At 44.3% G+C, this 72,089-nt stretch overlaps 1 protein-coding gene across 1 annotated transcript; it reads left to right on the forward strand.

Moving 5' to 3' along the window:
- Positions 1-2,902: 2,902 nt before the first annotated feature.
- Fbxo16 (F-box protein 16) lies at positions 2,903-47,944 on the forward strand. The gene is made up of 7 exons (XM_035453105.1): positions 2,903-3,001; positions 13,068-13,103; positions 19,932-20,138; positions 21,917-22,081; positions 25,816-26,045; positions 31,211-31,313; positions 47,774-47,944. Exons 1-7 carry the CDS (start codon positions 2,903-2,905, stop codon positions 47,942-47,944), a joined length of 1,011 nt encoding a protein of 336 aa, XP_035308996.1.
- Positions 47,945-72,089: the final 24,145 nt, after the last annotated feature.

A 72,089-nucleotide genomic window follows, 5' to 3' on the forward strand; every position in this document is an offset into this window, starting at 1 on the left:
GTGCACTGCTGGGCACAATGACAAATGCCAGTAATCTCAGCTCTGGGAAGATGGAGGAGATGGGATCTTGAAAACAAACAGTATACAATTTTTGCCTTTGTGGATCTGAACTTGGTGACAGTGTTTTATATCTGTTGTTTGCCTGCTCACCTGTGCCTGTTATTCTGACTGCTAGTTAATAATGCTGTAGTGAAACCATTTCCTGTGCCTTTTGAAACCTAGCTAAAACTGTAGTGACTTAGAGAACTAAACAGTAGGATCTGTGAAGAGCCCAAAGGCTGATCCGAGCCTAGGCTATGGTGGCAGGATGCAACCAAGGGAAGGTGTTGACTAATGAACCTACCAGGGTATAAGACATTGGTTTTGTCTTCAGCTGTAACTTAAACCTGAGTGAGTATTACGTGTCAAGTGAGGACCTCAGAGATTTCAGATGTGGTGAACGGAGAAATGCCATCTTAACTGAAAAGTAATGCATTAAAAATTGTTATACATGTTTTTAAGACAAAGCTTCATTAGCCCAGGCTGGCCTCTCTATTAGGATGACTTTGAACTTCTGGCCTCCCACCTCTATCTCCTGAGTACGAGTATTACAGGCATGTGACACTATACTTGGTTTATGTGTTAGTGGGGTTAAGCCCAAGGCATCATGCATGCTATAAAAACACTCTTCTAATAAAGTTAGACCAATTGGTTTCTCTGTCTGTCTCTGTCCCTCTCTCTTTCTCTCTTTCTCTCTCTCTCTCTCTCTCTCTCTCTCTCTCTCTCTCTCTGTGTGTGTGTGTGTGTGTCTGTGTCTGTGTCTGTGTCTGTGTCTGTGTATATGTCTGATTTTTAGAGGCATGGATTCTCTGTGTAGTTCTGGCTGTCCTGGAACTAACTCTGTAGACCAGACTGGCCTTGAACTCACAGAGATCCACCTGGGATCAAAGGCATGCACCAACAACACCGAGCCTCCAATTGACTTTCATTTGTTCAGTATTTAATGCTGTATGGTCATGTGTGGAGCCCCAGATCAGGCATGTGTAAAGCCACCTCGGCCACAGTTCAGACCTATGTGGGCAAACCCAGGGTAGAAACACTGAGGGCAGGTACTGAAACTGCTGTCCATTATAAATTATAAAATATTCCATCATGGCCCACCAAAAGACAGGTTTTGGACACTCTGTAAGTGACAAGTTCTCAGAAAGACTGAGGGAGGTTACTAGTTACTGAGGCCACCTGCCCATCAGCCACCATGTCAAGACCTTTTTCTCTCTTCCAAGTACCATTTTGGAGATCCACATACATAAGATTTTAAAAACTGCACACAGTGAGACTGGAGAGGTGGCTCAGAAGTTAGGCACTTGGTGCTTTTATAGAGAACCCAGGTTTGATTCCCAGCACCCACATGATGGTTCATAACTATCCATGACTCCAGTTCCAGGGGATCCAATGCCCTCTTCTCACCTCCCCAGCCACCAAACATACATACATGTAGGCAAAACACACAACAGTAAAATAAGTAAATCTAAGAAAAAATTTTAAATTACAGAGTTGCTATTAAAAACACTGCATAAGGTTAATTTTTTAAAAGGTTGCAAAAGCAGAAACAGATTCTAGCTCACACATGTAGAAGAGGAAAAGGGCAGGTAGCTTCTGGGGGACAGAAGAACAGGGACAGCATTGCAGTCTGCTCAGGTCACATGACAGTGACTCAGGTCACTAATGTTACCCTCAATGACCACCTCATGCAGAAAAGGATAAGTCCATCTGTAACTTGACCCACTCACCATCTGTTGTCAAGGAAGGGATTACTGGTGGTCCCCGAATGAAGAAAAAAGAACCCAGCAACTGGATATCTCTAAAATCAGCCAACCGGCCAGCAAAGTCTACACTAGTGAGGAAAAATAATTCCTCAAGGAAATTGAAGTACCTTAAATAAAAGTAGGCAAACTGCATACCAGATAACTAAAAACAGCAGATTTACCCCCAAAAGCATATCTGTCCATCTCCAAAGGCGTGACCTTGCCCACTACATCAGTGTACCTCCTGAGTGTGATTAGGCTGGAACTCTTCTACCTTAATGCTAAGAGTAGAGGAGTAGAGTTAATTGCGCAAGAACAAAAGTTAGGTGTTTGTTTTGAGACAGTATCTCATAGGGTTGCCATAGCTGGCCTGGAACTATCTATGAAGAAAAATGTGACCTTAAACTCAAAAAAATTCACCTACTTCTGCCTCCCAAATGGGATGAAGGGTACGGGTTTTTTTTTTTTTTTTTTTTTTTTTTTTTTGTGTGTGTGTGTGTGTGTGTGTGTGTTTTCCAGACAGGCTTTCTCTTTGTAGCTCTGGGTGTCCTAGAACTAGCTCTGTAGACCAAACTGGCCTCAAACTCAGAGATCTTCCTTCCTCTGCCTCCTGAGTGCTGGGATTAAAGGTGTCCCCCACCTCTACCTGGCAAAGAGTGTTTTATGTTGCACTGTGACTCTAAATTTGAAGCACTTCTCTTTCTGGCCAGTAAACTTTGTTCTGAGCTAAGAATGACTGAATGGCCCCATGATCCAGTGGTCTAATCCCTGTTCCATTCACAATCTATATGATCTTGGGCACGGTGGGCAACTTCAGTGAGCCTCATTTTCTTTCAATGGACTAAGTATCTAAAACCCACAATTTTAGCACCAGCTCAATGTAATCTGGTACTGAACATACATATGTGTAGAGTCTTTTCACATAAATAAGGCTCTCAGTAAATATTCTATCCACCTATACCTTCTCTCAACATACAAAAAAGTTTATGTGTGTGTTGTGTGTGTGTGTGTGTGTGTGTGTGTGTGTGTGTGTGTGTGTATTTAGTTTTCAAAAGACTCAATGATTTATTTCTTATGATAGGTGTAGTCTTTCTGATGGAAGAATACTAGGTCATTTCATGATGGCATTTGCACCTCCAAAAAGCATTGATGGTTCCAAAATGCAGACAAAGATGAGCACCTGGACACCCCTAAACCACCGACTTCTGAATGACCAGGTGAGTAGTCAGAAGTATTTTATCATTTGGGTCCGTCAGGGGGAAAAAAGGTAAAATTCTGATATATAATTCTATATATAATTATAATAATATATATTCTTATAATCAGAATATAAACAGGAATTTTTTAGGATGGTACAATCTATGAACAAAAGACAAAACACAAGTTTTATTTAAAAACAACTTTGTGTCTTTGCTATATGGGCAAGACAAAAAAATAGATCAGAGTTCTGCCCCAGGGAAAAGTCGTTGTTCTTTCCTGCATTAGCTAGCTATTCCTGGTGTGTCTTCTTTCTCCCATCGATGGTTCTCCTTGGAGCCAACAGAATTTGAGGAGGAGAAGAAAGATGTCTAGGAGGGGTTCCCCTCAAAAACCAATCCCCGAGTTTCTGGATAAACTTGAGGTCACTTAGTGAATAAATATCAGCCAAGTGCTCATGGTACTGGCATTTTCCTAAAAAGTCTATTTCCCAGTTTAATTCTGGGGAGATGCAAGTAAAATACACCCAGCAAAGGATTGCAAGCAAGTGGCTGGGGTGTGAGAATGGCAGACCTATGGGATATTGTATTCCTGCTTCTACGAGTTGCAGAACTCTGATCAGTCCTTGAACATCAGGACCACACCCAATTGGCAACAAAACACAATCAGTTTCATTGTGTAAAACTAACTTCACTGTCTTCCCTCTCCACACCAGTCCTTCCTCCAGGTGAGAACCCCCACTTTATACCATCACCGGGCCATAAAATCTCACCTTTCCCTGTCAGGTGTTGCATTGGATTCTTCACCCCAATTTACAGGCTAATAAGTAAACCTGTTGCCAGAGGAACAAAAGACAGTACTATCTCACAGTGAAGGACAAAGGGATCTGGGCAGGGACAAAGAACTTCTGCTCACAGCAGAGCTGTCAGGATGAGCGTTATGTGTCAATCCTAAACACTGACTCTCCTGGTTGACCTCAACCAGCCGAGTGATGCCCCCATCACGTAGAGAAATGCCTAGCACACGGTGGGTTTCCTGGCAGCTGAAGACCAATGAGCACAGAGAATCTAATACTTCCTAGGAAACAGTAAACATAAACTCCTCCCTCTAGGCTGCCTTCCTGCAATGTAACTTGGAAAACAGGTCCAAGTGAAGAGTGCTGAGGGCCTTCACTTCTCAGCATGCCCAGACTCTTGAGATAGGGAAGCTATAGGGGAATATCTACCTACACACCCTTGTTTCCACACCCCATTTGTTCTCTGGGTCTTTGAGTCTTCTCTCTAGATCTACTCAACCCAGCTCCATGTTCTCAGGTCACTTCCTCACCCACCACCCCTTCCCAGGAGCAGTGCAGTAACTCCCTGGCTGCTGTCACTGCCTCTAACCAGCTTACTTATCCTCTAATAAGGCTCCAGAAAGATCTTTCTGAAATACCAATCCTATTAGGTGAGACTAAAAATGGGATTACTCCAGAGGGCAAATTCCAATGCCCCACGCATCCCTGAGGTCCCTTCAGGTCCTGACCCCCAGCCAACCTCCCGGCTTCCACCTCTGCTGCTACTCCCTGGCACTTGAGGCCACAGCTCCTGTCCTCATCACCTGTGAGCCAGCATCAGTGTCCCCTCTGCAGCACCTTCCCCGCTTCCTGCCTCCTCTCTTCTCTCTCTGCTGTTCCTGGCTTTCCTGTTCAACTTTAGCCCATCTCCCCCACTCTCTGTGAATACACAGGTCTGGGTGAGGACACAAGTTTAGTCCTCTTACTGTGTGTGTGTGTGTGTGTGTGTGTGTGTGTGTGTGTGTGTGTGTGTGTACATGTGCTTGCATGAGTGTGAAGGCCAACGGACTTCAGCTGTTATTCCTCAGGTATGATTTTTTTTCTCTGAGACAGGGTTTCTCTGTGGCTTTGGAGGCTGTCCTGGAACTAGCTCTTGTAGACCAGGGTGGTCTCGAACTCACAGAGATCCGCCTGCCTCTGCTTACCAAGTGCTGGAATTAAAGGCATGCACCACCACCGCCCGGCTCTCAGGTATGATTTACCTTGGTTTTTGAGACAGGATCTCTCATAGACTTAGATCTTACTGAGCAGGTGAGGCAGGCTGAGCCCCGGGGATCCACTTGTCTCTGACTCTCCAGCACTGGGATTTAAACACACCACAACTCCTTGTGTTTTTTTTTAGTGTGAGTTCTGGGCATTCAGTTGAAGTCCTTGTATTTGCAACTACGAGTTTCACCAACTGAGCCCTTTCTTAGATACTCATTGACTTTTATCTTAGGGCCCTTCTAGCTCCTTCCTTGGGTGGAGTTGGTCCATCATTTATGTAACAAAATGTTGATCCCTCTTGGCAAAGCCTGTAGTCAAACATGGCTCATCTTAGAACTAGGAACTTTCTCCTATTCTGATGTGAAACAGGTGTAAAGGGGGGGGGGGAGGGTGTGTAAGAGATTGGATCCCAAGAAATAAAGTGGAGAGAAGCTATAAAGGAAACAGATTTAAAAAAAAAAAAAAAAGACCCAAGCAGGGAGAGAGAAGGAAGAAAGGAGACCTCAGGAACAAAAGGACAGGTGCAGGCAGATGGAGCCTGGCCTCATAGTGCCAAATTAACGTATGGAAATCTTTTCCTTCCGGCACAACAATTATTCATTAAGCACCTGTTGTGATGCTTGTAGCTCTCCAACAGTTTATATAACAGTTTATCCCTCCAACTTCAGTGTCAAATTTGGAAATCTGTTTTCTCATTGAATTGTGAGGGTTTTGCACATGTGTGAGAAAGTGACTTGAGTTGAAATACAAAGTTGTTGAATGTCTTGATTTTCAGAAAATTTCCTAGAAAAGTCTTAATCGATTTGGCCACTGTGAAGAAAAAGTATCTTAAGCTAGGCATGGTGGCATGTGCTTTCAATCCTAGACCTCAGAGGTAGAGGCAGGGGGCTGTCTGTGAGTTCAAGACCAGTCTGGTCTACATAGTGAGTTCCAGCCCAGCCAGTGCTGCATAGCAAGACTTTAGCTCCGTTATTTTCTTTTAAACGGTTACTGAAGGGATGGCTTCAAAGTGAAAAGCACATATTACTCTTGCAAAAGACCATAGTTCAATTCCTAGCACCCACATAGGGTGGCTCACAACTTCCTATACCTCCTGCTCCAGGGGCTTCTGATACTTTTGGCTTCTTGGGACACTAGCAGTCATGTGCACATACCCACATACAAACATAGTTAAAATCAAAACCAAGTCTTTTAACAAGTACCTTCATAGTCCCCAAAGTTCCCAAGTGCTTTCTGTAGGAGGGTTGATAAAGACAGATTCTTTATTTAGCAGTGCTGGGGATTGAATACAGGGCCTTGCGCTTATGATATACATCCCCAGCCTTGAGAAGCAGGTTTTGAGATGAACATATAGGAATTAACCCTAAAGAAGGGGAGAGAAGGTATGATAACTGTTCTTGCTTGTCAACTTGACTACATCTGGAATTAACTAAAACCCAAGTGGCTGGGAACACTTGTGAAGGATTCTTTTTTCTTAATTAAATCATTAATGATGGGAAGATCCATCGTTTAATCTGGACCGTACCTTCTGGTGGCAGCCAGAATAACATAAAGGACACAGAGGAAGATTACTATCTCTGCCTGCTTGCTCTCACTAGCAAGTCCATTCCTTCATTAGCATGAGAACTTCTTCAAGAGTCTGCCATATACTGAAGACCAGCTGAGACATCCAGCCTTGTGGACTGAACAACTCCTGGATTCTTGGACCTCCTGTTGGTAGACAGCCATTGTTGGACTAGCTGGACCATGGCCTGTAAACCATTCTAATAAATACTGTATATACATATGTAAGTTCTGTTCTTCTTGACAACTCTGACTAATACAGAAGGGAAAGATGTAAGTTTGGGGGCAAGCATGAAGGTGAGCAGCAATGCAATCTCCACTGGCCCCACAGGACACCAGCTGTTGTGATCCCTCTGGGTTGTCTCACAACTCAGCAAGGAGGTCTGTCCTTTTATAGTTGACACTGCCCTTCGATGACCAGCTGCTCTCCTCTCCAAGGTCATGACCTTGGCTAAGGCAGCTTCTTTAAGCTCCTGGCTATCAACCAGCTGCCTCCCAAAGGATACTAAAAAAATCCCTCAGCTCTAGAAAGGATCAATACAACATAGAAAACATGGCATGGGTTTATCCTTGTTCTTTAATGGCTTTTGTCACATCTAATGATAATTTTTAGAGAAAATACTCATGATTCATAACTCCCATATTCAAAAATACCATTTAGTTAGCTTCCTGTTTCAAACTAATTTTCTTTCTTTCTTTACTTTTTCTTTTTTCTTTTTTCTTTTTTTTTTTTGTTTTTTTGTTTTTTTTTGTTTTTTGTTTTTCAAGACAGGGTTTCTCTGTGTAGCTTTGGAGCCTATCCTGGCACTTGCTCTGTAGACCAGGCTGGCCTCGAATTCACAGAGATCCACCTGCTTCTACCTCCTGGGATTAAAGGCATGTGCTGGGATTAAAGGTGTGTGCCACCAACCCCAGGCTTCAAACTAATTTTTTAAAAGCATATATGCTGCTGTGAACTCCTTTTCTAAAAATATTTATTTTATTTTTAATGTATGTTTGTGTGTGTGTGTGTGTGTGTGAGAGAGAGAGAGAGAGGGGGGGGAGGGAGGGAGAGAAAGAGAGAGAGGGGGGAGGGAGGGAGGAAGGGAGACAGAGAGAGAGAGAGAGAGAGAGAGAGAGAGAGAGAGAGAGAGAGCACAGGTGCCCATGAAGCCCAGAAGAGGTCATCAGAGTCCCTGGACCTGCAGTTAGACAGTTGTGCCTTTCCCTACTGGGGTGCTGGGAAAGGGACCCCAGTTTCCCTGTAAGAGCAGCACATGATCTTAACCACTGTGTCACCTCGTTAGCATCCATCCCCCTTCTTTTGGGACAGGATATCATGTAGGCCCAATTAGTCTTGAACTTAATATGTAGCCACAAATAAAATTGTACTTCTTTTTTTCTTTTCTTTCTTTCTTTTTTTTTTTTTTAATTTTTTGAGACAGGGTTTCTCTGTGTAGCTCTTATAGACCAGGCTGGCCTCAAACTCACAGAGATCCGCCTGCCTCTGCTTCGTGAGGGCTGGAATTAAAGGCGTGCGCCACCACCACCTGGCCAACATTGTACTTCTAATCTTCCTGAGTTTACCTCCCTAGTTCAAGGGCTTTAGGCCTGTGTCTCAAAGCCCCATTTATGAAGGACTGGAGGTTGAACCCAGGGCATCATACATGCTAAGTAAGCAGTCTACCAACTGAGCTACATCTCCAGCCCTCCATTTTGGTTTTGTAATTTTTGTCTTTCCTCTGTTCTGTAGTAGAATGTGAAATGCATAATAACCAACTCAGCCTAAAATAAAAGACTTGGGCTTTTAACTTCACAGCAGGTTGTCAGCTGAGAGACTAAATTCAAATTTAGATAACTTAAAAAAAAGCATCATCAAGGTAGGCAAATGCAGCAGATTACAGAGTAATTTGGGCACTGGGGATTCCTATGGGAGAGTGTTGTAATAGTACCTATGTTGCCAGCCAGTGTTGTAATTAGAAGGATCACGTTCCCCACACGCCAAGTTAACCATGGGCAGGGATGGGCAGGATAATTGCCTTGACTCTAGCGATTATTTCGCTCTTATATATGCATCCCAAAACATCATGTTGCACACCTTAAATATATGTAATTTAAAAGCACGAAAAGTGCACATCCCCATTTCTTTGACGCATGTCCCACAGTGCCTGTAAAAAGGGTGTTCTGGGAGGCAGCACCTTGTTGCCATCCATCGATCATAATGTAGGATTTCCAAAATAGCTCCCTCCTCCACTGCAGTGATGTCACATGAGGAAATATGTAATTGCAGTGTCAACAGACTAAAATAACAACCAAGGGATTTTGACTTAACAGCAGGCTGTGGGTAAACTGTGATATAAACAGACTGCAGCCGTCTGTGAGAGAAGAGCCATTTTAATATTGCCATTTCAAAGAGATATTGTGTTTTCCAGCTTCTTAAAAATGAAGACCCTGATTGCACATCTTTGGAATGATAATCCACTCTAATTCAGGGAACGTAAGAGTGCAAATGCAATTGAGGACTGACACAAAATGATTTGCCCCAAATTACATATATTTGTTAAGGGCAGACTCAACCAGATTGGAGTCCTCTTGACTTTGAGTCAGGATGTGTCAAGCAGGAGAGACTGTGATATTTGTTCATTATTTTCTCTCTCCTCCTCTCTTCGGTGGGCAGTTTCTCTTGGGTGAATATACTGTCTGGGAATGCCTGGGCTTGCTTGGAGTCTGAATAGATGTTGGTTTTCCCTTTTCTTTTCAGTGCTTGGGCTCAAACCCAGGGCCTCATAGCTGCTTAGCAAACATACTGGTGCTGAAACATACTGTTGCTGAGCTGTGTCCCCAGTCCTCCTTTTTACTTTTTAAGAGACAGTCTCACAAAATTACCTAAACTGACCCGAACTCATGCTGTAGCCTAGACAGGTCTTAAACTGGTGATCCTCCTGCCTCAACCTCCTGAGTAGCTGTGATGACAAGCCTGCACCACCGGGTCTGGCTTAGACATTGTGTTTGCTTTAGCCTGATGCATGACCAAAACCAATTCCTACCTCATTTCTTTCCTGATGCCTTTCTGTGAACTCTCTCCTCCAGTCAGTGTCCCTTTGTTACCATGAGCCACACCCTCAGGGAACACTATGATGGTACAGCCCAACCTCCTTTTGAAAACTCATTGATGATGTCAAGACCCAGTCTTCATCCCATGCCAGGCAGAGCACTGGCAGACATTCCACAAGAATTTAGGACTGCAGGGTTGGTGGGATCGACCTATCATGCTAGCACTCAGGATGCTGAGGCAGGAGAAACATCAGTTCCAGTCCATCTAGGCTATATAAGTTCCAGGCAGCCATGATGGAGAAGACCACGATTACAGTGAAAAAACCAAGGGCAAAGTTAAGCTGAGTAGGTAGTTCAGTACCAGGGTTCTTCCCTCCATTACTTCATTCCTTTCTTTTTTCTCTTCCTTTCCTTCTTTCCTTCCTTCCTTTCTTCCTTTTTTTTTTTTTATGCAGAGTCTCATGTAAGCCAAACTAGCCTTAAACTTACTACGTAGTTGAGGATAAACTTGCATTGACCCTCCTGCTTCTGCTTTCCAAGTGCTGGGAGTACGGGTGTGTGCCTCCATGCTTGGCATTTGTTCTTTTTGTTAGCCCAATCATGCCCCAAACTTACTATCTCCCTGCTTCTGCCTGCTGAGTACAGAGACTACAATCCTGTACCTCCTTGCCCAGCTTGACCCAGTGGTTTGTTTATATTTTTTTTAAATGTGAAAAAAGTAACTTTTATGGGAGTCTGCCTGTCTTACCTAAAATGATGAAGCTGAAGAAAAAGTTGTTTGGTGTTTTTTATGATTTATTTTAATATTTTTTATTTATGTGTATATGGGTGTGTGCACATGAGTGCAGTGCCTTCAGAGTCCAGAAGAGGGTGTTGAATCTCCTGGAGTTGGGAGTTACAGGTTATTGGAGGCTGCCAAGTGCTCTTAGCCCCTGAGCCATCTCTCTCCAGCCCTTCTTTAGGATTTCTTTCAGCTCTGATCTCTAGTGCCTTCAGAAACCTTTTCATTATCATTGTTTGACCAATAATGTTGCTGAGAGTCTGACATGAAACCTGTTCTTGCTGGTTCTGGGAGCATGTAAAAGTGAAAGGAGTTTTCATCTATATGGGGAAGTAAGATGAACAGAAACTACTAGAGAAACAACCAGACACTCTCACTGGCATAGTGGTTTATACCTTTAATTCCAGAGTATGGGAGGATCCAGAGCAAGAGGATCTCTGTGAGATTGAGGCCAGCTTAGTTTACACAGTGAGTTCCAGGGCTATGTAGAGAAACGCTGTCTTAAAAAAAAAAACACAAAAAACAGATACTCTCCAGCATCTGTGGAACATGAGTAGAGCAGAAAGGGGAGAGGCCCTGGGCATCAGAATTGCATCAGCATTGGCAGCTTGGCTTGAGGAGTTTTTGGTAGAAGAGAAAGAGCTCCAGAAATATTTGAATCCAGATTTAGTTTTGTCTCTTTTGTGTTTTCTACATTCTCTTCTATTTGCATGTGTAATACTGAATTTATCTGTCGTCATTATGATAGGACCATAGCTTCCCAGTGGCAGTTATTGGGGTGGGAAGAGGCAAGAGTCTTTCTTTTCCTTCTCTAATATGCAAAAAGTATCTACATGTGGTGTATGAGATTCCTTAGACCAGAGAGTGGAGACTTCTCATGGCACTTGTTGAAGCTGCTATTTCAGCCTCCATTTCAATATGCCCTTGATGACCAGAGCCTGAGAGTCTGAGAAAGGAAAGGATGACCTGCTGGCAGCAGGAATTCAACTTCTCATCCTTCATGATCAGGAAGGAGCAAGGTCTACACAGCCTCTCCTAGCTGGAGAGTTCCTTCAGGCCTGCTCAAGAGCTGTAACATTGATCCCCATCTGAAAGCTGACAGAGGGTGTCTGTGTTGGCGTGGGAGACACAGTCACATATGTTCATTATTCTCTCTTCCTCTCTTCATAACCTCTCCTCTGCCAAATATACCCAAGTTGGTCTTCTCCTCACATTTTGAGATCCACATATGCTCTGAGGCTCAGAAAAATATCAACATATACATTCACTCACACTGTGCTGCAACACCCATAAGGCCATCAATTTTTACAGTCACATCTATTGGAATGTAATATCTTGGGTACTCATGATATGCTATACCAGCACACTGCTTGGGTGTGTCAAATGAGTAGGACATGGTTTCCGTCCAAAATAGCATATAAGAGCAAGCCTGAGCAGACACAAAGTTGTAAGCCCAGAGGCACATATACAGAAATTACTAATTTTATAATTAGTAAGTTCATAGATAGTCATGTATGTGGGTATACACTGAAGGGCAAAAGCAGGGCTATCAAATGGCTTGGTTAGTGAAGTGCTTGCTTGGCAAGCACAAGGACCTGAGTTCAATGCCCAGAGTCTGCGAAACAGCTGGATACAGTGGCATGCATTTATATCTCAGTGTCCAGGAGGAGAGACATTAGGATACCTAGGGCTTGCTGGCCAGACAGCCTAGCAAAAAACTGGTGAGATCCAGGTTCAGTGAGAGGCCCTGTCTCAAAAAATAAATTGGAGAGCGATACCTGATGTTGTTGACCTTTGGCCTCTGTGTGTGTGTGTGTCTCTCTCTCTGTCTCTCTGTCTCTCTGTCTCTCTCTCAAATACATACACAAGAAAAAATAGAACCTCTCATTCATGTATTTTACAAGTTTTTATGTGATTAACATTGAAAATTTCCAGAAGCTCCATTTTTCTATTTGTCTGTGTTAGTTTATGATCTTTCAAATTTGAGACTCGAGGGCTCTTTTTTTTTTTTTTAGTACTCTTTATAATTCCTTTTTCTTTCATATTTTATTTCTCTTAAGGAGCAATTTATCAGTGATTCATGGTGGTACACACTTGTAATTCCAGTACTTGGGAGACAGTAGCAGGAAAATCAAGTTGGTTGGGCCGGCTTGGGCTATAAAGTGAGGGCCAGGCCAACCTGGGCTATAGAGAGAGACCCTGTCTAAAAGGAAAAAGGACGGAGGATAGGAAGAAAGAAGGGAGGATAGGTTACTTCTTTTGTATGAATTATTCTATATACAGAAATAAAAAAGAGAGGCCTTGCCTAGGTTAAAAGTAAGTAAAGTGGGTTGGCAGTGTAGCTCAGTGGTAGAGTGCTTGCCCAGCATGCACAGAGCTCTGGGTTTGATTCTTCAGCTTACATAAACCAGACATGGTGGTGCAGCCTGTAATCCAAGTACTCTGGCAGTAGAGACAGAAAGATTGGAAGTTCAAGGTCATCCTTGGCCTGCATAGAGAGTTCAGGGCCATTTAATAAATAGAGTACCCTCTCAGAAATGCAACCTGTCTCTTCCTACTCAGTTGAGATAGTGAACCCTTACTCAATGATCCTTTAATGGTGTTGTTTATAATGGATATCTTGAACCACAATGCCCAAAATGACCCTGTTTTCTTTTATTTGCTGTAGGTGTTTGAAGAACGAAGAGCTCTGCTTGGAAAATGGGTAAAGCATTTAAAATACATAGGCCTGCTGGGGATATCTGAGTTGCAGAGTATTTGCCTAGTCTGCCCAAGGCCTTGGGTTCAATCCTCAATACCACAGGATGGATGGATAGATAGATAGATAGATAGATAGATAGATAGATAGATAGATAATAAAAATAAAATATGCCTGTGTCTGAATCATGGTATAATGTCTGTTTTCAAGCTACTGTAATGAAAACCATAGACCCAGTAGCTATTTGTTTATTTTTCTTAGTTCTGGGGCTTGGTAAGTCTCAATATCAAGATGCTGGTGATGGGTGTCTGGTGAAAGCCCTCTTGAGCAGCCCTCTTGCTGTCTCCTGAAATGGCAGAAAGCGGGGGAGAGTTCTCTGGGATCTGTTTTGATACCACCTCCTGAAGGCTCCACCTACTCCCCATCCCAATCTGCAGGTTAGGATTTCATACTGGTTTTAATTTTTTATTAGATTTATTTTATGTGTATGCGTGTTTTGCCTGCATGAATGTATGTGCACCGTGTGGGTCCCTGATGCCCATGGAGGCCAGAAAAGGGGTGCACACCTTTAACCCCAGCACTCAGGAAGCAGAAGGAGGTAGATCTCTGAGGTCAACATGGTCTACAGAGCAAGTTCCAGGACAGCCAGGGCTACACAAAGAAACCCTGTCATGAAAAACTCAATAAACAAATAGTAAAGGTTTCAACATTCGAATGCTTCAGGACACAAACATTCAGTCTGCAGCATTGTCTTGGTGCCACACGTACCAAGGCAGTGCCAGCTCCTTCCTGAGAATCATGACTGATGATTTCCATTTAAAGTCTACCTGGAAAACAGAACTCATCCAGTATTTTAACAGACATAATTTAATCAAAAGAATGAGTCTTAGAAAGAAAGACTCAGGAAAGGGTTGAGGAGGGTCTGTGGAGAACTGAACTAATGCCCGCCTTACTCACTCCAGCCTAGTAGGGGACTCACACTCCTGATGGGGAAAAGTAGGCATCCTAGCCAGCTGGTTCTAATATATCCAAGGAAGCATGATGACTCTAGGTTGTCTGGGGGACAGCTGGAGCCAGGAGTCAGAGTGAAGAGTCAGGGCAGTGCACACAGGAGCCGCAGCAAGCAGGAAGGACTATGTCTGTTCTTCCTCAGTTTCCCTGTAGTGCTTCCATCTTCACAGGCAGCATTTAGCAGAGATCTGGCTGTCAACAGAGAAATATGGCTACAGAGTTCCAGCCTCCTTGAATCAAAGAGCGTAGTGATGTGGTTTGGATCTGAGAGAGGGTTTCTTTGTAACCAGTGCAGTTCATCCACTGTAGCATCCAGGTAGCAGGTACATTCTTCTGTATATACTTGAACTTGTGCATGAGGAAACAAACAACTTCATGGGTCTGCCTAACAAGCTACAGCCACCCTTCATCATCGATGAGGACTTGCTCATCTATTCCTTTAACGAGGAGACAGAATCCCAAAGGTCATTATCCTTACTGAATAATGTCAAATTATGTGTTTCTGGACAACAAATTACTTGTTGAACTACTCTACAGTCTCAACTAAATATTTTCTACTACTCAAGAGAATTGAAAACATATGGCCATTCAAAAGCTTGCACATTAGTGTTTATAGCAACAGTATTCAGAATAGTCAAAAGCGCAAAAAATTCAAATATCCATCCACAGGTAAATGAATAAACAAAACGTGCTATGTTCATATGATGTGATATTATTCCTTTGTAAAAAGAAAGTATTTCTGATACATGCTATAACATGGACGAACTTTGAAGGCATCATGTGCTAAGTGAAATAAGGCAGTTTCAAAGACAAATATTGTACAACTCCACTTTATATGAGTTACTTAGAATGGGCAAATTCATAAAGACAGAAAATAGAATAGAGGCAACCAGGGGTTGGGGAGCTAGTTTTTGATGGGTGCAGACTCTTGGTTTGAGAAAGCTCTGGAGACAGGTGGTAGTGGTGGTTGTACTACAATGTGAATTTATTTAATGCAACTGTACACATAAAAGCCTGTAATCCTAGCACTTGGGAAGCAGAGGTGGAAGAATCAACTCCAGGACAGCCTCAGGCTATGTACCAAGTTCAAGGCCAGCCTGGCTCCTGAGACCCTGTTTCCCTAAATCAATCTTCCCCTCCCCATCCCCAAAGCAGTTTAAATAGGATGAAATGCTTATGTATTTCTTTTTTTCAAACCACTTTATCTTTAATAATCTAATGGTAATTCAAAATTCGAAAAATAAATGGTGAAGCCATTCGAGTTATGGTGGATGCCACTGTGAGTGCCTCACCCACCACCCCAGGTGAGGATGAGATTGGATACTGTTCAAATGCTTGGCCAGTAAAATGGCTCCATGGCTTCCAGACTGATATATTTGGTTACTGAATCTCTGAAACCTCTGAAAGGTAGCAAATGGTAGATGAAAATTGAATGTAAGGGACCTCAGAGAACAGGGTGTCATTTGTGAGGTTTTGTTTTGTTTTGTTTTGTTTTGTTTGTTTGTTTTTTTGTTTTTTTTTTATGGGAGATGGGGACAAAAAAAGAAACTGAGATTAGATAGTGCTGATGGCTTTGTAACTTTGTATCTATACTAAAACAAGTCAATTGTACACTTTATTTTCATTTCCGTGTGTGTGTGTGTGTGTGTGTGTGTGTGTGTGTGTGTTGTGTGATGTCTGCATAAGGGCACATGTGCCACAGTGCTCATGTGGAGGAGGTCAGAGGACAACTTTGCGGAGCGTGTTGTCTCCTTCCATCTTCATGTAGATTCCTGAGATCAAACTCAGGTCACCAGACTTGTACTGCATGCCCCTTGAACTGCTGAGCCATCTTACTGGCCCTCCACCTTTCTTTTTAAGGCAGGATCTCTTACTAAATCTGGAATTTATGGATTCCAGCTAGACTGGTTGGCCTTCGAGCCCCAGAGATTCCCTAGTCTCAGCCTCTCCAACTTTGGGATTACAGGTGTGTGCTGCCACACCCAGCTTTTACACAGGTGCTGGGGTCCAAGCAAACCCCTTGGCAACTGAGCTATGTCTCAGCCCTTCAAAGTCTTCACATTTTAAAATATTTATTTTTAGTTATGTGTATATGTGAAGAGGCAGGGTATGTATAAGGGATCGGTTCCAGCTTAGGACCCCCAAAACCAAGTTCTCAGAACAAAGGAGATTCATTTGCTCCAGAGAGACAAAGAGCAGGGGATTAGAGACAAGACAGAAGATAGAGGAGAAGGGGAAAGGGAATAAGACAGAGGGGTCAGGGATATTTGTTCCTGAGTAACAAAGACTGCCTTTGGATAGAGAGCAGATATCTGTGGCCCATAAGAAACTGGCAGTTTATAAAGGCAAAGGGAAAATCCTGTGTTAGGATGAGGTGTTTAATTTTAATTGGGCATGTTAATTAGGTGAGCCAAGTAGGGTTTTTTGTTTGTTTTGTTATTGTTGTTGTTTTGTTTGTTTTTTTGAGGCGGGGGTTTCACTGTATAACTCTGGCTATATAGAAACTTGCTCTGTAGACCAGGCTTGCCTTGAACTCACAGAGATCTGCCTGCCACTGCCTCCTGAGTGCTGGGATTAAAGGCATGTGCCACCACTGACTGATCAAAGAGGGCTTTTGATTATTGAACTTCAATACTTTGATTAGCTGGACTTTGGTAGTCAGCCTCAGGAGGAGGCCAAATAAGGGAATAGACCTTGGTGGTAAGCTTTCAGAATGTAATCTGACAATTTTTAGCAAGGCAGAAGGAATGAGGGAGAAAGACAAGGCCTGCTAGAGCCATGTTTGCCATGCTTGGGCTGGCTGGAGTCCTTTCAGTTATGTGTACCTGAGTACAGGTACCCAAGGAGTCCAGAAGAGGGTGTCACATCTCTGAAGCTTGGAATTACAGGTGGTTGTGAGCTGCCTGGCCTGGGTACTGGGAATAAACTCAGGTCCTTTGCAGGAATAGTAAGCTCTCTTAACCACTTAGCAACCTCTTCAGCCCCATAAATAATTTCATTTTTGTTCATGCATTACACGTGGTTCTGTTTGATATTTAGGATAGCAACAAACAAAATAATAACGAGAAACCAAAGCTGTATGTGGCAGTGCACTGTGTGGAAGTTACACACCCATAATCACAGCACTCCAGAGGCTGAGGCAGGAGGATTGTGAGTTCAAAGGCACAATGAGACCTTATCTTTTTGTTGTTGTTTTTAATCCTCTGTAGGGCTAGGGAGATATCTCAGTGGTTAAAGTACTTGCCTCAGAAGTGTGGGGATGGGAGGAGTTCAGCTCTCCAGAACCCAAATAAAGTCCACATGGGTATGGTACCTCCCTGTAAGTCTAGTCTTTGAAAGCAGAGCCAGGATCCCCAGAACACAGTGGCTAGCAAAATAACCCTGTGAGCCCTGGATCAGGCTGAGACTCTGCCTTGATGCATACAGTGATAGGTGGTGATTCTCCAGCATCACACACACACACACACACACACACACACACACACACACACACACACACACCACAAGTTTGGGGGAGCCTCCCAAATCACCCTCCTGTCCTTGCCATTTATTGTGAGATGATTGCTGAACTCTGACAGCTCAAGCTACAGCATCTCTAAAAATATCATGTGGACAGTTATCAAGAATACCCCACAGAAGAGGGTCCTTCAGGAGTGAACCCCAACACTGTGTGACAGTAGAATGAGAGAACTCTAGTGGCTACCCAGCCTCACATGCTGATCCCTTACTTTTATGCTTCGGATTTTACTGAAGAATTGATGCAAGAAATAAGGGAGAACGGTGAACAATTTGTGGATTATCTGCTTCCTAGTTTATCCTAACACCTTTTAAACTCCACAGGGATTTTTCCCCCTACTACTCAGTATTCTGAGTCATCACCCCCACCTTGAATTGGTAGGGGTTCAAGGAATGCAAATTCACTTTCTATTAGCTTAAACAAACACAATTAGAAAGGAAAATCCCTGAGGCAAAAAACACCTATCAAGCCAAATGTAAATTACCCTGGACTTTCTGGATCAGTGAAACAAATGAAGAGTCCACGTAATTATCTTCTTAATCTCCAGGGAGAGTGTTTCAGTGTTTTCTTTTATGGGTTTTTATGATCCTAATGCTCTTTTATATTCATTTTAAGTCACACTATAATGTGAGTTCATTCTTTTATGCGACACTAAGGAAATCTGGTGAGCTGACCTGGACTTTTCCTTGTCAAGACACAAACATGACAACTTGATGCTTTTAAAGTTTCTTTTTTTTAATTTTATTTATTTATTATGTATACAACATTCTGCTTCCATGTATATCTGCACACCAGAAGAGGGCACCAGATCTCATAAGGGATGGTTGTGAGCCACCATGTGGTTGCTGGGAATTGAACTCAGGACCTCTGGAAAAGCAGTCAGTGCTCTTAACCTCTGAGCCATCTCTCCAGCCCCTTAAAGTTTCTTGCATATCTCTTTTACACAGATTTAACCACTTACATATTGTTTTTAAGATTTTCATGGCATTTTAGAATAATAGGTATCCTTTATACAAAGTACATGTACACATACACACACAAATGTATATGTAATCCTCACAATAGCCCTACAATGTAGTTATAATACCCCCCAATATATAAATGAGGACATTTTAAATATTACAAACAGTAGAAAATTGATAGTAGGACCGTGAGTATTCACTCCTGTCAAACAATCCAAACTCAGAACAATACAGGCAAATCTTAACGTGAGGGTGGGAAACTAATCCTGGAGACACTGGTTCTAACAGCTCTGAATCCCTGTTTGGAGGGAAGGAGAGCAAGTGGGACCTTTACAGACAACAGGTTCTAAAATTATCACAAGGTAATTTAAAGTATTGAAACAGAGACTCCTTCTGAAGTTGGAAAAGAGTATGAGGGCCAGAGGAGCACACCCTAAAGTGGCATTTCTCATGTCTGTACCCCAACAAAAATGAATTCGCACACATACTGTGAAGGAAAGCTTTAACTGCCAACTTGCCACAACCTAGATTCATTTGAGAAGGGAGTTTCAACTGAAGAGCTATCTAGACAGATGACCTGTGGGCGTGTCTGTGGGGGATTGTCTTATAGGTAGTACTGTTTCCTGGACATGAGCTTCTGAACTAAATCAGACAGGAAAAAGCTAGCTGAGAGCAATCAAGTATCATTCATTTCTCTCTGCTCTACACACACACATTTTTATTATATTTTCCTAGTGTCATGTCTGTTACAATGATAAAATGCCTCAACAAAAAGCCTTTCATGGAAGAAAGGGTTCATCTTAGTCCACAATTGCTGTTCTAGTCCACCATAGCGGGGTGCCAAAGCAGTAACTTAAAACAGCTGGTCACATCTACAGTCAAGAGCAGAGAAAAATAAGTGCACACAGGCACAGGTGCTCAACTTTCAGCACTTAGATGGTACAGGGTCTCCTGCCTGGGGAATGGTGCCTCCCACTATAGGCTGGATCATCCCACATCATTTAACATAAGACAGTCACGCCCCTCCACCAGGGACGAGCCCAAATACCAACCTGATCTAGACAGTCCCTCAATGAGACACTACAGGTAGCTCTAGATTGTATCAAGTTGACTATTACACATACACTGAGGCCTAGGTCAGATGCTCTTCTGTAGATGCCGGTTAGTCATGTACATGGAAATGTGAGAAGGGATGAGTCGGTGGTGAAATGTGGGATTTACTGAGCTGGTATAGTAACATCTGCATGCTATGCATTAGCAATAACTTGCTAAACTCATTTTCTGTGCTATTCTCTTCCTCATGGTTGATCCGAATAAGTGTGGGACTCTTGTTCTTTTCCTCAGTTTGACAAATGGACAGACTCTCAGAGGAGAAGAATTCTTACAGGCCTGCTAGAGCGCTGCTCCCTGTCCCAGCAGAAGTTCTGTTGTCGAAAGCTGCAGGAAAAAATCCCAGCAGAGGCTCTGGATTTTACCACCAAGCTTCCAAGGGTGTTATCTGTCTATATCTTTTCCTTCTTGGATCCCCGGAGCCTTTGCCGTTGTGCACAGGTAAAGGCAATGGAATGGTACATGGCTTTTTATTGGGACAGCTTTAGGAAACTCTGAAGGTGGAATAACCTAAAGATGAACCCCACATGCATGTGCATAAAGCCAAGTAATGGATTTTATTCTGCAGACTTTGAATGAATGATCCTTGACCTTTTTCTGTGTCTAACCGTGTGTGTGTGTGTGTGTGTGTGTGTGTGTGTGTGTGTGTGTGTGTGTGTGTGTGTGTAAGACACTGTAAACGGGGGTTTCTCTGTACCACCCATTCCTCAGTGGTTTATAAATAATCATTCACAAGCTTAATATTAATTATAAACTATTGAGGCTTATTGCTAACTAGCTCCTATCTTTTTTTGTTTTTGTTTTTCGAGACAGGGTTTCTCTGCGTAACAGCTCTAGCTGTCTTGGAACTAGCTCTGTAGACCAGGCTGACCTTGAACTCACAGTGATCTGTCTGCCTCTGCCTCCCAGGTGCTGGGAATAAAGGTGTGTACCACCACTGCCTGGCTGGCTCCTACTTTTAAATTAACCCATTTTTATTAATCTATGATTGCCACATGGGTCGTGGCTTTACCTGTGGTCTAGTACATCTTGCTGTTCCAGTGGCTGGTTGGCATCTGCCACTTGAATTTCCTGCCTTGCTATATTTTGCCTTGTTAGAGGGCAAAGCAGCTTTTATTACCCACCAGTGGGAGCAACATATATTCACAGTATACAGAGGGGTTACCCCACAGCAAGTCACCATGAGTATCAGATGACAAAAACCACTAGCAGTTATACACATATAAGTGGTTCCTCAATGGGGTAGCATCTAAAATAACACGCTAGACCAGTGGTTTTCAACCTTCCTAATGTTGGGACTCTATGACAAAGTTCCTCATGTTGTGGTGACCCGCAACCATAGAATTATTTTCGTTACTATTTCATAACTCTAACTTTGCTACAGTTATGACACATAATGTACATATCTGATATGTGAGCCTTGTGAAAAGGCTGTCCAACTCCCCACAGGTTGAGAACCACTGCCCTAGCCTATGCAGTACCGGTCATCTGTAAATAGAAAAGCTTAAAAGAGGGTATTTAGGAAATATGTACTAAGAGGACAAGAGTGAAAGATATCTAAGCTAAGCTGCATATCTGTGAACTCAACACTTGGAAAACTAAGGCAGGAGAACCATTATGAGTTCTGGGATACCCTAGGCTACAGAGCAAAACCTTTCTCAAAAACAAAACAAAACAGAAAGAAAGATAGGTAGGTCTGAGTGTGCCAGTATACCCTCAGAGGGCTTGGGGCGGGGAGAAGCCAATATTTCTTACAAGTAACTCTTTACTGTATTAAACTGGAGTTAAGGGGCTGGAGAGATGGCTCAGCAGTTAAGAGCATTTGCTGCTCTTGCAGAGAATCCAGGTTCAGTTCCAGCATCCACATGGCAGCTCACAACTTGTCTATAATTTCAGTTCCAGGACATCTGACTCCCTCTTCTGGATTGCATTCCTATACATACACACAGGAAAATACTCATGCAAATAAAAGTAAAAATAAATGAATGTTTATAAAATAATAAAAAAATAACCTGGAGTTAGATTAAGATATAAACTTGTAAAGCAGCCTTGGTGGGTCATACCTATAATTCCAGCACACCACAGGAGGATCAGAAGTGTAATGTTACCGAGCTGTGCCTTCAAGGAAAATGACAGAAGTTATTTGGGGTCCCTCAGCGCAGCTCAAGCACTAGCGGAAAAGAGGCTGTGAAAGTGAGAAGGCTGCTTTGTTTTCCCAGGTGAGCTGGTACTGGAAGAGCTTGGCTGAGTTGGACCAGCTCTGGATGCTCAAGTGCCTGCGCTTTAACTGGTACATCAGCTTCTCCCCAACACCCTTTGAGCAGGGCGTCTGGAAAAAGCACTACATTCAAATGGTGAAAGAACTTCACATCACCAAACCCAAGGCAAGTCTGAGACAGAAAGCAGCACACTTGGGAAATATCAGCTGTGGCAAATTCTAGAACGTGAGTGAGTTAATGATCCAGCTTGAATGTAGGAAAGAAAGGGAATGGGTCAAAGGACATACTCGTGACTTTAAACTTCTCGTTTGAGGCCTCATAGGTTTTTTCAGGATACTTATGTTACTGAAAGATCTCACCTGTTGCCCTCCAACAACAGTTACTGGTAGAGGTCAGGACTTGGGGGATCCTGTCTATAACCCCACCCTGATTTATGTGCCTCTTCCTCAATTCTCAGACAGTTTGACATGGGAATTATGCATTATATTCAGTAATTGTCAGTATGGGCCGTTAGAATCTACACATTCAGATTTATGATTCTGTAAGATGAGGTGAAGTTTGTTGGTTGGTTGTCAGTGCGTTAATTAATTCATTGTTTGAGACAGTGTCTCCTTATGTAGCCTGGGCTGGCTCTGATCTCAAGAGTCTCCAGCCTCAGCATTAGTGATGCTGTTACTATAGATATGTGCCGTAATGCATGAGTGTTTCTTTATCAGCTGTCACGGGGCTCCACAGTAGGGCCTCATGCAAGCATGATGGTCTGAGTTTGGATGTCCACCACCTAAATAAAAAAGCCACTTGTAATCCCAGCACTGGGGAGGTGGAGAGAGGATGATCCCTTGGCCTTAGCTAGCTGAGACAAATGGGAGAGCTCCCAGTCCCAGTGAGAGACCCTGACATGCATGGTTTAACTCTGTCTTCCAAACTATGTTCACACATGTGTTCACAGACACACACACACGTGTGTGAGTGCACACATGTATGCACATACACACACTCTTTTGATGTGAACATTCACAGAATAAAAAAGGAAGAAATATAGGATCATTTTAATACAGATACGCAAACAAGTCATCTAACAAGATTCAATGGCCATTCATGAATACACAATCCCAGAAAGACTTCATGTAGGCTGGGAATGTAGGTCAGCAGTAGGCCCAGTGCTTGCCTAGCGTATGTCAGGCCCCAGGATTTAACCCCAGCACCAGCACAAAAGACTTGAAATGGTAAGAGCAAAGCTTGCTTACTTATATCATTGTTATGGATTTCATTATTGCTTTTCAGAATTAATGATTGTTCTACATTTTACTGTTACTTATACTTGAGTACCTCCCAAGTTTTTTAAATTATCCTATATTATTTTATTTCTAATAGCCATGCACTAATTGCTTTTATCATTGCTGTGGCAAAATACCTGGCAGAAGCAACCCAGAAAGAAAGGTCTATTTTGGCTCATAATTCAAGGGTATAGTTCATAATGGTGGGAAGTCACGGCTGAAGGATCTTGAGGTGGCTGGTCACATGGCCTCCACAGTCAGGAAGCTAGGAGGGGAATGTGGTGTTTGGTCACTGTCTCTTTTTAATTCATCTGGAACCTCAGTGCCCAAGATGATGCTGCCCCAGTCAGGGTGGAACTCCTCACTTCAATTAACCCAGTCTACACACTCCCTCACAGATGTGTCCAGAGGTTTGTCTCCTAAGTTATTCTAGATCCTGTCAAATTGACTTTTTGTTGTTGTTTTGTTTTTGTTTTTGTTTTTGTTTTGTTTTTCGAGACAGGGTTTCTCTGTGGCTTTGGAGGCTGTCCTGGAACTCGCTCTGTAGACCAGGCTGGCCTCAAACTCACAGAAATCTACCTGCCTTTGCCTCCCGAGTGCTGGGATTAAAGCACACACCAACGCCCGGCCAAATTGACAATATTAATCATTGCAAGGATTAAAGTAGAACTCCTGCAACAAAAAGACAAGGGTTTATTTCTGAATAAGCTAATAGAAATGAATGTCCATTCTAGAGGGGACCTATACAGCATACAGAATTGTACAAATATTACATGTCTTCTTGGTTAGATACTGGACCACAGTGATGTTAATCTTGATTGTCAACATGACATTCATGGGATTGACCTCTTGCCATGTCTGTGAGGTTTTGTCTTGATTGCTAATTGATTTAGGAGGGCGCAGTCCACTATGGGTGGTGCTAACCCTAGGCAGGTGGCCCTGAGCATGAGCCCAGAAGCAAGCTGCATTCTTCCATGATTTCTGCTTCAAGTTCCTTCCTTGATTTCCCTGGATGATGGACTGTAACTTGTAAGATGAAATGAACCCTTTCTTCCCAAGTTACTTTTGGTCATGGAGTTTTTCCTAGCAGCAGGCAGCAAACTGATACAGCCATAATCACTCACTGAGTAAATATTTATCAACTATTGTTATGTGGTAGGTACTAATAGTACAAAGATCCTAACTAGTTTCCACAGCACTCAGTCTAGTAGCCATGACATATCCAAATAAACACCAAATAAACATACTTGAAACACTTAACACTAAGAATAATCTTGGAGTAGAAATGACTACAACAAACAAGGAGTGGCTCAAACAATGAACCTTGTTATGCTTGGGGAACTAGGAGAATTGTTTCTCTCTCCTTCCTTCTTTCTTTTCTTCCTTCCTTCCTTCTTTATTTTTAGTGGTGGAGCTGGGTATGGAATATAAGACCCTAGCAAAGACTCTACCAGAGAGTTACACCCCAGTCCTAACTGGGGAGATTCTTGATTTTTCACTCACAATTGAAGCAAGTCGATTTACCAAACAAAGCCTCCCTAATCTCTTAATGAACAAAAATTGAGCTCCTAATGGCTTCCCAACATACCAGCACCACTTCCCTTAGGCTAAACCTGCATTGAAAACATTTTGTGAGCCAAGCACACAAAAGACCGACGTCTAATTTTGGAAATTAAATAGAATTATTCTTAGGGAGTGGCTTGGCTTTGGATACCTGACACAGCTATTCTACCCCTGTGCAACTTGAACGTGTCTGTCTGTTAGTTCATTAAGGGTAGGGCACTTTGTGTGCATGTGTGAAGGGTGCACCCTTTTTATGAATATATTAACTTCTGTTAAGTGTGATAAGCTAGATAATGGGTAAGAGCTACAGGATAGTATGAAAAGGTTTGAAACATAGACTTGAAGCACAACAGACTTGGACTTGAATTCTGTATTCAAATTGAAATTCTACTTATGTCCTTATGGGCCACTTAAATAGTTTCTTCTAGCTTCAGTGTCTGCCTCTGTAAAATAGGAGCAATGATGAGTTCTCTTTAAATTGCTGTGAAAGTTGGGATTGGTGCTCACACCTGTAATTCCAGCACTTCTGAGCCTGGGGAAGAAGGATTGCAGTGAGCTCAACGTCAGCCTGGGTCACAGACTGGGATACTGTCACTGAACACCAAATAAGGCTGGTGATACAGCTCAGCTGGTAGACTGTTCGCCTGTTGGTCAGGAAGTCCTAAAGTGAATCCCCAGTACTATATAAACCTAGTGCAATAGACCTGTAACCTTAGCATTCAGGAGGTGGAGGCAGGAGGATAAAGGGTTCAAGATCATCTTGGGGTTATACAGGGAGTTTGAGGTGAGCTTGGGCTATACAAGACCCAGTATAAATAAATAAATAATAAATAAATTACTATGAAGATGGAATAAGAAAATGCAAAGAAACTGCTATGCATATCCAAGTACTTATGGGACAGTGGCTGCTGTAATCCTCATGGCCATTGTCATGATGATGTGAAGATGAGGATGAGGATGGTGAGGAGGAGGGTGGTTAAGAAGTTTGTGTTCTTTGTCTCTTGGTGGTGGTGTCATTCTGGTACCCCAGAGTAGAAATAATACATTTTCTTCCTCTAGACGCCTCCAAAGGATGGATTCATAGTTGCCGATGTTCAGCCCATTCCTGGCAGCTCTCAAGAGGAAAAGCAGTCCCCTTCATTAGCTTTGCGGTCTTCCTCCTCTTTAAGAAAGAAGAATAACCCAGGGGAGAAAGAGCTTCCACCGTGGAGGTCGTCAGATAAGCATCCCACTGATATCATCCGTTTTAATTATCTAGACAACTGTGACCCTGAACACTTCTGGCCAGGGTAAGAAAGAAGCTCCATAACCCTCTCAGCCTTTTTGTTTTTTCAGAATGATTTATTGACACTTGAGTGGATGAAAAACAGTGATCCTAGAACTCACTGTGAGCTACAGAAGCTTTTCAGTAGGTCCATGTGGACTAACCATTCTTAACAAGTTTGCCTTTTTCATTGTCATGTTTGCTTCTTATAGCTGTAATGACTTATCAGGGCAGCCTCCTTAATTACTGTGTGTGCATGCCACAGTGCATGTGTGTGGAGGTCAGAGAACAACTTTTAGGAGTCGATTCTTTCCTTCCGCCTTGGGTTCAGGGGATCAAACTCAAGTCATTAGGCATGTATAGCCAGGACTGTTACCCGCTGAGCCATCAGGTCAGCTCATCGTTAAATATTTAAATTTCTATTTGATTATTTTTTGTAGGTATGCGTTGTGTGTGCATGTGTGTGTGTATGCTGGGAGGGGTGCCTGTGGAGGCTGGAAGAAGGCCTTCAAACTGGAGTTATAGGTTGCTGTGTGTTGTTCACCGTGGATCCTGGAACTAAACTCAGGTCCTGTGAGAAAGCAGGAAGAGCCCTTAACTGATAAGCCATTGCTCCAGCCCCAGCTATCTTATTTTAATATTAATTCCAATCCACCACCATGTGGTTCATCCTAGAGTTTTTTTTTCCTTTTCCTTTTTATACTTCCTTCCTTTCCTAGTGAGTGAGCAAACCAAAGGAGGGAGGGGCATACTATGACCACCTCCCACCATGCAGAGCATGAGCTAGTGAGACAGCCACTGACTTTTCCCTACCAAGCTAAACAGGGATGGACTTGTAAAAAAGATCAGACCAAGTTCCAGGCAGCCTAAGCTCAGTAATGATACCTTGTCTCAAAAGAAAAATGGCAGTTGAAATATTGGTGACAGCACTGAGGAGGCTGAGGCAGGAAAATAACACATTTAAGGCCATCCTGGGCTAGATAGAGATACCCTGCCCCCCACAAAACAAAAGAAACAAACAAACAAACAAAAAACAACAACAATAATTCAGACCAAAAATTGTATTATAATGAAGTAGAAAGTTAAGTTATATATAGTAAAATATTACCAGTTATTGAAATGAGATGGAGACTGTGTAGTTCATCACTCTGCTGCTAATCTCTCAACTTCCCTGCCTTTTGGAGGTTGGTTTGTTTGTGGAGCTAGAGTCTCCTTTTGTAGCCTAGGCTTGCCTTCAATCTGCATTCCTCCTGCCTCAGAATCCTGAGTTCTGGGATTATAAGTGTGTGCCACCATGCCTGGCTTTCCTGTACATTTGGAATTTCTGTATATTGATGCTCTCCATCAAATTGTAATTTGTTGGCTATTAATTTTTCCTACTTGTGGCCAAGCTGGATAATGTGGCAAAGTCAGACTGACAAAGCCAATTTAAGCCAGTTTTAGAATTAAACATTGTCTGGAAGTTACCTTCTAGTCCTGCACCTGAAATAGAATGAATAGGGGATGAGTCTGGGCAGTCGGGGTCCACAGTATGTAGCTCTTCTGGAGGCATACACAGAATTGTAAACATGTGCTAGATTCTCTGAGATTCCAGCTTACAAAAAAATCTGTGTGTTAAAGCCAGATGTGGTGCTGCTCACCTTTAATCCCGGAACTCAGGAGGCAGAGGCTGGCAGATCTCTTTGAGTTGAGGCCAGCCTGGTCTACAGAGGGAGTTCCAGGACAGCCAGGGCTGTTACACAGAGAAACCCTGTCTCGAAAAACCAAGAAGGAAGAGAGGGGAAAAGAGGAAAGGAGAAAAGGAGGAAGAAGGGGAAAGGGGGGGGGAGAGGACAAAAGTCATTCTTGGAACAACTGCATAAATTTGAATTTGGACCACATATTAAATGATAGTAAATAATGTGTATTTCCTAAGAAATAATGGTGCTAGTGTGACTGGGTAGACCAGTGTCTTGCCTTAGGAGATGAGTGTTGAAGTATTAGAAGTGGTGTGTCATTTTTGCAACTAATCAACCATCACCACAAAACCCAACCATACATATGTGGAGGGTGCAATGAAGCCAAGAACAATCAAATGCTATCAATATCTACTTAAGGCTGGGATCACTGCCCTAGCCTGCTAGCTCTTCTGTCTATTTGAAACTCCTCAATTAAGACTTGGAAGATGTCTTGAAAATGAAGTGCCAAGTAATATTTGGACAGACACATTCTTTTTAAATTAAAAGCCTTTTATGACAAATATTCAAATTAGATAGATAGATGGATGGATAGATAGATAATCAAAATTAACCTTTTGTGGCTATCATCAGTTGTTACAATTTTTAACCCATAGCCAATCAAGTAGACATCCCTTGTCTACTCTGCCCCTCCCCTAAATGATGATACTGATGATTAAGCCAGGGTCTTACTATGAAGCCCAAGCTAGCTTCAAATTCCCAACCGTCCTGCCTCAATCTTCCCATGTCTGGATCACTATGTCTTCATCACCATTTCATTCCCTAAATAATTTTTTTGAATAAGTCACAAATGGAATTTGTGAGTTATTTCATATGTCATATACTTCTGTTTTCTTTCTTCTTTCCTTCCTCCCTTCCTTCCTTTCTTTTCTGTTTTTTTTTTCTTTTGGTTTTTGGTTTTTCCAGGCAGGGTTTCTCTGTGCAACAACCCTGGCTGTCCTGGAATTTGATTTGTAAACCAGGCTGGTCTTGAACTCACAGAGATCCACCTGCTTCTGCCTCCTGAGTACTGGGATTAAAGGCGTGTGCCACCACACCCGACTCTATCTCTATTCTCAAAGAGAACCCTTTGTAAAAATCATAATTTGTACTCATCTAACTCAATGAATAACTCCTTAATACAATTAAGGATCATCAGCGTTGAGGGTGCCTTGAATGTCACACAGACGTTTGACTTTTTTAATGAATGCTTTGTTTAATCAGGTTCCAGATAAGGTCTAAAACGCAAGTTGTATTTGATTCACATGTCCATTCTTGCCCTGAACTGTGAGTTAACCTGCTCCACATCCTCCTCTTCTGTTGTTCCTCCCGCTCCTACTCTCCTTCCTCCCTCTTCTCTCCCCCGACCCCAAACTTGCAATTGTGGTAGAAATCAGGCCATTTGACATGCTCCTCACATTCTGGACTCTGTGGAGTGCCCAACCATGTGCATCTACTCACGTCCTCTGTCCTCTGTCCCTTGCCACACTGATAGTCAGAATAAGAAGCACCAGACTATATGAACAAAGACACCCACCTCCGTTTCTGGTTCCTACTGTGTTGTTGGTAACCATGGAAGCACATTACCTAGATTCACTATTTCAGGCAAACTTATTCTAGAAAGGGCCAGAAGGGAGATATTTTAGACTCTGCAGGACATAAGCTCCATGGCTCAGCTCTGACGGCATAGTCTGAAAAATCACCTAGACATTCCACACACAAACACCACTGTTTCTATTACAACCCATGAACAAAAGTAGGCAGCAGGCTAGACTTTTCTTTAATCCCAACACTTGGGAGGCAGAAGAGCAGAAGGAGCAGAGGGGCAGAAGGAGCAGAGGGGCAGAGGGGCCATGGGACAGGAGGAGCAGAGGGGCAGAGGGGCAGAATGGGTAGAGGGGCCATGGGACAGGAGGAGCAGAGGGTCAGAAAGAACAGAGGGGCAGAGGGGCAGAAGAGGGAGAGGGGCAGAGGCAATGGCTGTGGGTTTGAAGTCAGAGTGGTCTATATAATGAGTTCCCGCTCCAGGCTAGCCAGGACTATATAAATAGACCATGTCTAAAAAGAAAGAAAGAAAGAAAGAAAGAAAGAAAGAAAGAAAGAAAGAAAGAAAGAAAGAAAGAAAGAAAGAAAGGGAAGAAAGGAAGGAAGGGAGGGAGGGAGGGAGGAAAGGAGGAAGGGAGGAAGGAAGGAAGGAAGGAAAGAAGATTCAGATAAATAACAGTGTTAAAAGCACAAGAAAAAAACTGTGGCTGTGTCACCAACTTTATGGACAAGATCAAACTTGTTTCATTTTGCTTTTTGTTATTTCCTCTCTTTCATCTTAGCTTATACTCTGGAGAACATTTTAGTTGGTTCCAAAAGTCAAATATACAAAATAAGGTTATGTTTGGAGGAGTCTAGCTTTCGCTCCCATGTCTCCATATTGTTTCTGGGGGATTCCTATGGGCACCCTACCTATGGATAATGGCTTTTCGAATTTTTGTATCATTCTTCCATTTTAAAAAGTTTTAAGAGCTGGATATGGTGGTGCACACCTGTGATCCCAACACTTAGGAGACAGAGGCAGGATGCTTAGCAGGAGTGTTGGGTTAGCCTGCTCTACATAACAAGTTTCAGGAGCAGTCAGTAAGGTTATATCGTAAGATCCTTCCTCAAAAATAATAAAATAATAATAACTAAAAAGCACAAACAAAAGTAATAATAAAATTTAACAAATAGGAAGTACAGGGATTAGTGTTCTTGCAGAGGCCCTGAGTTTAGTTCCAAGCTCCCCACATGGAAGCTCATAACTGCATGTAGCTCTAGTTGGGGGCGGGGATCTGACACCCTCTTCTGGCCTCTACAGGCACTGCTTGTACATGTATGTAGGCAAACCACATACATATAAAATAAAAATAATGCTTTAAAAAGTACTGGCAGGGGCTGGAGAGATGGCTCAGAGGTTAAGAGCACTGACTGCTCTTCCAGAGGTCCTGAGTTCAATTCCCAGCAACCACATGGGCACCATCCGTTATGAGATCTGGTGCCCTCTTCTGGTGTGCAGATATACATGGAAGCAGAATGTTGTATACATAATAAATAAATAAATTGTTTTTTAAAAAAAGTACTGGCAAGCAGCAGGCATGTTATGTTTTTAGATGTCTCCTTCTGAAATAAATGGCAGCAGACAGTCTATTCACCTCTCTTTACCTGCTTTTCTTTTTCATGTGTCACTGTATCCCGAGGCTCACCCTCCAGTTGTGTATAGAAATATTCTGTCTTCCTTTTCAAAGCTCAGAGTTCTCCTTTGTGTTCCTGTGCCAGGGCTGATTAAACTGGCTCTCTATAGACAGACATTTGACTTATTTCCAGTGGAGTGCAGGCAGCCTTTAAATCAAAGGCCATCAAAAGTCGTGTGAAAAACTAGCTATGTGAGCTGCTGAAGACTTCAAATGATCAGTTATAATTTTCCCATCACTTTGCAAATTTTCAGAGGAAGAAAGAGAAAGGAAGTGACCCCAGACATCAAGCGGCAGTTGAGAGATAAGAAAAACAAACTTGAGGACAGAGCCAGGCTCAGGAAAGCACAGTCACTGGTAAGTCTGCTGGAACACTCACCCCATCACTGATGGAAATTACCCTGATCCCTAATCCTATTTGTGAAATTGAATTTGTTTGCTAAATCACAATCATCAAGTGGTTGTTTAAACCCCGGTCTCTGGGGCTAGAGATGCAGCTCAGTTGCTACAGCGATTGGCAGCAGGCAAAAAGTCCTGGCTCCCATACCCGGCACAGCATAAAACTCACAGTGGTACATGTCTGTAATCTCAGCTCTTGGGAGATAGAGACTGAAGGATTAGAAGTTCCTGGTCATCTTCAGCTACACAGCAATCTCAAAGCCAGCCTGGGCTAAACAAATAAATAAGTGAATAAAGTGACTCAAAAAATAAACCAAACTGAATTAAGAATTTTTCTGTCTCCAGTTAAAAAGCAGTTAATTGGCAACATAATAATGTCAGTAATTGTGACTAGGGAACACGATTAATTTGTAGCAGACTTCCCCAAATTGTGATTTGGACCACAGGGGATCCCTTTTTATCACATTATGAAAGGTTTTGGAGCAAAGCAGGAAGGAATTTGGGTGGAATTAAAAGTGCATGTAATGTAATGAGAATTGAGAGTGAAGCTGAGGACACACTCCAGGAAAATTAATAGAGAATGGATATCAATTGTCGGGATAATCTGCACCCACTTGGGAGTAAGTCTCTTCCACAGCTCAGCTTGGGAACCTGTTACTTTCTGCTGAAATGCATTTTCAAGTGTTATATTAAAAAAAAAACACCCAAGAGAGTGAGAGATAAGCTTCTTAAAATAGACCGGCCTGTGTGTTAAAGATCAGTTCTACTGCAGTGGGGGAGGCTCCTTGTAGACATGTGCAGCCAGTGAAGCCTGAACCAAAGCCATAGATAGATAGATAGATAGATAGATAGATAGATAGATAGATAGATAGATAGATAGATAGATAGATAGATAGATAACATTACGGGCCTTATTGCCCAGGCCATCACGAGGCATTCTGCCTGGTTTCCATCCCATTAAGCGAGGAGGAGGAAAGAAGCCAAAACAGAATATGAGCCAGATGTAGTGGCCCACTCCTGAATTCCAACACTCAGGAAGCTGAGGCAGAAGGACAGCTGTGAGTCTGAGACTGGACTCAAAATACCAGAGAGAAAGAAACAGAGGGAGGAGACAGGGAGGACAGAAAGTGTGTGGGGGGGGGCAATATGAATTTCTGAAGAAATGTATGCTGAGAAATTATCAATGCAATTGAGTGTTTCTCCTGCTTAAAAAGCACAAATATCTAGATTTTTATATTAACCATCGATCAGACACTAGCAGAGATTTCTTAAAGTATTCATTAGAATTCAAAAGTGGAAGGATATAACTCAGCTGGTGGAGTGCTTACGTAGCATGCATGAAGTCCTCGGTTCAATCCTCAGCATGGCATAGCCTGGTCATGCTGGCTCACACCTATAATCCCAGTACTGGGGAGGTAGAGGCAAGAGGGTCAGAACTTCAAGGTTATCCTTAGCTACATAGGAAGTTCAAGGCTAGCCTGATCTATGTGAGACCCCGTGCCCCCCCAAAAAAAACAACCCAAACAAACAAAATGAAGACATTTAAAAAGTGGTTAGGTGTGGTGACACACCCTGTAATCTCAGCACTGGGGAGGTTGAGGCATGAGAAGGATCAGTGCAAGTTCCAGGCCAGCCAGGGCTAGAGCAAGGTAAGACACTGCCTCAAAAGCATAGGTAAATAAATAAATAATAAGCCATGAAGTTGTGCTAATTAGGGCCAAAAGGGAAATCCAGATGAATTAATGATAGAGAGCAATTAGCTATTACTAAGCACATGATTATTTATATCTGCCTCCTTTGGTTTTGTAAGTATACTAATTATAATTACTGCAAACATTTGGTAGTTTTGATAGAGAACATGGAGTATAATTACCCCCGACCAGAACTATGCTGTGGTCTTTGACTCATGCCTGCAATATGCTGGCCTGTGACAAGCTTGGCTGTTGGTGCTGCAAAGTTCAGGACTCCTCTCCACAGAGTGGCAGTTTGCACTCACTAGAGGTTACAGGCCTGGGAAGGAAACAGCCACACTGCTAATGCAGGACTCTTGTGACAGTGAAGAGATGCTGCCCCCCCCCCCCCCAGGGCTGGAGACAGGGAGGAGTGAAGAGATGCTGCCTCCCACCCCGGGGCTAGAGAGGGGAAGGAGTGGCACTAAAGACATTACCCCTCCCTCCATAGGAGGGAACATTGAACACCTGTGAACAACCCCAAATGATTCCAATGAGGGACTCTGATAGAAAGTTCTAGGATCCTTTCAATGGGTTTGTGGGGGCAGAGAAATGGGTGTGTTGTGGTAGTGTGGGGAGCTGGTACTACAGACATGCCTCCTTCACCTAACCAGAGGACTATCTGACTACAATAATTGAAGACGAGTTGTTCCTATCCTGTGGGAGAGGGGTGGGTGGGCATTGGAGAAGGTAAAGTGTGGGAAGGGAAGTTCTGGGGAAGAAGGAAGTGAAGAAGTTTGAAAGAATATAAGGAATATTCCGTAGGCCTGCTGCAGGGTCCTGGCTGCAACTGGGAGACCCGCTTCTCATCTGCCTGTCACTCCCCAGAGCAAGCTGAGATGGGGCTCCATCTTAAGGGAAACATCCCCAGGGCATCAGCTTCTAATTTGCACATGGAGTGCTGTGAGCTTGCCCAATTCCTGCTTAACCGGTGTGAGTGGAAGTTGGCTTTCTCTCGTTCTCACTTCTACAGGAGATCCCCAGGGGCTGCCTGAGATGTAGCCGATTCCCTAGCCACTTTGTGGTGTGAACATCTGTTAGAAGATGGTAATCAAGCTTAGATATGATAGGGGATGCTTTGAAATTTCCAAGACTTCTCAAAAAACTTTCAGACACAGCAAGAAAGCCCCGTGATTATTAGTAATGACAATATTGCATATCAAACAGAACGGGTCGAAGAACACAGACACCACAATGCCCTCATCTTCTTTAAACTTCAGAGATTTTCCAGTCTGGAATCAAAACACACACACACACACACACACACACACACACACACACACACACACACATGCACACTCATACACACACTCATACACATACTCCACACACTCCCACTCTCCCTCTCTCTCTCTCTCTCTCTCTCTCTCTCTCTCTCTCTCTCTCTCTCTCTCTCTCTCTCTCACACACACACACACACACACACACCATTTTTTTCCACATCTTAACAGCTGGCCCCCAAAGCCGTGTAGGGAAGGAGGGAGCTGTCTCCTTGCAGGGAGGGTGTGGTGAGTTCTGGAGAGGAATGGGGCAGCAGGGGCACAGTATTAACAGACACCTGGATGCAGAGGAGGGGACGCCTAAGCCTGCAGTGCTTGAGGTCAGAGAAAGAATCTAGTTTGTTACTTCTGTCTGGGGAAGGGAAGGGGAGAGGGTGGGGAGGAGAAGGGAAAGAAAGGAAGGATAGAGGCAGAGAGTGGGAAGACGAGAGGAGAAAGAGGGAAATTGAGATAGGTCATGGAGGGGCCAGGACAAGAGTGACCCCTCATCCCATTTCAAGTAAGCATGTTTGCTACAGTTGGGGTGTAAACCTCCTTCCAGCTCCATGGTAAATTCTATTCACTTTATACATACAAATAAGATCTTGCAAGTCTCAAGGCCCAAGAAAACAAAAGCCTCTTGGGACAACACAAAAGATCCAGGCTGTGGATGTCAGAGTTCCTGGAATTGGACTCAGAGGACTACAGATGGCATCTTTAAAAAAATTTTTTTTGAGATTTTATTTATTTTAATGTTTGTGTGTTTTGTGGATGTCGTGCTCCACAAAGTGCAGTGTCCACAGAGGCCAGAAGAGGGCGTCAGAGCTTCTGGAACTGGAGTTACTGGTGGTTGGTTGTTAACTATGTGGGGCTGAGACTCGAACCTGGGTTCTCTGAAGAGCAGCCAGTGCTCTTAACCACGGGACCATCTCTCTAGTTGCACCCCCACAAACCTCCAGCTGACATTTCATTTTGATATTTCCTTCCCATCAGGTCGAGTATAAAATACACACAGTTAAAATACACACATAAAAGTCTCTGTTGGACTTTTCCTTGGAAGTTAGTCCTTGCTTTCCAGGTCCTGTCTGGCCTGGGGATTTCAGAAAGCTGTTGAGCCTTTAATTACCCACTTATACTCTCTAATTGCCATAGATAAAACCCGCTGCTAATTCCAGCCTCCAGAAGCCAATTACTTCACCTCTTTTCAGGATCACTCTACTCCCAGTTTCCTGACTTTTTTTTTTTTTTTTAATGTTTCTTTGCGTATTCTCTTTTCGCCTTACTGAATCAAGTGGGAGAAAAAAGGAATGAACTCCAAAGTGATTCTGGGATGGTGTGAAAGAAAGGATGGAAGAACCTAGGGTCCAGTTTCAACTCTAACCATCAATCTCTTGGAGTTTACATCTTATAAAATGGTGTATAAAATGGGGCTTTGAATGACAACATTGAAAAGAATAGGATAGGGGATAGAGAGATGATTCTTTCGTACTTGTCTTGAAAGAATGAGGACCGCAGTTGGATCCCTAGAACCCATCGGGACAGAGATGGGGTAGGGAGAGCCAAAAGTGGTGGTATGTGCTTGCAATCCTCATGCTGGGTAGGCAAAGATGAGTGGATGTTTGATACTCACTGACTAGCCAGCATGGCCTAATTGCTAAATCCTAGGCCAGTGAGAGATCCTGTCTCAAAAAACAAGGTAGATTTCACCTAAGGAACCACATGGCAGATACCCACCCACCCACACTCCCCCATGCCCCCCCCACACACACCCCAAAAATGAATACTTGTACATACATACAACATTCCAGGCTGAATCCTGACTCTACAGGGTCCCCTAGGTTTCTACTGAATGTGTTCATGCTTCTCTTCCCCCTTTCCTGGAGGCCACAACTGTGATTAAAGTGACATTAGATAGAATAAATACCAAAGGTAAGCCATTCTGTTTGTGAACCCTAATTTTAAGCCAATGATTCTTGTTGACTCTCTCATCTTTTTCTTTGAACTGTGGAAAATACGATTCACTAGGACTGAAGAAATTACAAAAGAGAATTTAAAGTGGTTTCCTTGCTGACAGTCTTCAATAACTGCTTTCAAATTCTGGCAAACTCTCCCCCATTTAAAAAAAATAATAATATGTTTGGTTTGGATGTGCAAAGCTACCCATTTCCACAGGAAAGATCTTTAAATCCTTTCATTCCACTAAGGAAGCACCTGGGGATTTCATTTGGAAAGAAGCAGAGAGAGTGGCCATGCATGGAGATGAAGGTTCTCTTCCTGAATGGTGTGACTGTGTGTGGGTGAGCTACTTAGTCTCTCTCAGCCCCATTTTCTCCATCAGTAAAATGTTGTTAGCACACAAATATAAGGTATAAATTAAGGCCCGTGTTAGTTACTCTCACAAAGGCAATTTAAGGAAGAATGGATTTATTTGACTAGAAATTTCAGGTTGCAGTCTATCATGGCAGGTCTCACAGCATTCAGTGTTTTTTTGTTTGTTTGTTTGTTTGTTTGTTTTTTAGCCCAAATTTCAAAGTCTTCCATATTCTTCTCACAAAACAGCTCTAAAGGCCAAGAGTCACACAATTAGGTTTATTCAACAGCAAAAACACATCCTGATACCGATTTTTGTCTTTGTTTCTTTTTCTGACGTGATAAAATTTACTCAGACAAAAGCAACTTACAGGGGGAAATGCTTTATTTAACTAGCCATTTTATGCTATAGCTCATCACTGTGGGGAAATGAAGGCAGTAGGAACTTGGAACAGCTGGTCACATGACATCCACAGTCAGGAGCAAAGAGTAATGAGTGAATGAGAGCATGCTAACACTTGTAGCTTACCCTCTCGGCTTTATGCAGTCCAGCATTCCTTGCTTGGAATGGCCCCACCCATACATAGTCTAGATGCATCTTCCCACATTAATTAACTTAAGACAATCCCTCAAGATAGATTCAGATTTTGTCAAGTTGACAACCAACACAAATACCTACTATAGTAGGAGCACCTACTCCTCCCCCATTACACGCCATCTTTCTTGTTTACTTTGCTATCTAAGAACACAGGGTAGGACTCGGATAGCCTAGGCTCAATGCCCAATATCACTATTTTAGTAGCTTGGAAATCTAACCCAGGGGACTAATTCCTCACCTGGAAAAATGGAGACACTTAATAGGACTGATAGAGGGTTGGGAGGAGGTGAGGCATTTAACATAGTTCTTAGCTCAAAGTGGGCACCCGCCAGTAGTTGCCAGTCATGGTAATATGCGTGGCACACCCCTAATCTGAAAAGCCCAAATCTAAAATGCTCTGTGTCCTTGTTTCATTTCTGTTTGTTGTATACTATGCCCTGGCATTAAGCACCTTAAAGGAGGAACAGTCTATTTGGCTCACAATTCCAGGTGACAGTCCATCACTGTAGTTAAGCCAAGGCAAAAACTAGAAGCCGCTAGTCAGATCCACCATCAAGAACAGAGAGAGAGAATGGACGCATGAATACGCGCTTGTGGTCCTCAGCACCTCCATACACTGACAGAGGCCAGAGCCTGGAAGCAGTGCCACCCACTGTGTTTGTTTTTCCAGGCTGAGTCTTTCCACATCGATCAAGGCAATAAAGACAGACCCCCATGGACATGTTCACAGGCCCACCTGATCTAGTCTCTCACTGAGACTCCTTTTCCAGGTGATTTCAGATTGTGTCAAGTTGACAACTATGAACATCGCACTTTCTGGGTGACAACAGGGAACATTCCACACCCGACTTCCTAGCGGAGGTCACAGTAGAAACTTAAAGTGCATGGAAAATATCCCAGGATACATGTATGAGGTGTATACACAACATCAGTGAGTTCCCTTTGTAGACTCAGAGCCCATCCCTAAGGCATCTCATTGCCCATATGCAAATATTCCAGAATCAAATACTTCTGCTCCCAAGCGTTTTAGATAATTATTACTGTACTAGCAGCAGCAGTTAAATACTGAATCACACCTGGGACCACAAAGCAGGTGAGAGAGACAGCTGCTGAGAAGCAGACAGAGGAGGAGCTGGAGGAGAAAGCAGCCTTGCAGCCAGAAGACAGTGGTCAGGGGCTCCAAACAGTGGCAGGAATGTTCCGGCTATACCCATCTTCCCCAAGTTTCCTTTCCTCTCTGCTCTGTCTTCTGAAATGGGCAGGGCTGCGCTCAGTCCTGTGCTTGCCTAGCAATCATGAAGCCCTGGCTTCAATCCCCAGCACCATGTAAACTGAGCTTGGTGGTCACATCTGTAATCCCGACACTCAGGTGATAGAGAGAGGAGAATCAGAAGTTTGGTGTCAACCTTGACTACGTGAGTTCAAGGCCAGTGCAAGTCATATGTTTCCCATACGGCCTTTGCACCACTGTGTATTTGGAGATACATATCTTGTGTCTGTGAACATTCCCTGCACTGGCTCCTTGGCACGCTTGTGCTTCACCCCACCCTCCCAAACTGGAGCACAGAGTGTACTGAATACACCACCACCCATTTTGGCCAGCAATGTTGATGCCTAAAAGGCCTGGGAACCCCTGTCTAGAGCCTGCATTCTCCTCTACTGCAAAGAGAGCTGAGTGTGCGTTCTGTCTCATCGCCTCCTTTGTCGGCATACTAGATATAATGAATGATCTTGACATTTCCCACTAAAAGGAGTCTTCCTGCTTCTCTGTCACCAAACATTTAGACATGCCAAATGGCTATTTAAACCAAAACACTTGGCACAAAGTAGCATCTACTTAGGATCTACCAGAAATGAATTTTGCTTGTGAATTATATGTTATTAGTTACATGCATATCTATGATGACAGGTTTGAGTCACTGCTACCATAGTGTTTAAACTATAAATGAATCTAGATAGTGGGAGGAATGCATATGTGTGTGCATCTGTGTTTATGTAGTTCGTGTATGTATGTGTGTGTACATTTGTGTACACATGTATGTGCATGTGTGTGTGCATGCATGTATATGTATGTGACTATGTGTGTATATGTATGTGTATGCATGTTTATATATGTGTGTGTGAAAGTATATATATATATATATATATATATGTGTGTGTGTGTGTGTGTATTTGTATATATGTGTGCGTGTATGTATATGTGTGCATGTTCTGGGTATACCCATCTTCTCCCAGTTTCCTTTCCTCTTTGTTTTGCCTTCTGGAATAGGTGGCTGTGGCTCAGTCAGTCATGTGCTTGCCTAGCATTCATGAAGCATTCATACATACATTTGTATGTATGAATATATACGTGTATATATATGGACTGTGTAAATGTATATGTGTGTGTGTATTTATGTATACATATGTATGTGTATGTTTGTGTATATGTGTGTGGATTTGTGTGTGTATTGTGTGTATTATGAATTTTGAGAATTTATGTACGTTTATGTTTGTATTGTGTTTATGTGTATGCATCTGTATTGTGTGTATGTGAATGTGCATTTGTATATGTATGCATATATATTATATATTTGTGTATGTATACATATGTATTTGTGTGTCTGTGTATACATGTGTATCTGTGAGTATGTGCCTATATATATATGTCTCTCTGTGTGTCTCTATGTATGTCTGTGTGTGTATATCTTGTCTGTGTGTCTGTGTGTGTGTATAGCATTTGGTAATTTGGGACTTCATTGAAAATCTCATGGAAGCCAGTGTGCTGAGCTATGGCTGTTTTGAAGTAGGAGCCAGCACACTGCCCGGTTTGTAAGGCCCATGCATGTTTCAAAACATGTCTGCATTATTTTACCTACTTGGATGGCTGAGTGGCATAGACTTGAAGTCTTGGGTTAAAATTTCAAAACCCTGGCTAAATTGCCTCATCTTCTTCTGCAGCTGACAGTTTTGCCTCAAGATAACCAGGAACAAAGCCATACTTGAGGCATCTGCAGGTGGTGCTGAAGATTTCTCCCTAATACGTCCTTTCTTATTCCCCAGGACAAGAGGGGAGGGTAGAGGTGCAGACCAAAGCAGAGTCCTGACCAGATGGGCCTGAGCAGCTTTCTGGGCTCCACAGTGGCAGGACAGGGGTCTTCCTTACAGAATATCAGGGAGAGCAGCTCTGCCTTTACCCTTAGAAGGAGCTCCCTCTCAGTGAGGACTTCTCACCCAGTGAGGCTTTGTCTCCACTGATGCTCACACAAAAAACCTTCTGTTTTTATACTTTTCAAGTACTAGTAATCCACATTTAGATACAGAATTATATATCACCCCCGAACTAGGAGTCATAATACAATATGTAAGGGATACAATTCCTAAACACCGAAAAGGGTGATGTCTTCTACAAAGTGAAGATTTGCCATGTCCCTGCTGTCCCTCTGACACAGAATCTCATCATTGGCCTCAAACCAGTGGACTCAGATGATCTTCCTGCTTTAGCTTCCTAAGTAGCTGGGGCTATAGGCACATGCCTGTGCTTGGCTTTGCCACTTTTCTTTACCTTTTTTTTTCCATTGCAGAAGTACTGAGAAGATTGAGTGAACAAATGAATTTTTTTAGTTCTAGGTGTGTACATCAATGGCCGTTGGCTTTCTGGGAGAGCTATTGGGACACTTTGTCAACTATTCTTAGCACTGTATTTCCTTGTTCTCCATACTCTCTAAGTGCTTTACCTAGCTCTCTGATCTATGGGCTTATCCAGTGGTGCTGTTCATATGGCTTATCATTTCCAAGTGGCTGCACATACAAGAAAAAATCTTAAGAAATCAACTACAGGATGAAAACCACAAGTCTGTGTGCCGACTCATTCATAGTTTGTTTCCTGCTTGTCACTTTTATAGGGCACTGCTGTTTCTTGGGTCTCTGAGCTTCAGCAGCCTCTGTGTCTTGTCCTCCAGCACCCAACCTACCACTAGTGTCTTCTGTGCTTATTTCAGAGTCTACCTGCTGCAGCCATTGCCCTGTAATAAAAGGAAGGAGACACTGGGATGGATCTCACTGATTCAGCAAGTATTTTGCAGGCATTGGACTAGGCATTAGGGACACAACCAGAATAAGACACAGTTCTTTCCCATAGGTGGCTGGTAGGCTAGAGGGGGAAAGCTCCCAACTGAGGAAGAAATAATTAGGTATCTGAGATAGGTAATTGTACCAATATTCATTCACTGAGGCTGGAAACTAGGCAGACACAGCAAGGCTGAAGAACTTGTGGGTCTCCAAGTGAACCATTCAAAGGAGGCCTCAATGGAAGAGCCAGAACTCAGGGGGGAAGAATAGATGGTGAGGTAGACCCAGCTATGATGATCTAGGTACCAGATATCCAGGAAGCAGGCCAAGTCCAGCAATTTCATGTTGAAAGCTCAAACTTACAGCAGCTGTGGTTAGTTGCACAAGACCCAAACAAGAAGGGACCATTCAGCATTCCATCGTGAGTTAGGGATGGGCTTGTGAAGTCCCAGTCTAGCTAAAGAGCTGTTGACACTTATGGCTGCACGGGGTGGGGAGGGGCAGGGGGTGTCATTTTTCTTCAGTGGTGTGTCCACTGGTGAGTTCCCCATGTTCCAGGAAACACTCATTAAACCCACTGAACAGTTATAATGATAAAAATTTAAAAGCCACAGGTTAGAGAGATGGCTTAGTGGTTAAGAGCACTGACTGCTCTTTCAGAGGTCCTGAGTTCAATTCCTAGCAACCATATGATGGCTCACAACCATCTGTAATGAGATCTGGAGCCCTCTTCTGGCCTGCAGACAGACATGCTGGCAGAAACTGTATACGTAATAAATAAATCTTAAAATTTAAAAGCCATGAAAGTAGGAGGGGAGTTACTGAGAAGAAAGGGTTCAGAGGGAGTAGCAGGGGGTTAGGGAGGGCAAAAGAGAGTGAATATGATCATGCATTATGAAATTATCAAAGAATAAACAAAATATTTTTAAAGAAGAGAGGATCAATATCTAATCCTGTGTTTTGGTGTTGACATGTGTGTGGTGTATACACAGTTGCATTTGTGTTCTCATTGGCAACACTTGTATTTCGTGTGTACATTTGCACATAAATTTATTTATTGTGAACATTGAGAATGCACACAATATCTTCAGAAGGATATAAAACAGCAGATAGCTTTGGTTGGCCTTATGAAAGGGAGCATAGGGGATGAATAGTGGATCTCATTGAGCCCATTCTTACCTTTTGAGTATTAAATTATGCATAAATGTAGCCTATGCAAACAGCAAAGAAGTTCTATTTTTCATACACTTTTTTAATATTTTATTTATTATGTATACAACATTCTGCTTCCATGTATATCTGCACACCAGAAGAGGGCACCAGATCTCATAACAGATGGTTGTGAGCCACCATGTGGTTGCTGGGAATTGAACTCAGGACCTCTGGAAGAGCAGTTGGTGCTCTTAACCTCTGAACCATCTCTCCAGCCCCAGAAGTTCTATTTTTAAAGAAAGGGAGAGAAATCTCAGAGGCCCAGTTGGAGACTCCCATTAAGGAAGAAGCCCTGTGGAGGAAGGAGGGCTAGTGAAAACAGATTGGACCTAAGGTACACAGGGGTCAAATGAACCATTTGAAATTAGGTGTTCCAACCAAAGCTATCTGCTGTTTTATATCCTTCTGAAGATATTGTGTGCATTCACAATGTTCACAATAAATAAATTTATGTGCAAATGTACACACGAAATACAAGTGTTGCCAATGAGAACACAAATGCAACTGTGTATACACCACACACATGTCACCTTCCTAAAATTGTCCTTGTTGTTAAGTTCATGTTGGAGAGGGTAGACATTTCATAGGTCTGAGGGGGGTGGGAGGTAGCAAAGATCAGCAGGAAGGAAAAGGCTTGGGGAGCCCTGGTGTTGGAGTGAGGGACATTTCTAGATATCATTTCGACCACAGTTGTTGCAAACCAAGATCCAACACTCTAAGGTTTTTATTCAAATAGCTTCCCTTTTTTTCTCTCAAATTTTATGGCTCATACCTGTAATCCTTTGAGTGGCTGAAGCAGGAGGATTGCTATGAGTTTGAGACTAGCCTGTGCTATATTGGTAAATTCCATGCTAGCCTGGGTTACATACGACTTTGTCTCTAAGACACACACACACACACACACACACACACACACACACACACACCAAAAAAGCAGACATTAAGGTAGTGTTTGTTTGTTTGTTTGTTTTTCGAGACAGGGTTTCTCTGTGTTTCTTTGGAGCCCATCCTGGCACTTGCTCTGGAGACCAGGCTGGCCTTGAACTCACAGAGATCCGCCTGCCTCTGCCTCCTGAGTGCTGGGATTAAAGGCGTGCGCCACCAACACCTAGCCCAGACACTAAAGTCTTAAACTGGATCTGGAGAGATGGCTCCATTGGAAAAATGCTTGCCTTGCAAACACACGAACCTGAGTTGATCCTCAGCACCCATCTAAGGTATATGTGTGAGGGAAGCTGGTCTTGGTGATAGGCGCTTGTAATCCCAGAGCTGGGAGGGTGAAGACAAGCAGGTCAGTGGGGCTTCCTAGCCCTTCTCACTAGGCAAGTCCTAGGCCATTGAGAGGCCTTGTCTCAAACAAACAAACAAACAAACAAACAAACAAAAACAGATGCATGGCACCTGAGAAATGATACTAGAGTTTGTTCTCTGGCTTCCACATGTAGATCCACATACCTACATGCACACACATGTATGTACACACACTCATGCACCCATCTGCACCTATATACTGCAAAAACCAAAGCAGACAGACAAAACCCAGCCTTAAATTGGAGGGAGTCTATAACTTTTCTGGAACAAGAAGAATAGACATAAGAAAAACAGCTTCCCAGAACTGCTCTCAGCAGGACAGAGAAAGCCAACAGTCTGGACAGGTGGTAACAACTACTATGGAGGAACAAGGCAGGGGGAGCTCCAGGGACCTGCCACCATGAAAAAGGAGAGTGGCAAAGAGCCTGCCCAGGCCTGTGGCTGCCCCAGGCTCAGGAGCAAAGGGTTCCTCAAATTCAGTGACAGATAAGCAGGGCTCTGTAATAGGATTAAACCTGAAAGTGTTACAGGTGAGGGGAAACGAGCCCATTCTTGTTATTGTGAGAGCCAGGCTTTGTCCTCATCCAACAGGCAGCACTCTGTCTTTATTGTTCCTGACAGGACACAAAGGAAAACTCCAGTTTGTTCTCTTGCCTTATGTGGATCTGCAAACAACTGGAAACAATTGCTCTGTGGTTGCTTGGTTTTATTTGTCACCTCTCCGTGGTATTGAGGATTGGACCCAGGACCTCTCATGTGCTAAGCAAGTGTTCTACCATTGAGCTGTATCTCCAATTCTCGTTTTATTTTTTGTTATGAGACAAGGTTTAGTTAAGTTGCCCAGGCTGACCTAGAACTATTTCTGTAGCTCAGATAGGCTTTGAACTTTAACCTTTCTGCCCCCAGACTCCTAATGGGCTTGGATTATGAGCAGACCAGCATCTATAGGACAATACTGAAAATGTCAAACGAGAGAAGGTTATATGCTCTTATCTGCCTGCTCCCATTCTTAACATTGGACACTTTGACCCTTCAAACTTAGCCACTTGCTACTTCAACCCTAGTTTTGTCTACTTGTCTGGGGGAAAAATCACCATCCAATATATTCTGGACCCTTGTAGACAGCCCCATGTGGAAACAGTGACGTTCAAGACCCCAGAGCTGCAGGCAGAGAGTCTAAGACTAACACAGAGCAAGCAGTCAAGGCTAAGGTAGGGGGCTCAGTAATGTTCTGGGATCCCACTGATGGAGGAACCCCTAAAGATGAAAGTATTCAAGATAGGCAGGTTCATGAATACCTGTAATCCCAGCATTTGAGAGCAGAAGCAAGAGGATTGCTACAAGTTTAAGGCCAGCTTAGGCTACACAAATGTTATCCCTAAAACACAAAGATAGGGCTGAAGGAATGGCTCAGTCAATGAAATGTTCTTCGTGCAAGCATGGGGACCTGAGTTTGATACCCAGCCAGTGCCCACATAAAAGTTGTCAGTTGGTGTCTGGCATATGTCTGCAATCCCAGTCTGGTGGTTTGAAAGAAAATGGCTCCCAAAGGTAGTGGTACTATCAGGAAGTGTGGCTTTGTTAGAGTGGCTGCGGTCTTATTGGAGGAAGTGTGTCATTTTAGAAGTGGGCATTACGGTCTCAAAAATGCTCAAGCTACACCCAGTGTCTCAATTCACTTCCTTTTGCTTGCAAATCAAGATGTAGGACACTCAGCTACTTCTCCAACACCGTGTCTGCCTGCATGCCACCATGCCACACCATGATGATAATGGACTAAACCTCTGAAAATGTAAGCCACCCCAATGAAATGCTTTTCCTTTATAAGAGTTGCCATAGATGTGGCAATAGAAACCCTAACTAACACTCCCAGCATACCCATAACCCCAGCTCTAGGGAGACAGACTAGAGTGGTACTTCCTAGCCAGCCAGTCTAGCTGAATCAGCAAGCTCCAGGCCAACAAGGGACCGTGCCTCAGAAATCAAGGTGGAGAACAGTTGGGGAAAATAACTTCTAGCCTCCACATGTACATGTGTGTGAACACATATATAATTCATGTGAATCTCCAGGTGTAGTCATTACATGCCTATAATCCCAGCACTGGGGAGGCAAAGGCAGGAGGATCAAGAGTTCAAAATGTCCAACCATTTGAGACCTTGCCTCAAACAAAAACAAAACAAAACAAAAGCCGGTCAACATTCCACCTTCTAGAAGAAGGTGGACCTTGGATGAGTAAGCTGTAAGAATTCAGGCAGGTCAGAGGTACAGGACTGCTTCCTTGAGGGACAGTGAAGGGGCAAGTTAGCTAGAGGGAGGGCAAGTGACAGCAGTCACTGGTTTCTGAGGCAATGGAAATTAAGAGTGAGATTTTCCAGGATTCAGAGGAAGCCTGCACACATCTGTCAGGGCATAAGACGGATTAGTGATTCCACAAGATCTGTCAAGATTGGGGAGGGGTGGGACCATGACTGTGGGAATCGTCCTTCATTGTGCAATTGGAGCTAAGGGGAGGCAAACTATTTTTATTTTGGAATTTTTTCTTTTTTTGTTTTTTCTTTGTTTTTGGTTTGGTTTTGAGTCAGGTAGCCTAGGCCTATGTAGCTCAGGCTGGCCTTGAACTTACAGCAGCCCTCCTTCCTCTAAACTCACATAGCTGGGATTATAGATATATACCATCATCCTCGGCTCAAAGGGCAAACTTTTTAAATTATTTATTATTTGAGATTGGGTCTCACTATGTAGACCAATCTGGCTTCAAATCCATGGAGATCTACCAGCTTCTGCCTCCCAAGTGCTTGGCTCCAACTTTTCTAAAGCACTTCACTCTTTCTGGTCTCAAGCTCAGGTTGCCTTATCTTTTTACTCTCTGTTCTTCTCCTCTTCCATTTCGTGCACACCGCCAGATGTCAAGGAGAGATCTGTTGTCACTGTGAGTTTGGGTTGGGATGTCAGCCTGGGCCATTCACCTTGTTAGAAAGTGCATGCAGATGAATGGAGTGAAAAGCATGGGGACCGTGCTGATGTTCCCCGGTCTAAGACGCAGAAGTCTCGGGAGCCAGCTGTGACACTGAACTGTGTGACTGTGGGCTATCAGCTGTCATGCCTGTGCCTCTGTTTCATTTGCTTGTAAAATGGACATTGTGAATACTTCTTTCCCTCCCTCCCTCCCTCCCTCCCCCCTCCCTCCCTCCCTTCTTCTCTCTCTCTCTTTTTTTAAGTCTTTTTTAAAAAGATTTTTTAAAAAATATTATGCATACAGTGTTCTGCTGGCATTTATGCCTGCATGCCAGAAGAGGGCACCAGATCTCAGCATAGATGGTTGTGAATCACCATGTGGTTGCTGGGAATTGGTTCCAGGACCTCTGGAAGAGCAGTCAGTGCTCTTAACCTCTGAGCCATCTCTCCAGCCCCCCTCTCTCCCTTTCTATCTCATGATTTTCTTGAGGTTCAAATAAAATGTGGTGGGGACTGGGGAGATAACTCAGTCTATAAAGTGGTTTGCTTTGCAAGCCTGAGGACCTGGATTTGACCCCTAGCGCCCATGTAAAGAGCAAGGTATGGTAGGTAGTATGTATTTATAATCTCAGCACTTAGGGGAGTCAACACGGGTGGATCCCTGGGGCTCAATGGCTGGCCAGCTTAGCCTAATTGAAGAGCCCTAGACCACTGAGAGACCCTGTATCAAAAAAAGGTGGGTGGCTCCTGAGGAATGAACTCAGTGTCTTGGTGTGTGTGTGTAAAAGCTCTTTTGAGGGTAAAAAGTTACTAGTTATATAGCTCCAAATGAAGTCTGCATGGGAGTGAGGTAGGGGTTACTGGGAAATTCAGAAATCCTCATCTGCCTTATGACTGCATCATTTGCATCTCATCATTATAAGTAGTTTAATTGTATGACTTCCTTTGGCGAGTAAATAACCTTCCCTCTACTGGTACTTTTTCTTCCCTAGATGTCCCTGAGCTCCCATCCAAAAGTTCCAGTTCGTCTTGCCTGGCCTCTTCATCTGCCGGTGGGACCCTCAGATCCTGAAGCAGTAACTAGAATTCTCATGGAGCACTTCCCAAACCACCCTGGGCTTCGGTCACCCCCCTCAGAGGCTCCAGAGTCAACACAGACTTAAAAATGGAAAAGGACTTTTCTAGAAGTGACTAGGTATTCTTCACAGCTGAGAGTTGGATTCTAACCAGTCCCTCCATTAAACTCTTTTGATTTAAGTTCCTGGTTGTGAAAGGCCCTGTGAGTCTACTGTATCCTGAAGAAAAAAAAAAAGTGCAGAATCTTGGAAATGGGTCAGTAGACATGTTGGGTTTGGTGAGGGGATGTCGGACAGATGGCCTCATTGATAACACTGGGTGAATCAGGGTCTCGGGAGGAAATGATACCCCCAAGGCCCCTTGAGTAGTTAGTAAAGGAGATGCTGAGAATGTTGAGGTTATAGCATAGACCCAGAGGTTTCGACAGCAGAAATGTATTTGCTCACAGTCTGAATACTGGGAGTCCAAGATGATGGTGTGTCAGCAGGTAACGCTGAGGCCTCCTCTCTCCACTGGCCATCTCCTCCCTCTTTCCTTCTAAGTCCTGGTGGACTGGGGCCCATTCCAATGACTCACATGACCCCATTCATCTCTGTCTCCATATGCAGGCTCATTCTAAGACACTGGGAGTTAGAAGTCCAGCATGTGGATTTTAGGGGACATGGTTCAACCATTAGCACATGCAATGGGCAGGATTAGGAGAATCGAGATAGGTGGATGGCAATGGGGAGAACTTTTATCATCCTTTGGGATAAAGGGAGAAGGGAAAGTCTTGGAATCCAGCTTCTGCTGTGGCCTTGGGAGAGAGGCTGGCAGACTCAATGTGTTGGAGGCGGCAGAGGAATGCAGAGAGGGAAGCAGCAGATACCCAATTCTTCTCTCTTAACACTTCCACACTCCTGGCAAACCCCATCTGGAAGTCGAGGCAAAGATACCTGTGGTTCATCCCTCAGCTGCCAGTCTCCTGAGGCAAGAGAGCAGAGCTGGCAAGGGTAAGTCAATGGAAAATAACCAGTATCATGGAGGAGAAGAATACAGGGCTGGAACCAGTGAGATGGCTGAGCAGGTGAAAGCATTTCCTGTGCAAGCCTGATGACCTAAGCTCAGTCCACAGAACCCATGGTGGAAGGAGAGAACTAACTCCTAAAAGGTGTCCTCTGGCCTCCACATGTATCAACCCACCTCCCCGACAGTAGAATACATGTCTGGAGAAGTTACAATTGCCATTTAAGTAATTTAAAAGAGCTTTGGAGTGACTGGAAAACAAAACAAACAAAGTCACTTAGCCACAAAGACAAGAGTGCTATTGTAACAGGCCCCCAGACCTAAACACAACTGATGCCATGTTAAGGGCACCAATCCGAGCTTAAAACCCAACACGGGCCTGTGTGCCTTCCAACATGGAAACAAAGACCTAATCCATCAAAGAACTAGTTCATAGTTCCAGAAAAGTCCCTAAATGTACTCACCTTGATTTTTGGCTTCTGTAGTTCTTGCTAACTGAAGTGTGAAAATAAGGTTGTGGTTTTTGTGCATGAAAGACAAAGGGCTGTTAAAGCTCAGGGCTTTATGGTTAGGGCAAGTTCTCACCAGCCAGCAATAATGGCTTCCAGTTTTGGCTGTACAGGTGTCTGTGGTGGACTCTGGTGGGCTTACCTCACAACAGTAAATTCTAAACTAAACCACTTACCCATGTTGCTGTCTCAGTGCCCCATAAACTGCTGTGCTAGGATACTTAAGTAAAGCAGAAAATGGAAAAGCAGTGTTTGCAGTTATAGTTTGAGTATGAAGTAGGCCCAGAGAGGCTCATGCATTGCAGGTGTGGTCCCCAGGTGGCAAATCCAGTCACTGGGAGGTGGTTGTATCATTAGGGTCTGACATAGATCAGTTAGGATTTATACTGTAATGTGATTTTAGGAGGTGGGGACTGGTTGGAGGGAGTAGGTCCCAGAGGTCATACTTGAAGGGTCTGTCTTGTTCTTGGTCCCTTCCTGTTGTACTCTCTGTCCTGTTAATCACAAGGGGAGCAGCTCTGGCTCCCCCCCCCCATGCTATTCTTCCTTGACATGGATGGGCCCAGAATCAATGCAGCCAAGTGGCCAGGGACTGAAACTCTGAAGCCAGCAGCCAAAATAAGTACTCCCTCTGCAAGCTGTTTATCGTAAGTATGTTGTACAGTATTGAAAAGGGTGGCAAACAGCCATCAATTGTGATGCCAAACAATTCTTTCTACACACACACACACACACACACACACACACACACGCTGGTTTTGAACAATGGCCCAGACTGATGGTACAGAATGAAGTGGTGTGTGTCCAAATGATGGGTAGGAACCAAACAATCTAGTAATAATCACTTCATTTGTACTACCTAGGGTGACACTAAAGCATAGTTCCACAATGAGATCTTACGTCTTTCCCATAGGAAAGGTGCCCTCTTCCTGTAGCCTGTGTTCTCATGGTCAGCCCCCAGAAGCCATGGCAGATAGAGAATCTGGGTGGTCTGCAGCTATGCCTGTCTCTCTCTTTTTCCCAGGAGACCCTTTGATCATGTCATAAGCCAGTTACACTCTGAGCCTATGTTTGGACGGGCCAGGCTGGGGTCTACCACTATTCCCTTTTGGAATAGGAACCAGAATGGTCTGAACCAAGGATTATCAAGGTGATAATGAATCTGAAGATTGGGCAGAGCTGTGTGTGGAGAACTTGCCTCTGCTCCCATATGCAGCTCCTGGACATCCCTACAGAGGAATGAAAGATCAATTTCCAAGATGGCAGAGGGCCATGGCTGGCAATTTGGTGTGGGCCATCTACTAGGGGCTCAGTGAGGGTTGAAGGTAGATCTGTTGTTCCCTTCACAGAGCCTGGGGTTGTGAAGCATGGGGGTGAGCCAGGTGGGCCTGAATCACCTTCAAGGTTCCAGTCATGGAGATTCATAGTGTCACTTCTATTTCTTTAGTTAACTGGCCAGACAGTTCCATTTTTTAAAAGGGGAATACAGACTCTGGAGAGTTGCAAGGCTCTGAAATAACATACTAGTTTCTAGGACAGCCACAGACACCAAAATGTACCTTGTAGTGGTGTCTTATGTGCAAATAACCTACTGTTTTCATATACAGTATCTCAAATGGCCTCCCATTTATTTCTGTTGATCGACCTATATTTGAGATGGTCTCATGTATCCCAGGCTTGGACTTTCTATGAATCTGAGGATGATCTTGAACTGCTGCTCATCTTCCTATCTCCACCTCTTGATGCTGAAATTACTGGTGTGATGGACGGTAGTTTATGAGATGCTGGGGATCAAACTCAGAGCCCTGTGAATACTGGATAAGCACTCTACCAACTTGGTAATACCCCTAGCCCCTCCCATTTATTCATTATCTCTTTTGGTGCTGGGGGTTGAACCCAAGATCTCGTCTATAAGCTGGTACCAGGGTCCCCAATCTTTCCCATACATTAAATCATTTCTAGATGACTCATAATTCCTAACACAATGTGAGTAGTAGTTGAATTGTGTCCATTGTATAGTGACTAAAACAGACAGTGCAGATGCTCAATACACATACAACCATGGCTACATGGTACAGGTATGTTAACAATATTGTGATAACTTTTCAGAGCGTGTGTGTGTGTGTGTGTGTGTGTGTGTGTGTGTGTGTGTGTGTGTGGTTGGTAGAGTCTGAGAATGAAGAAACTCTAGATGCAGATTGTGATTGTGAAAAATAAACCTGTTCCTTCTTAGGCTAAGGAGCCCAAGAAGCTGGGGAGTGAGAGGGCAGCCTTTGCAATACAGAGTGCCTTGAACAGAGCTCAAAGAGAGGACAAATAAACCATTCTGGGGGAGCTGCAGAAGGATGGCCAAGCAGAAAGCCGGGGGTGAATCAACAGAAGTGGCATGGAATATGCAACAGGTATCACTTCCAAGTGAGAAATGAGACAATAAAATAGCCAGAGCCCTAGGGCGAAACCAGGACATCAGTCACCCTGGTGTGCCAGCTCTGCCTCAGCTTTAGTACTGCAGGCCCACATCCAGCGGGGTGGGTGTATGGCTTAGTATGAGTAAGTGCAAGCTCTGGGTATGGTCCCCAGCACCTGCAGAGCAAAGGGAAGGAGAAAGGAAAGAAGAAAGGGGGAAGGAATGGAGAAGGCAAGGAAGAAGGAAAGGGGTTGGAGAAGATGAAGAGGAGGAGGAGGAGAGGGAGGAAGAAGGGGAAAGGAGGAAGCCGGGCATTCGTGGTGCACGCCTTTAATCCCAGCACTCGGGAGGCAGAGGCAGGTGGATCTTTGTGAGTTCGAGACCAGCCTGGTCTATAAGAGCTAGTTCCAGGACAGGCTCCAAAGCCACACAGAGAAACCCTGTTTCGAAAAACAAAGACAAAACAAACAAACAAAAAACACAAGAGGAAAGGAGGAAAAGAAGGAAGAAATGAAAAGAAAAAAAAGAAAAACCAAACCATTTTCAGGATCCTCTCGGTCACCATGGGTTATTCTGGAGACTGGATGGTCAGTGAAGGCTGGAGCCACAGGTGTCGTCTGAGCTGCCATGAGGTTGAGGAGAGAGATGGAAATTAGTCAAGGGTCCAAACAGGAAGCCTAGCCCTGCCAGGAAGTCAAGGCGTCACTCTAGGTACTGAATCGATAAGGGATTGTTAAACAGGAAAGTGACCTGGGAGACTTGCATGTAGAGGGCTCTGGTGCCTGGGCAATTGGGGAGAGAGGTGCTGCGCAGAAGACTGTCCGTCACAGAGCCCCTGCCTTTCTCCGGAGAAGAGAGGACAGTAAGTTGAACTAAAGTGGTGGGGGGAGATCGAGGACTAGAGGATAAAGACTCAGCAACAGCAAAACTGTACAGAGTTTTGTGTACAGAGTACAGAGGTTTGTGAGAGAGACTCTCAGATGCCTGGCATGGGCCATTGGAAAAGTCTGGGGAAGTAATGAGGGTGGTTTGGAGAAGCCTTCCCACACCACCCTGCCCTGGAATGCAAACAAACAGTTCCTTCCCCTGCAGCTTGTGTTGCTTTGACGGTCGTCTTGCTGGGCGTGCAACTGTATTGGACATTCCAGGGACAAGGGAAGCCCGTGAGAACTGCAGGGTAAGCAGGAGGTTTGTCCGGGGCATGAGTGGGAAAGAGAGAAACAGCATTCAACTACAGACTTCTGAAACCTCTTGCCCACTCATGTAGTTTCCACAAGACCCTTAGTGGGAGAGAGAGGGGGAGGGGAAGGAGGGAAGGCTGGCACCCTCATTTTATAGATGGGAAATTTAGGTTGGAGTAGCAAGTCCCAGCAATGACTGCAAAACAGCAGGCCTGGGATGTGACTATGATGGGCTTGACTCCAAAGAACAGCTATTCTTAACGCACAGTCTCCCCGTAGCCACAAGCACCTCCTTGAGTCGATATGTTCTCACTTCCCTGTTGGGCCTTGGGTTGATCCTCATTTGTATCTGGGCTGGAAAGAGGATCTTCCTGGGATAGAGAGTGGAGAAGATGCTGATGGGGAGATGGGAGAGTCAGGGGTAGTGCTCCCCATGGGCTCTCAGACAGTGGCTGAAGGCTGCTGTGAAGCATAGAATTAGCTGGGGTTGGTGGTGCACACCTTTAATCCCAGCACTTGGGAGGCAGAGGCAGGTGGATCTCTGTGAGTTGGAGGCCAGTCTGGTCTATAAGGCTGAGTTCAAAGCCAGTCAGAGCTACATAGTGAGACCCTGTCTCAAACAAACAAAAACAAACAAACAAAAAACCTGGAATTGTCAGATAATGTCTTCCTCCTCCTCCTCTTTTGCATACTTTTAAATATTTTATTTATGGGTATGTGCAGGGGGATTGCTGTAAAAAGGCCCCCTCTGGACCACATAGTAATACTGACATCTTAAAGAGACAGAGAAAACAAACAAACAAACAAACAAAAACCAAACAACAACAACAACAACAACAAAAAGATGAAATTGCAGCCTTCAAAGAAAGTGTCTAAAGCAGACACATTTACATTCCCACACGGACCTTGATGTCTGGCCTTCGATTTCAGGGTTGGTTCTGTTTGTGGTATTCCACCCATTTCTCTCTGTCTGTCTTTTGTTGTACTCATTCTTGCAGGAACCTCATCTTTCCACCCTCTGGGACGGGAATCCTTCACAGGATCCCAGATTCACTCCCTATGTCCACATTTCTTTTTTACTCAGCAGGTGCATAACTGGTGTTTGACAATAATCAGAATGTCATCCGAAGCTGAGAAATTCGGCATTTCTCAGCCGGCTTCTTTAGTCCCGGGCTCCAGCAGAGAATGGCCGCTAGAGGGCGCTCCTTCCTCTCTCTTCCATCACTCGTTTGCTTTCGACATTTTACACCAGTATCCAGCAGGAGGTTTTCCAGAGTTTTGAACCCGTATGCCAGCACCTACGAAAATGCTCATTGATTCACTTCAAGTCATTTATTCCATTAAAATTACCCCTCTAATGCCAGTTTTTAAATTTTTAAAAATTTTATTTTTACGTGTATGAGTGTTTTGCCTGCTTATGTCTGTGCACCATTTGCATGCAGTGCCCACCGAGGTCAGAAGAGGGCGTCAGGTCCCCCGGAACTGGAGTTACAGACCGTTCTGAGCTGCCATGTGGGTACTGGGAATCAGACTTGGGGCCTCTGGAAAAGCAGCCAATGACCTTAACCACCGAGCCATTCCTCCTGTCCCTAAAGGCAGTTTTAGACACAGACTCATCTTTTCCTACAGTTTTCCCCGGAGTACAGAGAACTTCCCAGCCAGGCAGCACCAAGTCATTAGGGGACGGGGGCATGGCTGCAGAGCATCTATCTCTTCCCGCAACCGGATCCTAACCTCGCCTCCCGTGTGCATCTTAGGACCTGCTTTATCTGTTAAGCCTCTTTGATGTATGTGTCTTATATCCCAGATACTATGATTTTGGTGGCAAATGGGCAGAGGTGAGCCAGTCTTATATTAGTGACCTAAACTGCAGCCAGACTTCCTATGATGCTGATAGTCTTGTATTGATAGTCCTGCCTCTATTTCCCAAATGCTGGGATTTCAGATGTGTGCCACCACACTTAGTGACATGTTACCCTTTATCATTCCCTCAAGAATGCTATTTGTTCCTTCCCTTCTTTTTTTTTTTTTTTTTTTTTTTTTTTTTTGGTTTTTCGAGAAAGGGTTTCTCTGTGTAGCTTTGGAGCCTATCCTGGCACTCGCTCTGGAGACCAGGCTGGCCTCGAACTCACAGAGATCCGCCTGCCTCTGCCTCCGGAGTACTGGGATTAAAGGCATGTGCCACCAACGCCCAGCGTTCCTCCCCTTCTTTACAGCAAATGTTTTCTTGTGAGTATATTCACATCAGCATCGATGTGAATCTAGGTAATGTGTCCTCCTCAGCTTTCCCTGCAGGGAAACCCACCCTCTTACTGCTCACATCTTTGGCCACCTCCCACGGCCTCTCCTCCATTTTCATCCTATTTGGTCTCTCCGAAGCATTTGGTGTCATTGAGTCAGAAGTCATGTCTTGCTCCATTGGCCCCTTTGGTTTCTACCTGTGAACCACTGACTTCTCCACTCCAGATTCCTCTCCCATCCTGTCACTGGGGACTCATCTCAATCCTCTGTCTCCTCTGTGGACTCTCCTTTGCCTTCTCCATTGGCTTTGAGAGTCTGCAAGATTCCAGGTCCAGCTCCAATGCTGACCTCTCCTCATTTCCGCCCACACCAGTCATTTCCATTCTGGGATGCTCTGTCATTACCTCCAACTCAGCAAGCAGAGATCTTCAGGGACCTTTCTTTCTCCTTTGTGCCGTGTGTGTGTGTGTGTGTGTGTGTGTGTGTGTGTGTGTGTGTGTGTGTGTGTGTGTGTGTGTGGTGTGTGTTGCATGTTTCTTCTGCTTGTATGTAAGCTAGTGTGTGTGTGTGTGTGTGTGTGTGTGTGTGTGTGTGTGTGTGTGTGTGAACATGCACATGAAGGCCCATGGAGTCAGAAACCATCCTCAACTTCTTCCTCTTTATTCATTGAGACAGGGTCTCTCAATCAAACCCAGAGCCCACTGATATGGCTATAGTCCCATTAGCCAGATGCTCTAGGAATCCATTTATGCCTTCAGAGCCTGGAACTACTGAGGGAGGTTTCACACCGGCCAAATGTTCATGTGTGTCTCTGGGACCTATTATGTACACATATACCAGAGAAGAAAAACACTGTTATCCATTGCTTTGGGGTCCTCCTTGGGGATCAGGATACTCATGCCCCTCTACATTTGTATATAATCTTTATGTAGCTGCTTTGCCTTCACTGCAGTGAGGTGGCAGAGACAGGGCAGAGACAGGGCAGGGCTCTGGGTAGGTCTGGGGATGGATAATGCTTGGACTAAATGGGCTTTTTTTTATTTGCTTGGAGTTTTTTGTTTGTTTGTTTTTAATTACATTTGTGTGTATACCATGGTGTGCATGTGAAAGTCAGAGGGCAACCAGGAACTAAAATAAGCTTCTCATCCTTCAGGTTGCTCCTGCCATGGATTTTGCCACAGTGGAAAGGAACTAATACAAACAGAGCAGAGACAATTTGATTAGTTTCTCAGACTATTAGACGAGGTACTTGTAGATTTTGATAAAACACTGTGTTTGGGCCAGGGAGATGGCTCAGTGAATGGGTGCTCACTACACAAGCAGGGGGACCTGAGTTCAGATCCCCAGCACCCACATATAAAAGCTGGGCATGAGTATGCATGCCTGTAACCCCAGTGCTAGGTGGGGAGCAACACGGGCTACAGGATTGCTGGGGCTTGCTGGCTGCCAGCCTGACTGGAAAATGTCAAGCTCCAGGTTCAGTAAGAGCCTTCCTCAAAGGGATGAGGCAGAGAGAGATTGATAGAGGACACCTAGCCTTCTCTGTCCTGTCCATGCGTGCCCACCTATGTGCACACACCCACACATACACAGTTTCTAGTCTTGATCGTTTTTCTTTTCTAAGTCGTTCCCTTATCAGTCAGCCTTCCATCACTATAACAAAATGCTCAGAATAATTAATTTATAAAGGGAAAAGGTTTGTGTTTGCTTGTAATTTGGGAAATTTTAGCTCATGAATGATTGGCCATCTTGCTTTGGGTCTGTGGTGGGGCAGCACATGATAGTGGAATCACAAGTCGGTGCAAATACTCAACTCGAGGCTTGGAAAGATGGTGGGAAAGGAAGACTGGAAGTGTAGCTTATGCAGAACTCCTATCTAGCATATGGGAGGCCCTTGGGTTGGTCCTCTGCACTAATGCAAAAAGTGAGGAAGAGGATGAGATCAGGGTCTCACACACCCTCCCTTTGAAGCTGATGGTATGCTCCAAATGACCTCCTACCAGGCTGCTCCTTCCAAATGTACTATTGTGGGGACCACACCTTTAACACATGGGCATTTAAGAGACAACATAAAAAGTCTGGCATTTCTCTATCTCTGTCTCTGCCTACCTTTAATTCCAGCGGAGGAGTAGACCGGTGGATCTCTTGTCAGTTTGAGGCCAGCCTTGATCTATATTACAAGTTCCAGGTAGTCAGGGCCACATAATGAGATATTGCCTCAAAACATTTTTTAATATATTGTCTCTGTGTGTGTGCTTGTGTGTGTATCTGCTCACACATGCACGGGCATGCACATGCCTCAGTGTGTCCATGTGACTAGAAATCAAAGGACAACTTTCAGAAGTTGGTTCTCTCCTTCCATCATAGGTTCCAGGGGCTGAACTCAGGTCACCAGGCTTGAATGGCAAGCACCTTAATAGGCTGAGGCATCTCACCTCATCTGCCCCTAGCATACACACACACATACACACACACACACACACACACACACACACACACACACACTTGTACGTATGACCTTGAACTCACAGATTTCACCTGCATCTGCTCCCTAAGGGCTGGGATTAAAGTTCTATGTCACCACACTTGGCTAGCATCTATATTTTTAAAAATACTTTACTTTTATTTCATGTACATTGGTATTTTGCCTGCATGTATGTCTGTGTGAGGGTGTTGAATACCCTGGAACTGGAAGTTATAGACAGTTGTGAGTCTTCCTGTGGGTGCTGGGAATTGAACCCAGGGCCTCTGGAAGAGCAGTCAGTGAGTGCTCTTAACTGCTGAGCCATCTCTCCAGCCCCATTCATCTATATTTTTAATAAGTCCAGCATGATCTACATAAAGAGCTCTAGACCAGCAAGGGCTACATAGTAAGATCATATCTCAGCAACCCCCAATAAAAACCCCCAGCAAACATGAACAGGGATTGAACAATGTTGAAGTCCAGGGGAGTGGTGATGGAGAGGTTGGGGAAACCCTGGATACTTGACTCTGGTGTTTATTTGGAATACATGTTTCCTGAAATTTGTTCATGATGAAATTTTGATATGTTTCATTTCATCTCCAAAAAAGAAAAAAACAGAAATACTTTTCAAGAAGGAAACTGACCATATAATTGACATGAATTACAAAAATCACAACTACTAACACATGCCCAGAATGAAACCAAGCCTCAGAATAAAGCTTCATCTGTTACTGCCAAATGTTTATTATTTATATGCTGCTGGTTCATTTGTTTTGTCATCCACGAAAGCTAGTGGATCAAAGGGTGGGTCCTCTCTACTAACGGAAAGACAAGAATAGGGGAGGGGGCATTTTCAAACCAAGCAAATCTAATCCATTAACTTTTCCTTTCTCTATGAAATGGGAACACAATTTGTAGTCATCTGATAGGGAAGCAGACCACATTGCTCAACTCAAAGAACACGGCATTCCCAGAAGTCAGACAGGGACCATAGAAAAAGCAAGGTCCCCAAAGAATGACAAGTGCTTTTAAGCAGATGACGCTGGTAACTGAATACAGGATGGGTTGACGCTGGGCACTGAGAAAACCAACTAGGAGATCACAGTGGTAAATAACTTTAATCCAAACTGGAGATGAAGTAATCCGACCTTGTGTTTACACAATGCATACATACTCCTTCCATAGACCCTTCCCCTTAAAACAATTATGTGAGCTAGACTTAGTCCTTTTTTAAGAGTTGGAGGTTTAATTAAAAAGGTAGGTATGGGAGAGAGATTTTACAAACCCAGACTTGGCAGGATTCAGGGGCACGGCTGAGAAGGACCAGAGAAACTTGAAAGATCACCCCCAGGTGTTTAAGTTTGGGTGACTGACTGGAACAGTATTCTCTACTGTCATGAGCTAGAGGAAAAGCTGACATGGAATTTGTTATGGTGAATTTTATTCTTTAAGAAAGATTTATTTATTTATTATGGCTACAGTGTTTTGTCTGCATGTATGCCTACAGGCCAAAAGAGGGCACCAGATCTCATAACGGATGGTTGTGAGCCACCATGTGATTGCTGGGAATTGAACTCAGGACCCCTGGAAGAGCAATCAGTGCTCTTAACTAGTGAGCCATCTCTCCAGCCTCAAATTTTATTTTTTAAAAAGATTTCTTTGTTTAAATTTTATGTGTATGGGTGTTTTGCCTGCAGTGCTCACAAAAGCCAGAAGGTGGCATCATGTCCTCTGAAACTGGAATTACAAATAGTTTGTAAGCCACCTAGTGGGTGCTGGGACCCAAACCCAGGTCCTTTGCAAGAGCAGCCAATGCTCTTAACCACTGAGCCACTTATCTAGGCCTTATTTTTTTTTTTTTTTATCTTGAGCCTCTTCAAGGGTTTTTTTTTTTTTTTTTTTTTTTTATTGTTGTTGTTTGCTTGCTTGTCTCATAGCCTAGTCTAGCCTGGACATGGATATGTCCCTGAGGCTGAACTTGAGTTCCTCTTCTCCCTGCCACCACTTCCCAAGTGCTGCGATTATAGGTATGCACCCCATACACTTGGCTCCATTCAAGTGTCCTCTATGGTCTCAATAAGGCCCTTTGTAGAGGTCACATGTTGCACCCAGTTGTCATATATGTCCATCTTGAGCAGTTCCTCAAGTTAACTTGATGTTCACAACCTTGATTTGTTGGTTTTTCAGGCTCTCTTCAGCTTGGAGTTGTTTGGTACTTCTTGTGGTTAACCTAGGCCAGGCTTCTTAGAGACGAAGTATCACGGTGTTTACACCGTCGGTTCTCATTGTGTCCTGTCAAGTGGCACACAAGCTCCAGTCATCTCAGGACCTGTGGTTTCCATGATTTGACTAAGGTGGTGTCTGCTAGGTTTACAATTCTCCCTGGTAAAGTCACTCTCCACACGGAAGGACTGATATAACTCATGAGGAGGCACTGTGAGAGGCTCTAGGGGGCTGGCCTCGCTGGTGCATTTTCCTTCAGGTCTGCAAAGTATTTGTAATTAGAAGGACTCTGAGCTCTGTCTGCTTTTCTCCTCAAGAAGAAAAGAAAGGAAAACAAAGGCAGGGGAGGGGGTGGAGAAGGGGAGAAGAGTGAAGGCATACATTTGAGCTGGGTTTGGAGTTAAGTTCTAGCACATTTGCTGAGACAAACACAGCCCTAGGTACCCTCAGCAGATAATGGGGCAGGAGAGATGGCTCATTGGTAAAAGCACTTGACGCCAGGCCTGAGGACCTGAGTTCAACCCTAGGACTCACATTGTAGAAGAAGAAAGCCAATTCCCACAGGTTGTCCTCTGACCTCCACAGCAGGCTTGATGACAAGAACTCTTTCCTGAAGCCAGGTGGTGAAGCAGAGGAAAGATCTCTGGGTTCAAGGTCTGGTCTACAGAGTAAGTTCCAGGACAGCGAGGGCTACACAGAGAAACCCTATCTCAAAACAAAAACAAAACAAAACAAAACAACAACAAAAAATAAAAACCCACTAACAAACCCCAACCACAATAGAGAGGTCATTTGTCCTGCACACCCTGCTTTCACTACTGCTCACTTGAGAGTGGAAAACCTAATGGCAAGGATGACTTGCTGGCTCCGACGCAGGTGCAAGCATCCCCCTGGGTTTGGGTCAACACTGTGCTGTCTCCTGCTAGGAACTCAGGTTCTGAGCAAGAGGCCCCGCCTGCCTTACATTTTGCACTGGGCCCAGCAAATTACACAGCCGGCCCAGGGTGAAGGCACAGGTGTGGACTATTCTTGGTCTTGGGAATGTTTCTGGCTGACGCTGAGAGGGCCGCTCGGTGGGGAGGTGCTGAATGTTCCAGCAAGAGCGGGTGGATTTGCAGATAGCAGTGAAGGATGGGTTCAAGGCCTTCAGACGGCATATTTAGCCTTGGGCTGGAAACAAAGTGGAGACAGAAACTGGCCAGGCAAGGGGGTGGGGGTGGGGGCAGCCCATGAAAAGCTAGGCACTGAAGGAGACCTGGCGTGGTGCCCAGTCCCAAGGCCGCCTTGGGCGATTGGGCTCTGGGGGCCCGGGTGTCCCTGGCGGTCCGCACAGACGCCCACGTGTGGTCACAGGGCGGCGCCACAGTCGCGCGGCCGGAACGTGCAGCCCGCCTCTGGGGCCCTGTATTGGCCCGATGCCCCCCGCCCCCCACCACCACCCCACCCATCCACTCTGGCAGGGCGGGCCCGGAGTAGCGCAGGGGCCTCCGTGGGGCCAGGCACGTCCGCTCTCCGCGTCTTCTGGGCGCACTAAGGTTGGGCTGGCGGGGAGGGAACTCCAGGGAGCTCCTTATGCCAGGATCACGATGAGGGCGATCGTGTTGCAAGCCTGGCCTGAGCTAGTCCGGGACTGAGAGGGAGCAAAAGGCTGCAATTCAATATAGGGCCTCGCGCTGCAGGGCTTCACCAACCCTAGCCAGTGGGACGAAGATCGCTGTCCCACTGTGTGCGCGTGATCCTGCCTGCCTTCTAGGGTCCAGCCTCTTCTCCAACTGCAGCCCCTGAGAGGGTCTGTGCGCAACCTTCACAATTTTTCAGAAGGGTCCTGGAAAAAAAATTCTCCTGATTCAGTGAACTGAGGAGGAAGCAGAGGGGTTGGGGACATTTTCAACCTCATCTAGCACCTTATAAAGTAATAGTTTAGGGTCTAAACTGGCAAACATGGAAATGTGTGAATAATTAGATTCCTCCACAAACAAAACACCCAGAAGCCTACAGCTCCAAATCAAATTCTTCATTTACTGGAATGTTTCATGTTTTGACGTGTCGATTTTTTTTTTTACATACATGATAATTCTGCGTAAATCATTTCGCATCTTGCTTTTTATTCTTTTGCTTTTAAAATATTTTTAATTAATTTATCCATGGGGGTGGCTTGTGTGGAGGTGATAGGGTAACCTGCAGGAGTCAGTGCTCTCTTTCACCAAGTGGATCCTGGAAATCAGACTCAGTTCCACCAGGTTTGGGGGCAAGTACCTTGACTGGTTGAGACATCCGATGCTTCCTATTTTCCCTCAACTTCGAAGCCATTCTCCTGCCTCAACTTCCTAGGTACTAGGATCACAAGCATGAGCCACCCTGCACCTAACTTTGTTTTTTGTTCTTACTTGCTTACATCTTCCATTTCTTTAAACACATCCTAAATAGGGGTAAATGGTTCTATGCTACCATTATTGTACAGGAAGACCTCGAAGATTTATTGTTCCTTGCTTGTGTTACTGTGGATACTGATAAGAGAAAGGTACCTGGTCTTGGAATAGCAACCAGGCCTTTTGTAGGTCCCAAACATTTCCTTCTTGGCCTCAGTTGGAAAGAAGGGGGGGGGGCAGTTAAATTCATGGGTTCTGGCTATGGTGACCATTGACACATTCTTGTTTTTCGGTTTTCCAGGCATTATCTATTCCCCTCAAGCTTCAAAACTGTATCATCAAATCAGTACTTTGAAGAGCCCAAGGAGAAGTCAGTACACAGTGTTTCCCAAGGGCCCCTAGTACAGGAAGGCCTTGTTTCCAGTTAAGATTCCCTCCTAGGTTCCCAGCAGACTCAGCAAGCTGGGCTAATAGTTCCATAGCTCCCATGGGGTCAGGCTCAAAAAGAAGTCATAGATTACATGCTGAATAATGATAATAATTGCCTTATTAAGAGTCCCTTGGAGACAGGTGTCCCTTGGTGGCACAGCCTTTAAAACTGACACTCAGTAGGCAGGGGCAGGCAGTTCTCTTGAGCTTGAGGCCAGCCTGGTCTAGATAAGAGTTCCAGGACAGCCGGGTCTATGTAGAGAGATCTTGTCTCAAAAAACAGAAACAAAAATCACAAAGAGTCCCTTAGAGCCCTGTGCGAGCTCAGGTGGATAATCCAAACACTTTGGAAGGTTGAGACAGAAGGAACAGGACAAATTCAAGGACAGCCTGAGCTACATTGTGAAACCATCTCAAAAAGGGTCTCTTGGAAGCCAGTCCCAGATTGCCACTTAGTGCAGGCCCATTGAAAATCATGGTCCAGAATCTGTTCTCCAAACCTGGATGGACAAAGGGACTCTGGGTAACACCCTGAAGTTGCAGTATTACCTTTTTTGGGGGTTGTTTTTAAGGGCAATCCTGAGGTTGACTTCTTGATTGACGCAGATAAGTTTCTGGAGCCCTAGGCTTGGCAGGGACAGATGCCTCCTGTACACAAAATGGTTATTTGGGGGATTAAGAATATCAGATCCTGCCTTTTTTAACTTGCAAACTTTTCTGATAAACTGACATTTTATGGATGTGGATTGGCTAATCACCTGACCCTTCCCAGTGAGACAGGGAAAGGGCAGTAACAAAGAACATCTTTCAGAAAAATCATACTAAAAAGAAATCATGCAGACAGAAAGTGCCTCTTCCTTCCTGCCAGACCCAAAGTTTACGTATAGCTAGTGACTTCAATTTTAAGATATTACTGCAAGCATATAGCATCCTCACACTGCTGATGTTTATTGTCAGGGCTTCAAAATCAATATTTGTATTAGAGATATGGCTCAGTGGTTAGGAGTACTTGCTGCTCTTTCAAAGGACCTGGGTTGCATTCTGGCACTCACATGGCAGCTCGAAACTGCTTGTTAACTCCAGTTCCAAGGAATTTGGCACCCTACTTTTCTCCTCAAGCTTTAAACACACACAGTGCACATACATGCATGCAGGCAAACACTCATACACACAAAATAAAAATTGTATAATGTGGTGTTTTATAATTTCAATAGTACATAAATTCCACAATTTGCTTTCCTGACTTTAATATATGATTTGTTTTGCTTGGGATAGGGTCTTGCTATAAAGACCAGGCTGATTTGGAGCTTGCCATATAACCGAGGCTGGTCTCAAGCTTGCCATCCTCTTGCCTTCGGCTCTGGAGTGTTAGCATTGCAGGTATAAACTACTAGAGCTGGCTTCCGATCTTTTAAAACATTGATGTGTAGGGCCAGCTGTTGGTGGCACACCCCTTTAATCCCAGCACTTGGGAGGCAGAGGCAGGCAGATCTCTGTGAGTTCCAGGCCAGCCTGGTCTACAGATCGAGTTTCAGGACAGCCTCTAAAGCAATACAGAGAAACCCTGTCTCGAAAAACCAAACCAAACCAAACAGCAACAACAAAACACTGATGTATATATAGTATACATACAAAGAAATGTGCTTATTGTAGAGATACAGTCTGATGGGCTTTCCCAAACTGAATCTCAAATCATCTCAGATCAGCTAGTATTTCCAGTACCTCTGGTGCCGGCACCCCTCTGTAGCAGTTCTTGTCATTGCTATTTCTTCCTTCTTTTCTGAAACATGCCTACTGTGAGTCAGAATTGCCTGATCGAAAGACAACATGAGGATGTGCACCTCAGAAGAAACAGTTCCTTCCCTCCCACTCCAGGGAAGCTGGGGTGAAATCAAATGCATAGATCTTGGCTACCGAGGAGAATCTGAGGGCAGATGCCTAGATTCAGAGACATTCAAGGCTGGAAGAGACTTTGGAATGAGGTGATAGCTAAGGGGTCAAAGTGGCAGATCCAGGATGCAAGTCCAGGCCTCAAAACAATCCATCATTGTTTTTGCTTTGTGGGTGTTATGTAAATATAACCAACCAGGGGTGGCAGGGTGCACCAGGAAAAGAGACTTCAGGAAGATTTCCTGTGTTAAGCTGAGCATGGACATTGTGGCAGGCCGTAAACAAAGGTGTATACAGTTGCATCTGTCCTCCATTCTTCCATCCAAATCCCAGACCTGGCCCAGACCTGGTAGGACCAGATGAGATGGAGCATGCTCAGGGCAATATGGCAGTAGCCTCTCCTGCTCCATCCTGCTGGAGATAACCAAGTTGTCTTTTGGTCAGTCACTTTTGTAATCAATTTCCCAAATTGTGAGATACCTTAGGGCCCTACAACCAAGATATCTATCTATCTATCTATCTATCTATCTATCTATCTATCTATCTATAGATATAGATACACACACACACGTGTGTGTGTGTGTGTGTGTGTGTGTGTGTGTGTGTGTGTGTGTGTATTTTTTTTTCCCTGAGACAGGGTCTTACTATGTAAACCTGACTGGCTTGGAACTTGCTATGTGTAGACCAAGTTGGTCCTGAACTCAAAGAGATCTACTTGCCTCTGTACCACCACACTCAGCTCCTATTTTATTTATTTATGGATTTGGCTTTTTTTTTTTTTTTTTGAGACAGGGTTTCTCTGTGTATCCTGTCCTGGAACTCACTTTGTAGACCAGGCTGGCCTTGAACTCGGAGATCTGCCTGCTTCTATCTCCCAAGTGCTTAGGTTAGAGATATATACTACCATACCTGGCCTTATATTTTATTTTAGTAATAAATAAAATTAAATGTTTACTCCAATTAACTTACAAATTAAAACAACACACAGCTGGTTTTAGGAAGGCATTCAAACACTTGTCCAGTTCACATCTCAGTAATTTCTCTGCAGTTAGAACGGCTGTTCTGAAGCCATGAAGCTTTACTTAGGGCTTTACACAGTGTTAATCACATTTATATTCACTTATCCAACACACACACACACACACACACACACACACACACACACACACACACACACGTCACAGACTGAGTAAAAATTAGACAAAAAAATGGTTTATTTCCTCTTTCATGACTTGTGTCCTTTTGCCTGAAAAAGGGATTATAATTTCTTTTAGAAAGGGTCTTCTGTAGCCATGCTCACCTCAAAATTCCTATATAGTAGAGAATAACCTTGAATTCTTGATCATCTTGTCTTAACCAAGCCTGGGGGTATTTTATAAATACTCAAGGAAAACCTGATATCTGCCATAATGGGCATGGTATTAAAGGAAGTGCAGTTTCCAAATTAGCCTGCCTTAAATTCATTTTGAAGCTGGGCAGTGGTGGCACATGCCTTTAGTCCCAGCACTTGGGAGGCAGAGGCCTCACTTGGATCTCTGTGAGTTCAGAGACCAGCCTGATCTACAAGAGCTAGTTCCAAGACAGCCTCCAAAGCCACAGAGAAACCCTGTCTCAAAAAACCAAAAAAGTTCATTTTGATGGTGTGAAGTCTTCACAGAGATAGGTCTTGGTAGATGCTCTGTTAAAATGCAAGCACTAAGTAAAGCTTGATGGCAACTAGGAAATGAGGGCAGTTATGTGCAATCTGATGGTAAGGTTTGGGAAATTGTGAAATGTTCAACAGGTGCACACATGCCATTAGAAAGCAATAGTAGATGTTGAGAAGCAAAATAAAAAGACTGACTTATTTTCATGTGCATACATCATTTTTATAAGGAACTACTAACCTATCAGGGCATAAATCCTTTAGTGGTTTGGACTTAACTACCAAGTAACCAGATAATTCAAAAGTTTCTCTTGTCCTGAGGCTGTGTGATCTTTGCCCAGGCTTCCAGCTCTCTGAGATCTAGTTCTCTGGGCTATCTGCAGCATCTCCAGCACTCTTCACTGACTGGACAGTCAGCTGGTAGACCAGAGTCCAGAATGTGAAAACTGTGTTGGAAAAATCACTCAATGGAGGCCATTCACTTGGGGCTGATCCAGATGCCTGGTATCTGAGGCATATACAACTGCTGGAGACTTCTTTAAAGTCAATAATGCAAAATGAGAGGTGTGAGATTGGGTAGGCAGCTTGCAAGGGGCTGGGAGGGGCCCTCAAGCTTACGGTTCTTCTATTTGATTAGCCTCTGGACTAGATGGCAAAAAGCAGAAACAGAATTCCAACCCAGTCTTATCTGACTCCCAGGATACAAGATGTGGATTTCCTCTTACCAAACATAAAAAAGAGAAAATTTGGGGCTGTAAAACTATTTATAAAACTGAGAGCCTAGAAGGGTCACTCCTAAAGGGCCTGGGAGTTGGGATGCCTGTGTCTTCTGATTAGAAGCTTGTGAGAAGCAGCAGGTGTGGGCTTTGGCATCAAACATGGGTTTGAAGCTGGGCACAGTGGCACATGCTTGTAATCCCAGCACTGAGAGGCTGAAGCAGGAATACTGGTGAGTTTGAAGCTAGCCTGGGCTTTATAGCAAGATTCTCAAAACAACAACAAATAAGCAAACAAAACTACCAGTGCATGAAAGAAAGAACAAATAAATGGAGATACCTTGGTTTGAATCCTAGCTCTAGATGTGTGATTGTGGTTCCCATTTTCAATGTACATACTGCCACTGGAACAGCTATGGGAAGAGGGCTTTAAGGAGTGCCCTCCATTCGTACAGCTGTTGACATGCATTTCATCAATGGAAAAACTCAAGCAAGAAATGATGGAATGATTTACAAGTGATAAATTGTAGAGTGGAATAGTTTTCCTTTAATCGATACTCAGACCCAGGATATTCTACTAGTGCAATGAGCTCTAGCCCTATTTTGTTGAGAATGTGTAACCAGTCTGGCTGTGAACTTTCAGCCCTTCCTTCTGCTCCTGACTCTCAAGTACTGGGATTACACATGTACAGCAACATGTCTAATTCAAGCAATAATTTTTAAAAGATAACTTATATTTATTTCTATTTTATGTGCATTGGTGTTTTGTCCACATGCATGTCTGTGTGAGGGTATCCAGTCTCCAGGAACTGGAGTTATAGACAGTAGTGAGCTGCCACGTGGGTGTTGGGACTTGAACCCAGGTCCTCTGGAAGAGCAGTCAGTGCTCTTCACCACTGAGCCATCCATCTCCCCAGCCCTCAAGCAATATTTTTAATGACTCTGGCCAACTGCAACCCCACGGTAGCATGTCATAACCAATTTTTAATCAGGAGAGATATCTATGGCATTGTTGAACTCAGCTTTCAACCTGCCCATTGCTGTTAGCAAGAATGAAGATGAGGGACTAGACAGAGCACTCAGTGTTTAAGAGCATTTGCTGCTCTCACAGAGGACCTGAATTCAGTTCCTACTACCCACATGGCGGCTCACAACCATCTACAACTCCAGTTCCAGGGGATCTGCCTACCTCTTCTGACCTCTTCAGGCTCTTGCATGCGTGTGATGCAGCACATACATACACTTAGGCACATGCACATAAAATAAATATTAAAAAAGAATGAAGACAATTACTAATAAAAAGTCAATAGGCTGGCAGGAGCGTGGCTCTCTGGGAGTTAATGAGGAAGTAACCAGAGGTGAAGATTAAATGAGGTATCATAATGAAGGTAGTCTTCATCAGGCATACTACTTCTCTTGATCTCCCCAGCAAATTATCATGTTCATTGGAGATGCAAGCTAGTTGATAGAGTTTCCTGTGAGCAGAGGATGAATATACAGCAAGCAACTGTCTGCAAAAGATGCAAATCAGATCAGGCTGGCAGATCTCTGCCTGGTACCCAGGCTTTGTTCAGCACCTGGTTCACTAATGTCAGGAGGTCTCTGGTACTCGGACAAAGGTCAAAACTTATCCCACTAGTTGGAATTTCTCCAAATCTGGCCTCAACAGTCCTCCAACATCTTGTCTTACTAAGATCTAACACAAACCTCTCTTCTTACCCAAATGGTTTCCTTGTTCACCCCCATAAACATCTGTCACAGCCTTAGTAAAAAGCCACTTCCCCTCTGAAGACTTCTCTTAATCTTACTCATCCATGAGGACTATCCAGGTTCTCTCTTGCAGTATTTCTGATGTTTGAATGAAGATCACTCAACTCTTGCAAGTTTCTCTCTCTCTCTCTCTCTCTCACTCTGTGTGTGTGTGTGTGTGTGTGTGTGTGTGTGTGTGTGTATGTGTGTGTGTGTGTGTATGTGTGTGTGTACATGGGCACGGAGGTCATACAAGGACATAGGGTATCCTGTTTTATTCCTCTCTGTCTTATTCCCTTGAGACAGGATCTCTCACTGTACCTAGAGCTAAGGCTAGAGGTAAGCCCCAGTGAGTCTTCTGTCTCCATCCCCACTCCCCACCCAAGCACTGGCTTCCAGGTGTTCACACCCAGGATTATTAGGATTTGAACTGAGGTCCTCACACTTGTGCAGGGAGCACTCTTACCCACTGAACTATCTCTCCAGCCCCAAATCCCACCCTTTGTACTATTTTCCCCTCTCAACTCTGGTATGATGGCAGGAACAGCAGAAAAAGAGAAACTTGGTTCTGTGTCCCATTGGCTGTATACCCCCCCCCCCCGACAAATACCTTTCCTGGCTTCTTATACATCTGAAGTTGAGTAAAGGAAACGAAAAACATTCCTTTAACCATGTTTAAGATTTATCTTTGTTTCATGTGTATGTGTGAGACTGTATGAGTATATGTGTATCACGTGTATGCAGGAGACCACAGAGGCCAGAAGGCATTAGATCTCCTGGGACTAGAGTTACATGTAAGTCACATGGGTGCTGGAATGAACTTGGGTCTTCTGGAAGAGCAGCCAGTGCTTTTAACCTGTGAGCCGTATCTACAGACCCTAACATCCCTTTTCTTCCTCCTCCTCCTCTTCTTCTCTATCCTGTAGACCTTGATGTCCTGGAACTCACCATGTAGACCAGGCTGGCCTCAAGCTCAAAGAGATCCACCTGCCAAGTACTGGAATTAAAACTGTGTGACACCATGCCAGCTAAAATTCCTTTTAAGATGAGCCACTGGGGTAAATCTCACTTAACAAACACTGAAACATTTGTTGACCACCATTACCCACAGGATGGAGTTGGGGGCTAAATATAAAGAGGCTGGACAGAGGAGAACAAAAGACTCTATTCTGAAGGAACTTGAGCAAAAACTAAGTGCAAACACTTTCTTATGCAATTTACTGAATGCGGGGTCAAGAATAAAATACCAGGGGCCAGTAGTGTCTCCCTACTCTGCGCCAGTGGCCAACTTCTTTCTCAGGACCCCATCTTTCTCCTGTTCCAACATTCCACCACTCACCCCTCTGTCCTGGGTACCACAGTTGGTTCACATCGTGCAGGATATTCCTTCTACTTAGAGATTTGTTGGTGCTGGCTCTGGGAGTTCAAGTCCGTAATCTCAGCAGTTCAGGAGGGTCACAAGTTTAAGGCCTGTCTGGGCTACATTAAGTGGCCAACTGAGTGAGAGGTTGTCTCAAAATAATCTGTGAGAATGGGGATGTAGCTCAGTGGTGGAGGTTGCTGTAGTAGTAGTAGACACAAGATCTGGGTTCAATCCCACAAGATTTCAAGTGTCACTAGTCATAATCTGTGTTTGCATTAGTCAGTATAGCGACCCTGTTTGTCCCTCCATCATCCCACAACCCCGTGCGTGGTACCTTGGCTTCAGACCCCGAAAGCCTAGTCTGGATTTAGCAGGTACTGGCAGGCATCCGGAAGCGCGTTAAGAAGGCAACATAGAACAGTGACCAGTCCTGAGTGATTTCTTTCATTAATTTAGATGCCAAGCCCTATTCTGAACACCTGACCTACCGTAGCATTAATCTGTGCGACATCTCTGTTAGGTAGTTACTTGCACTCGTCCAGGTTACAAGTCATCTCTGGAATCCAGCAGAGAGAAGTCAAATGACTTGCCCAAGATAACAATTAGGTGGAGAAGCAGGCCATGGAATTCTGGCTTGCCCAGTCCTTTCGTTTGTAACAGGCACAAGAAAGTACTGCTGGGAAGGTTCCCCACCTCTCTCTCTGCCAGATGTGTCTAGTTCCTGGAGCTGCCTTGAAGGTGATCGGCAGAAGTGGTGTCCTTAGGTGAGGCAGGGATGCTGACTTAACTGGGCTGTGGGTTTGGAGTGGTCAGTGTTTTGACCCTGAACCCCGGCAATAAGAGAGCGGACAGAGAAGCAACAGGAGGTCGTGTCTGACTTGGGATCTCCTTTCTCAGTCCTGAATCTCAAGTTCGCTCACCTTCGAAGAAAGGACAACGAGCGCCACTCTGACGGCTCAGGAGGCACGTTTACGTAGTCGGAATGCATACATTTAAGGACCGAGGTCGATTGTGGGGCTCAGGCAGTAAATTTAAGTGGTTCAGCCGGGCCGAGGCTACTGGGAAGATGGAGCGGAGCGCGCAGCGTCTGCAGAAACAGCTACGGTACCCAAGCCGCCGAGAGGCCCAGAGCGCCTAGCGGGCTGGAGCAGCGCCAGGTAGAGCAGGCCGCAGGGTGGGGCGGGGCGGGACTTGGCCACGCCCCCAGCCCATGTTTCTCTCCCGCCCACAGCGCGAGTCACGTGGGTGCGTGGGCGGGGCGGTCCCTCGGGAGGAGGCTCGCAGAAGTCTAGGGGCCTCTTCGGCTCTGCGACCCGGCGAGAGAAGGAAAGGAGGGAGAGGAGGAGGCACGCGGGGCGGGGCCTGTTGTGGGGGGCGGAGCCTGTTGCTAGGGCTGGCGCAGGAAACTGGGCTCAGGGGCCCGGCCTACTGGCTGCGGGCTCTGGCTGCTTGTTTACTCCTGGCGGGGGAGCAGTAACCCGGTGTGGGGAGGGGGAAGCGGGAAAGCGGACGCGAAAATGCGGCCCGGAGTTGAGCGCTGCGGGAGCGGAGCGAGCTGGGTCCGGGGGACTGAGGCGGGCCTGGAAAGGAACTGGATGATAGGGCCCAGCTCAGTCTTAAAACGAAATCCTACTAGTGGCTGCACAGGAATTATTCTACCCTTCCACCAGTACACACACAGTACTGTAGTCGGTGAAGGGTGCATGCACACCATTTTTTAGGCCCTGGCATTCTTAGATCCCTTAGGGTAGGGCTGTGGAGCGGTGTTCTAGAGTTGCGGCCCTAAGAGGTGGACACCCGCTGCGTGCTGTTCCTGAGTGGGGCTCTGCCACTTTTCTTAATCCAGGAAATGATTCATTTGCTGGTCCTCATGTAGTTCGCATGCCTGCATGGAGCCAGTCGTACAAATAAGCCCTTTGGGGTTTGTTCTAGGCAGTTCAATCTCGTGCTTGGTTTTTCTAATTTATAGGATGAGCCAGAGGGCTGCTCACACATCCTAAGCTGCTCCACAGATAAATTTAAAAAAAAATTAGCGAACCC

Source organism: Cricetulus griseus, assembly GCF_003668045.3.
Source record: "Cricetulus griseus strain 17A/GY chromosome 1 unlocalized genomic scaffold, alternate assembly CriGri-PICRH-1.0 chr1_1, whole genome shotgun sequence".
In the NCBI taxonomy this organism is placed as follows: Eukaryota; Metazoa; Chordata; class Mammalia; order Rodentia; family Cricetidae; genus Cricetulus; species Cricetulus griseus.

Excerpts from the sequence above, each read along its gene's own strand:
- Fbxo16 (XM_035453105.1), top strand. The coding sequence starts at position 2,903 with ATGATGGCATTTGCACCTCCAAAAAGCATTGATGGTTCCAAAATGCAG. Across the intron at positions 3,002-13,067 it reads ACCGACTTCTGAATGACCAG|GTGTTTGAAGAACGAAGAGC; the intron begins GTGAGTAGTCAG and ends TATTTGCTGTAG. Across the intron at positions 31,314-47,773 it reads TCAGGAAAGCACAGTCACTG|ATGTCCCTGAGCTCCCATCC; the intron begins GTAAGTCTGCTG and ends TTTCTTCCCTAG.